We start from the raw sequence: 50,907 nt of genomic DNA, 5'->3' as shown, positions 1-50,907 counted from the left end.
TCTGTTTTTCTTAAAAAAACAAATCTAAAAATTACTTATTTTAAAAAATAATTTAGACAAACACATAAAAAACATAAAAATGTTTATTTTATTAAAATAAATACTTTTTTTTAAAGAAAAGTAAGCTTAAACAAACTCACCTAAGTATCTATTTATTAAAAAACATTTATTTTAAAATTTAAACAAAGTCGCCTATATTCAGTTTGAAAAAAAGGAAATGTTCAATGTACATCCATTTTTTCCCATATCCTGTTGACTTTCCCACTTCATTTTATTTTTGACAAACTAGATGAAGTGGAGAGAAAGATATAAAATAACTATGTCAAGGTTCGTTGTTGATGTAATATGCCACACAAGTGAGATAAAAAGAAACCACAACAACAAACTTTGAGGGTGATACTGTCATTAATCATTATTTAGTTTAATAGAACTAGGATTTTCGGTACATCACCTTGAGTTGGATTTTGACCTCTAAAAACATACCAACAAAATCAATCCCACAAAAAATTTATCATCCTTGGTATGTCAACAAAAATAACATCCAAATAAGGATCACAAATACAACTTTCTATGAGACAAAAACAAGGGAATTCTCGACTGGCTAGCTCCATCTTCTCCTATCCTCTTCTTCATCCACCGGATTATACCATTCCGGCCTGCGCTTAGTATTGCTCAGCCTGTAGTTCAGGAAGAGTTCCTCATCTTGGAGAGGCCTAGTAGCAATCAAAACAAGAGTTTTTAGTGTTGGAACATTTGATCCACTATTTCTTGACCCTCCACCAGACTTGAACCAAAAGCTGCCAAATCTCCTCATATTTACTTCTGCGTTTCCAAACAACACATTTGGAATGTAGACTCTCATGTTGCTTTCGGTCAATGGAAAGTCATAAGGGCAAATCATGACATTTGGTTGCACCCCTTTTGGAGGGTGATTGGCAAAATGAGCTAAGGCTAATGGGTTTCTACGCTCAATCACTTCATTGTTACCTCCTTGGTAGCCTTCCAAAGGCTTACTCAGCAGTTTCCAGAACCTTTCTGAACCTTTCTCAGGCTCAGCTCCTTTTACATCAGGCTTGATTTCTCCGGTTTTTCTACCATTCCACAGTTCTCGGTTGTCACCTCCAGAACCCCAAGGTTGAGCATTGATGACATTTCCATCATATCTTGTAATCAAATAGGGGTTCAGTGTATCAACCTTTGGGTACCCTGGAATGTAACGGTAATAAGCTGGAGAGTAGACTATGCCTGGATAAAAGGCCACTACAGCACCAACATCTACTGTGCCATCTAAAAAAAGACCCTGGCCAGCATCCTTGTGAGGTATTTGAGAAGGTGTGACATTAACTGTGTAGCCAAGTTGATCTTTTAAATTTTGAGAAACTACAGCTTGGCTTAATGGTCTTGTCTTGGGGGAAGCTGCTCCAAAAGCAAGTGGCTACAGTGAACAAGCAAAAAGTAGAAAATATTGCAAAAATATGAAATTATAAATGAATAACTAAAGTTAAATTGTTACTAAAATAGGTTATTTTCTGTATCCTTGTCTATCTAAACTCTAAGGGTTGTTTTGGTAGATTGGAATGGAATTGGGAAGAAATATTTGAATTAAAGTAGTGTGGTGGAGGTGCGGAACTCATTTTTTTGAAAATTTCCCTTCTTTTCTCACCTATTTCTTCATAACCAAACCCACCCTAAAGGAAGACATGGAAATTTGATGACATGTTGAGTCTTGAAGTGTCAAATATATCAATTCAAACAGGCACATTGAACCTGGCTGTTAATTTCTATTCCTAAGACTCACCAAGATTGCATAAGGCAACAGAAAGAAAGGGGGTCAAACTCACCAAGATTATTATAGGCAGGATCATTCCTACTACCCACAGCAAAACCAAGCCCACTTCGGCGAGGCACGGTGTTTTGCAGTTGATGTTCATTTACCATCTTTTCATTTGGAAGTAGAATTTCATCCATGAAAGTGCAAAATGTTTTAATTTGTGAATGAACATTTTCTTGTACTTGCATTTGTTGATCAGCAAATGAGGCTTTACTAGCCATTTCAATAATCTCTTCAGCATGTGCTTCATCAGCATTCTTCCCTAGATGATTATAGCTGGATATTTAAGTCTTTGCATGAGCAAAATATTTCGGAACGTTAAGAAGGAAAAGCATCAAATACACAACAAAATTGAAATCACATGCATTAAAATAATGTGAACCCCCAAAAGCATAACAACAATTTATCTGTCTAAACATCAAAGACCTAATATCTTAAAGTTCAAATTTACTTAAAATCTAAAAGAACAGTGCACTGCCACTGACCTCAAATATAGGAACAAGCGGTTAATGTCAGCTTCAAATTGTAGTTGTCTAGGATCCTTAGTGAAAGAAGGGCGCTTTGCCAGGGTTTTCACAGCCTGAAAACAAATTCAGACCAAGATTGGTTATTCATTATTGTGATAAGTTTCACATGATTCACAACAGGTAACTGCAAACTACAGCTTAGCATAGCACAAAACTGTGAAGAATTCATAAAAGACTAATCCCCACAAGAATTAATATATCACACTTCCATCGAGTATGGAGTCCCTTTAGAACATTGATTTTATCAAAATTCATATGAACCTTGACATAACAGTTCTAGTAATTTAGTAAACGGATATGAAATAATGAAACAATACAAATATGGAGGAAATTACAAAAGATAAATAATAAAAAGAATTGAACTTTTCTTCTACAGTTGTACTTCATGCTTTCTAGGGGAGTGAAAAATTTCATCATAACTTGAGTGTATTCTAGTGCAATGGATTATTCTCTACAGGCCACTAGGCAAAGAATATTATGCTCTAAATGAGTTCTGGTCACTCGTTCTAGACAGTGTAGTCCTTCATGAGGTCATTTGAGACAAAGCCATCTTATTTATTTATTTGTCCATCTTTTCTCCATTTTTTTTTTGTGTTGTTTCATAAATAAACAATAATTTACACATTCTGGCATAATCTCAACAAAAGGTAAGAGAAAGAATTTCCCTATAAAGAAAATTAAATCAATGGCAGACAGTCAAAATGATTGTGTAATAAGATAAGGATATACCTCTTGAAATTTCTGGAACAAAAGAGCCATCAATAACTGGATGAAAGAGACGGAACTATTCACAATAAAATGCGCTTTCGATGCAAAATGGAGTGTTTTTAGGCTGGAAATGTTCTGCCAAAGAAAAGAAATGGCTCAACACAAGTACTGAAATTGTAATACCAGAAGTAAATTGAATAAGCTACACAAATCACATAGTTATAACCAAGGAAGAGATTGAGAAAACTTATCCATTCATAACTACAAATAGGATAACAATTCATGAGAGAGAGAGGAAGCAATCATTATGAATCAAAAACTTTGAAACAGGAAACTAAGCAATCATTATGCAAACCATTTCCAACATAAGAAAAAAATACAGAACACAAATTTTGACAATGAAAACACAAAATTTTCAATTCTGTCACTAAATTCAAAGCTCGTGTATGCATTATAAGAAAAATAACACTGTTGATAATCATAAGAGTAGGGAATGACACATAAAAGAGTGAAAGTGAAAATCGAACCTTGGAAGGGTAGAGTGACGCCGCAGCGAGATCATCGTATACAGACATAGAGGGACCAATAGTGTGTGCATGAGTTGGGCTTTCATAATTGGGCTTGGTCTACGGCCTACATCAAACCAATTACTTCCTGTACCTCCAAAAATACCCAATCACACAAAACTACCCTCCACCCAACCACCCAACACCACCATAGACGATTCTAGTGCAGGGAAGAAGGCGCAGAGAACGAAAAAGAGGTACACCTTGGTACATGTTCCTCGGCACCGAGGGCATTCCCCAAGAGCTGAGAATTTTGTGTTTGTAATAAGTTGTTTCATAGTTGCCATAGTAAGTTGTAATATGTATAATGAGCAGGTTTAGATCCATGTTAACTGTGAATTACTTAGATTTTATATTAACAGAGATATTTTATTAAAATTAAACGTGACTTTATTTTAGAAAAAAAAAATTAGAATACATTAATTTTTTTTATACTTCTGAAAAAAGAACTTTCCAAAATTATGCCAACATAATTCCAGAAGGGTTCAATGCATGTACATGATTATGAAAAAGATGAGGAAAAAAACAAGGAGAGAACATAAGACGGAAGAGAGAGACATGAGGTTTATTAAAATTGGAATTTTAATCTTAATAATTTATTATTTATAATTATAATTTGATGATTAAAATTAATTGTTTTCATTTCTCCGTTTTAAAATTTTCTCAATTGAAATATCCCATATACATTGTGCTGAATTCCAGTAAATAGAACCTTTCATTCGTTTCGGTAAATTTCTTTGCAAGCAAACATACACAAGTCTCTGTTTAATATCACATTCACAATTCTTTCATATCCTAGGCCTGTGACACCTGCACAATTCTTCCACTTCCTTTTCAGATTCGTGTTCAGGTATGGGAGGTGTGTAGTTTCTAATTTCCTCTGTCCTTCCTCGTATATATTATAAGAGAATTCTTAACATATATGCAGAATTATGAAATTCAAAATCAAGGATGCTGCAAGTTGCTTTTCCTCGTATATATTATGAAGCATTTTAGTTAGGATTATTTGTATTATTGGAGGTTTAGGTCTTTCTGTTCATTGAATCGCATTTTATTCTTTTTGTCGAACTTGTTATGGCATGGGTGTTTTCATGTGTACAGAAGTCATGTTGACTTGATCTTTGGTGCTAAATAGAACTTTTCTAGTGCATGTTGGACTTTCATGATCAGACCTAACCTTTGAGGACCTTTTTGGAAGGAAAATAGAGCAATTTTAGGCTAATGCATCTAGCAGAGGTGTGCCAAGTCCCTTACCCTTTGACCAAGCTATTGTCACATCTGGCACAGGCATACCATCCATTGGCACAAGTGTGTTAATAAACTTGTGTTTTTATTTTCATTTTTTACGTTTTAATTGTATTTGGGTTCTAAACAGATTTTAGCCCATATCTTTAAACAATTTAGAAAATTTCTAAAAAAATTTGAGTTTTAGTATTGACGATTTAGGAGAGCTTTGGAGTTTTCTTAGGTTTTTTCTTCTCCGATCGGTACTCCTTCCTTCTCTTTTATGTTTTATTTGGATTGCTCATGACTATGTGTGAGTAGTCCACTTTGTTATGAGATTAGGATATAGTCTTGACAATTGTTAATGTTAAATTTAATTTTTTTGGGGTTTTTTTTAATTTGATCTTCTTACTCTTCTCTTATTGTAATTTATACATGTTACATGCCTGATCACCATTTGCATTATTTTAGATGCTTAGGGATGAATTGAAAGTTAAACCAAGGCTTGGAACCATAGGGGGGAAACTTAGATTTTAATTCACAACAATAGAATTAATCCTGAACTCATAACACAAATTAGTAAAAAGCATAAAGGACTTAATTAAACATAATACCATGACAATAAAAACTAATTCAATTAACCACATCACCGTTTCTCGAAAGAGAATGAAGACCATGTTAGATTAACATCCCATTAGAAAAGAATTAGAAAGAACTTTAAATTGATATATTAAGTAAACAAGAGTCGTGATATGAAACTTTGATTCCAAAATTTTCTAAATTTGAATCTCCTCTAAATCAAATCTTTATTTTATTTCTAACTTTTCCTTTTTAATTCAGATATTCTCATACTCAAATCTTATATTTTTCCATTTATCTTTTAATGGGTCAACATTGACTTCAATCTATTTAAGTTCATATCACTTTATATAGTAGTATAATGAGTTCATTTAATTTGACTACATAATAAATGAATCCAATAATAATAAATAATTATTATAACTATGTTAATTATTCAAACACAAAATTTCAACAATGTGAACTTGCCATGGAGGAAAATAGATAAGTGAGGAGGGATGAAGCCATAATTAATATATATATATATATATATATATATATATATATATATATGGATTTATTAACATAGACTCACTAAAAAATTAAATAAAATTGGCTGCTCACAAGGATAATTGAAAGGAGATTCAGATTTAGAAAATTTTCTAAGTAGATCCCAAATTTTTTTTCTAAAGTAATATAATTGAAAGGATACCTATCTAATTCTGTTTTTTAAAAAAATTAATCGAAAATCTTTTTTTTTCTCTCTCCCTTGAACCCTTTGTCCTGGCAGCCTAAATTCCCTTTTCTCTTTCCCATTAACATTTCCTTCTTCCTATTGTTGCGCCTGGTAGGGGAAACTTGATTTCGACGATAGCATCTTGTGCAGAGAGAGGAGCACATAACTAAAGTCAATATCCTTTAGTAAGCCTTTAGTAACTTTGAGATATGTTATTTTTTATTAGAATGTGTCTTTGAGATCCTTATTTATCATTTGCCTACCGAGAGTATTAACAACGGGGGAACAGACCATGGATTATACAGACTCATCTTATGGAAAGAGAGGGGAATTTGGGTTGTCGTGTGAGAGACAAAGAAAACATTTTCTATTAATTTTATTTTTAAAACAGAATTACATACTTACCCTTTTATTTATATTGGTTTAAATAAAGGAAAAATGGTCTTTTTGTAATAAAAAAAATACTAGATGCTAACATAAAACTTCTAATTTTTGAGTGAGTACAGGTTAACAAACCTCATGTGTGTGTGTATATATATATATATATATATATATATATATATATATATATATATATATATATATATATATCTTATTTTTTTCTTAATTTTTTTTTCTAAATTTCATTGAAAACAACGTTAAATTTCTCCGGTATTAAACTATATAATACAAAAATACATTTATATATAAAAATATGAACAAAGAACCGATCGAAACATAATAAACTAATCTATTTTACAAAAGTTCATGACTTTAATTAAGTCTTTTATGATGATTTTTTTTGTCTTTTACCCCTGTAGCAAGCAAAAGCATATAACCGTAAGTCAATTGCAATTTGTTGGCTCATAATTTGTTATTTTAGAACTCCAGCACTGAATAATTAATAAAATAAAATGGAAATAACTATGAAGTGCAAATACCAGAAAAAAAGCCCACATCCAATATATAACAAAGCCTACAGTCTGTTAAGTAAAACTGATATAATAAACCATTCAAAAGATTAATAGTTTTATATATTAGGTTGATTTTAGAATTTTATAAATGTCATAATAAAAAGAATTTTAACTTTGAAGAAATGTCATAATAAAAAGAAAAGATATTGTGAAAGGCATGTTACTTTCGTAAAACCAAGTTTTACAGCACTGTTAATGTTTAGTATGTTTTTATGGGGTTTTTTTTTTTGAAGGAAATGTTTTTATGGTTGTTATGCTACTGTTGCTGCAGAAACCCGGAAATAACCATTTCTAGTTAAGGTCTCAATTGACTCTTAACTTTTCATATAGTTTTTTTTTTTTTTTTTTTTTTACAGGAAACTTTTTATATAGTCTATTTAAAATAATAATTGCAATTATACTGTTTCTAAACGCAATTCTTTTTAAGTGTGGAGTAGTTAAAGCAAATTGCAAAAGTGATCAATTTTTTTTCTAACGATGATGTAGTTTTCAGATATTAAAAAAATTTATAGATTGAATTCATTATTTAATTTGCTTTGAGTTTTTTTTTCTAATTATTATATTAAATAAAAGAGAAACATTATCTTTGTTTATTTCCTTCAAGGTATAGAGAAGCTACGATGGTTCTCAGCATGCACACTGGTGCAAGATGCTTGTGGTTTTGAAAACCGACACGCGATCATAAGAGTGTAATGTTGTAATCGAAAAAAAAGAGTTAATGTATTGCATCTTTATTTGAATCGGCAATAAGAGTTAATGTTCATGTATACAGCTATACGTTGCCTGCTACAAGCGTCATATCTTTAGAAAGGAAAAAATAATTGCAAGACATGTGTTGTATGATAGATAATTAAAGAAATGTCATAATAAAAAGAAAAGCTCGTCAAAGGCATGTTACTTTATTGATAAAAAAAAAAGGCATGTTACTTTCGTAAAACCAAGTTTTAGAAACTGTTAATATTTAGAATGTTTTTATATATGCTATTAATTTTCAGTCAAAAACAAAATATATACTATTAGTAGTAGTAGCAGTAGAAACCCTATCAAAAATCACCATTTTCTGTTTCTAGTTAATTTCTCATCTGATGCTTAACTTTTCATATAGTCTGTTTAAAATAATCATTGCAATTATACTTTTTATAAACACATTTTTTAATTTATAGTGTGAAGTACGTTAAACCAAATTGCAAAGTGGTTAACGATAATGTATTGTACATTAAGATTAAAATATTTATTATCTAATTTGTTTTATTTTTTTTATAGTAATTATTTCATAAGAGAGGGTAGACACTAGACAAACAAGATTTCTTTTTCACAAGTAGCAGAAGAAAAATAAAATATACAATTATTCAGTTGTTTGTTAACCTTAAATGACAACTAGCATATACAACAATTATGGTTGTTTGTTAGTCTCAAATGATCGACAATTAGGGTTAATAATAAAATAAAATGTAAAATCTTGTTATACCTCTGTAGGCGTTTGGCAATTGTTGTAATATATAAACCAAGAACAGCACAAGTTCTACTTTTTGATAAATTCCCACGTGCTGGCGAATGATAATTAAGGTAACGAATTAAAAACGTGATGTGGACAATAGTATTCAATTAAAGAGACCCACCGGTTAGTTATGGAAATATTCATATTAATGATATGGAAACGTAGAGCATTAAAACTGTACATATTTGTTCCTATACTTAGGTAATCAGATGCTGTCACCTCTTATCCTCCTTAATCGCACCATAAAAGGTGTCATTACTCATCCCAGTTACAAGTCCTATTTCACACTCAAACCAATAACTTTTAAAAATGGCAATTCTATATGTCATTGTTTTGATATTCAAGTCAAGGATAACTTTATTTCCCAATATCTTAGCGCTGTTGTAACTAAAGGAACACGAAATAGAAAAAAAAAAAATATGTTTTACAGAAGACAAACTAAATATTTTTTTTTCTAAAAAGATTCAAGTTTACAAGTGTCAATAATTTCATCTGGCACCAAAAACCTTCATGAGTTTACAATATATAATCACATGCTACGTACACCAATAAATTTCTTTTAGGAAAATGCCCTATTAATTATTTATATTGTAGATAAGTTAAATCATTAACAAAGTTTAATAAATAACTTTTAATTCTAAAATTAATTATAATCAAATCATTATAAATCAAATGTTAATAAAGTGTTTTGATTGCAGATACAATCATTTATAGCTTTTAAAAAGATCAATTATGAATTATACAAACACATGTTAGAAATAAAAATACGTGATAGTTGGATATTTTTATTTATTAAAAAAAGGTGCAATTATCTCCACAATGAAACTATAAAAAGAGAAATATGGTATTTATATAAAAAAGAGAATATCATTTTATTTTCATAATAATAAAATTCCTAAAATAAAATAAAACAATTTTTCAAAATATAAGAAAGGGATCATAGATGATACTTAAATAGTATTATCTCCAAAGTCAAACTCATCATACATATTAAAATTTAAACTTAGAAAATTAAAATTTGAAATTATAATTTTAAAAAATTAAATTATTTTAAGGCAATAACGTACCATAATTATTCTATTTTCACAAGCGTACTAGCTCTAATAGACTAATACACTTGAGTAGCACTGGTTTATATAAATATAAAAATATAGTTTGAAATATACAATCTTTTTTATTAATATTTTGTTACTTTTAAATATTCTATGAAATATAATAATTAAAATAAATAATATTTGTTCTAACTTAGGTAATCAGCTGCTGTGACCTTTCATCCTCCTTAATCATATATCCTAATTTTACACTCAAAATTAATAAGACAATGATGTACAGCAATTATTCTATTTTCACAAGCATACTAGCTCTAATACACTTGTATGGCACTGGTTTTATATAAATATAAAAATATAATTTAAAAAGTAGTTTTTACTAATTTATATTTTATTAAATATATTGTAGGTAATATTTCTAGTATAATATTTTTTTATTCAAATCAATCATAAAAATTATCAACCTTTTTGTGAGATTGTATGATTAACATAAAATATATCATTGGTAATTATATTGAAGCAATTCATTAAGTACTTCATTATAAAGTGCAACGAGTAAAGAATGATTAAATTAAATTGTTAACACGTAAGTTTAAAATCTATATTAATATCTTGTTACTTTTAAATATTCTATGAAATATATTAATTAAAATAAATAATATTTTTAATGCACATTTCAATTTAGAATAATTTATACTAATAATAATAAATATAAATTAATAAATAAATTATTATACACTTTTAATTTATATGCATTATAATAAATCAATTCATTTTTTAAAATTTTAAAATATACTTATAAATATATTCTTTTCTTCTAAACAATAATGAAAATAACATTTTCTGGTTTATATTTTCAAGATGAATTTTTTAATAATGATTTTTTATAATAATAATTTATTTTATTATATTGATTAACATAAAATTCATTTGCAAAATATATTCAAATTAATGAATGGAATATTTAACAATATTATTATAAGTTGTGTATTGCATGTAATTAATAAATATATGAAAATGGATTGAATGTCCTTTCATGTTGGACGCTCACATGATAGATAACTATATATTATATGAAAATTCAGAGTCTATTATATTTATTTCTTCATAAAAAATTAAATAAGTTGCACCATACTAAAGTTTGTGTAGTATATAAGAAGAGAAAGATATACATAAATTCAATAGAAGAGAGAAAGCATCCATATATGTTCCCAAAGTGAGTGAATCCCCCTTCAAACTAAAAGACACCACACCACAACCACAACACAACACAAGCAAGAAATTTCAGTGACTGCAACAACAAAAACAACCAATTGGCCACAAAACATATTCTTCACCTTATTACCAAGTATATCAAGACCGCTTAATTGGTAAAACCAAAGCACTTTCCCCCCATAACAAACGTGATCAAGACACTCATAAATTTCACCACTACTTAGCCCTCATGCATCACAACATCTCCAACAATCATTCCTTCATTGTGACCAAATTAGCCACCAACAACATCACCACCACCAACATGAACTTTTTCTCCCTCATTTTTTTCCTCTTGCAACACGTCCACATCTTTGAACTCACCATTGCAACCGCAATGTTCATAGCCCTTAGAGCTTGGCGTTCTAAGAGGCACCATGGCCTACCCATTTGGCCAATCCTTGGAATGCTCCCTTCCCTTCTCTATGGAATCACAACCAACTTGTATGAATGGCTCAGTGAAGTCCTCATCCGCCAAAATGGAACCTTCACATTCCAAGGCCCGTGGTTCGCTAGCCTCGACTGTGTCCTCACCTCCGACCCTCGCAATCTCGAATACCTCCTCAAAACCAAGTTCTCCTCCTTCCCCAAGGGAAGATTCTTCAGGTATGTTTGAAACCAAACAACAACAACACTCTTAAGAAAATATAAGACACAACTCTTGACGATACAGTTTCTTATGTGCTGTTCATACTGTTCTCTGATCAGAATTAGACTTACATCTTGGTAATACGTCATAAAAACTTCACTTTTAAGTTGTATGTAAGTTTTGCTCAAATATACTTCCTTTTTGTTCCACTTTATATAGCGTTTTAGTTAGGAGGAAAAAAAATGTTCTAAATTAGTTGTCCTTTTAGAAAACCAACAAAGCAAATTACGAATTTGGCACTCAAAATGCGTGATGAATTAATCAAAGTAGTATGTAGTTTCTATCAAATATAGTCCTCTCATTCCTCCACTTTATGTGATGTTTTAAATATATATATATATATATATATATATATATATATATATATTCCGAATTAGTTGTCGTTTTAGAAATCCAATTAATGAAGCATGTTACGAATTTGACCCACAAAATTGGTCCATTTTTGGACGACAAGGTACACACTTCGTGACCTGCTGGGAAACGGCATATTCAACGCAGACAAGGAGGCATGGCAGCGGCAAAGGAAGACGGTGAGCCTGGAGTTCCACTCCACAATGTTCAGAAACCTAACCGCAGAGTCACTTTTGGAGCTCGTCCACAAAAGACTCTTACCCTTGCTAGAGTCATGTGTGAACAAATCACGTGTCATAGACCTTCAGGATGTTCTACTAAGGCTCACTTTCGACAACGTGTGCATGATAGCTTTTGGCGTTGACCCTGGTTGCTCACAGCCCCACTTGCCAGATATTCCATTCGCCACAGCTTTTGAGGATGCAACTGAAACCTCAATGAGGAGGTTCATCACCCCGGTGTGGATGTGGAAGTTCATGAGGCATCTCAATGTTGGTGTGGAAAAGAGGTTGAAGGAGTCAATAGAGAAGGTTGATGAGTTTGCTGAGAGTGTTATTATGACAAGGAAAAAGGAACTTGCTTTGCAGCATGACAAGTCTGATTTGTTGACTGTGTTCATGAGGCTTAAGGATGAGAATGGAATGGCTTATTCAGATAAATTTTTGAGGGACATTTGTGTCAACTTCATTTTGGCTGGGAGGGACACTTCTTCTGTGGCTTTGAGTTGGTTTTTCTGGCTTTTGCATATGAATCCTCAAGTGGAGGAGAAGATTTTGGCTGAGATTTGTAGGGTGGTGCTTAGTCAAAGGGAAGGGTTAAAGAAGGAAGAGGTTGTTGTTGGGAGTTGTTTGGCATTTAGGCCTGAGGAGATAAAGAAGATGGATTATTTGCATGCTGCCCTTTCAGAAGCTCTCAGGTTATATCCTTCTGTTCCTGTGGATCACAAGGAGGTAACTACTGTTCAACTTTTCTACTTTTTAAATTGCTTTTGTTAGTTAACATCAACACTCTTAATAAAGGTTGATGTTAAAAGGAACAAAAAGTTAAAAAAAAATTACTGAAAAAGAAAGGGAATAACAGATTTTTTTATAATTTCTGCAAGGATAAAACTAATTAGATTCAATTAATTCATAGGTGTTTTTGAAGTTTTTATTCAGAATTAGAGTCTTACATGGATAATATGTATTAAAAGTTAGTGCAAATTATGGTAGCAAAACTTCAATTTTGATTTGAAAATAACATCATAAACACCTATAAAATTCTATCTAAATTCTAATAAAAACTTTCCACCACTTGGAGTTCCTTAACTTCTACTGGCCCTAGGGAAATAAATTAATTTACTGGGAGAGGTTAACAATTTTTGTTTTTCTATAGTTATTTTTATTATTCCTTATTGATCTGCTCCACTATGATTCCATTTGGTAATTGACTTCGAAAGGGTTGATCACTAAGAGTAGAAGAATCCTTTTTATTTGCTTTTGTGTTCATATTAAATTCTTCTGTGCACTGCATGTTGGTTATAAGTAACTACTATCGTTTTGCTGTTTCCCTTCCCTGCAACCAATTATGTTGATTTCACATTAAATTTCTTCAGAGTAAATTTCATGCATTTGAGTTAAGAGAGCCAAGCATTAACTTTGGTCAACTACTTGTTTACCTAATAACATGCGAAATCTTAGTCAGCCCTATAATTTTTACAGTATTTTTTTTAACGTAGACATAGAATATTTGTCATACCAATAGCCGAATCATAAATACTGTAACGGTAGATCGAGCAAAAACTCAAAACGAATCTGGTCTTGAAATGTAGCACACATTATTACCTGCAAAATTGCATCTGTCAAATGTTCCGGGCACCACCCATTTAGTTGAGAAGATCACACAATTCAAGGTAATGTTATTAAATGCAACTTGGGATGGGAACCAAGATTGAATGCATGTTTTTTTTTTTCCTTTCTTTCTAGAAAGTAGCACTTCTCATTGGAGTATTATTAAGAAACAGAGTAGATGGGTTACTCTAATCTATATATGTACAAATATTTAACAAGCTTAAATCAAAGAGATACAAAGAAACAACATACTAGAACAAATGGTTGTAAACAAAACATACTAGCATAAATTGTACATTTTTTTTTATATAGTGTAACATACAATATTAATATACCAATTAAAAAAGGAACAATGAATTAATACACCAATTAAAAAAGAAAATGGACAATATTAATACAGCAACACACATTGAATGCAATTGTCAATTGTCTGATAGAAGTTCAAATTAAATTATGATCCATTTTTAATTCAGGTAAAAGAAAATGAACAATATCAATACACGAATATTAATACATATCAAGATCTAACTTTTACAAGAAAGCAACGCACAATATTGAATGCAGTTGTCAATTGTTTGATAAAAGTTCAAATTAAATCATATGATCATCTTTAATTCGGGTAAAAGAAAATGAGCAATATTAATAGATATTAATGTAACCAAAAAAATATTAATACATATTAAGATCTAACTTTTACAAGAAAGCAACACACAATATTGAATGCAATTGTCAATTGTTTGATGGAAGTTCAAAATAAGTTATAATCATGATTTTTAAATTTAGGTGGTGGAAGATGTGACTTTCCCAGATGGAACAGTGCTATTGAAGGGGACAAAAGTGATATATTCAATTTATACAATGGGGAGAATGGAGAGCATATGGGGCAAGGATTGCAAAGAATTCAAGCCAGAAAGGTGGCTAAGAGAGAATGGACACTTCATGAGTGAGTCTGCTTACAAATTCACTGCCTTCAATGGAGGGCCTCGCTTGTGCTTAGGCAAAGACTTTGCATACTATCAAATGAAATATGCTGCAGCCAGCATCATTTTCCGCTACCGTGTTAAGGTGCTGGAGAACCACCCTGTTGTGCCAAAGCTTGCTTTAACTCTATACATGAAGCATGGCTTGAAAGTCAACCTTCAAAGGCGTGATGCAGCAGAAATTGACAAGTACTTCAAAGTTTAGATAATATTAATGAATTGGTAATTAATATTTGTTATGATTTATATATATGGGGGTGTGAGAATTATTTCTATACGTTTTCCAGTTATAAGTAAGGCTTGATGTAAGTAAACATATATATAGACTTGGGGATGCATAATATTAATGGAGGTTATTCAGTGTGTTATTTTAAAAAATAAAATAGAAGATGTAGTTTCCTAAACTATAAATATATAGGTGTAATAATTTTCGTAATATATAGTCATAATAATATTCATATATTGGAATTAAATGAGGTGTCAAGCATAAAAAAAATTAATAATATGATAAATAAATATTGTCACATATATAGATATGTCATAAACACTAGTACCTTAATTAAAAAGATCGAGAAGTTGTAACGAGAAAAATATCTTAAATTAGAATAAGATAATCGGAGTCTACCCAAAACCTGAGGAAAAATTATACAAATTGAAATCTGGGAGTTTAAATATATAAACATTGAAGAAATAAAATAGAAAAATATAAGATTTTACTTAAATGAATTATAAAGAAAAAATTTATTACCTTCTGAATTTTAAAAATTGAGGGATTACAAGTGCACCCCTGACGTTAATGTAGGTCTGCCAATCAAGAGTAGCTTTGAAAATAAGTTGCATACCTTAATTTTTATCTTCTTCTCATTCTAAATTAACCAATATGAAATAATGAAATATATTTTTAGTTTAAAAAGAACTCTTATAAACTAAAATTGTCAAACAGTTTGAGCTTTTTTAAGTTTTTATTTTTAATTTTAACTTGGACTACAAAAATGATAAATTTAAAATAATTTAGGAAATTACTAATTTAAGAAATAGATTGTTTCTTTGGATTTTTTTGTAGCTGCATGCGGGTGTGAAATCTGATTAGTCATAGTATCAGTTAACACCGGTCGACCCCTTGTAACGATTAACTCAAGGAAGAAACTCCATTCCATGATTTACTCCAAAGAAACTTTCCAAACATTGATGTTTCTGGTGGATGCAGACGCGATTTATTGTTTTGGACATTCGTATTTATTATTGTTATTATGTATTTAACTTTTTTTTATGTTGTATATACAATTTTTTCATCCAATTTTGGTTGGAATTGATGGAAAAAATTATATTTGAATTGATACTTGATAATTTTATTAGTTTCATATTAAATTATTTACAAATTTTAATTTTAAATATATTTGCATCATGATATTTTTCCTTTCAACTTGAATTATTTCAAAAAATATATTAAGTCATTTACCTACATAAATTTCATTTTTAGTTTTATTATGGTTAATTCTATTTTAAATTAAATTAGTTTTAAAAATAAATTTTTTATTAAATATTTTTTTGAATAAATATCATAAGAAATGAAACTCTATTAAAATATTTATTTATTTATTTCATGATTAAATTTCAATCAAATATTCATCAATCATAAAATCTTGTATAATTTTCATTTAAAAGGTCTAAATTTTAGTATAATAAAAAAATATGATTAAATAAATTTGCATAATTAATTTATATTAATTCATTACATATTTTTCGTGAATAAATGTCATAACAAATACAACTTTATTAAAATAAATAAATAAATATTTTTTCATGATTACATTTTTTTCAAATATTAACGGAAAGATATATTTTCATCAATAATAAAATCTTGTATTATTGTTATTTACAAGGTCTAAATTTTAGTATAGTAAAAAATGTTATTAAATAATTTTGTATAATTATTTTATAATAATCATTACAAAGGATACAATAATTTGTCATATTATTGTTGACTAAAATATACACAAAATAAAACTTATATAAAAAACAAAATAAAAATTAAATTCATATAATAGTTAGTGTAAAAAATTTATTGCAAAATATTTTTATTAATCCTACTGAAAAATATATTATAATTAAGATAACTGTTATTAATGAATAAAAATAAAATTTTTATTGATTGTATTTATTATTTTGGTGAACGAATATGAGACTTTCACTTGACATCACTCCATATAACAAAATTATATATATATATATATATATATAGATTGATGAATTGGCAGCATAATTGTATGTATTCTCGTGTTAATGGATTGGTTGATTTGATAAATTAAATTTCATTTTAATATAATCAAAAATAAATTGTAGCATTTATTATTTTATTTTATTGAATTTAACTAATTTGAATTAACTAATTAAAATAGAATTAACTATATTTAATTAATGTTGAATGAATATGGAGTTATCACATGATATTTTTTATTGAATAAAATTTACTTTTATATAATATAGTAGATATCATATTTTGATCATATATATATGTATATCCTAATTGACTTAGTTTATAATATTTTGATATATATATATATATATATATTTAATTCTATTCAATGTGAGAATTTTAGTATTAGATTTTTACTTTATCGACAATGATTTAATGGTGATTCTTTTTTCTTGGACGACTTTAATCATTTATCAGTGTTTGATTTGCATCTTAATTCAACTTGTAGGTAATTTTTTTCATGGTTCAATTCTCAACAAAAGCACCAATTGATAGGACTTAAGCATAAGACGAGAGCTTAATCCAAAAAATTAATTCATCATATGATAGAAGCTCAAGGCTTAAATACCACATCAAATATAGTTTATTTGTGGGAGCTGGAACAGTGGGGAATAGCGAGAGTTAGGAAAGTTATTTCTGTTGTTCTCACGGTGAGTACATGGATACTTTTTGTGTTCAGTGGCCTCCTTGGTTATCCATATTTATTGCTTAGGAGTAGTGATAAATTAGGCTTTTTTACTAAATGGGGCAATTTTTTTTTTTCATTTATGGTGGATTTTAAATTATTATAAAAAATAAGATAAGTCATATGTTATAATTTCTAATTCTTTTGAATTAGAAGTCAAAATACCCATTATAACTTTTTTTTTTACCTTTTTAATTGAAGTGTAATATTTTTTATGACTTCAATTCATTTATTTTTATTTACGACTTTAAAATTGTATGTTTTTTTTATCTTACAACTTTGACTTTGAAGTAGTAAGTTTAATTGTTTTTCATATATCTTATGACTTTGAAATCATTTTTTTAAAGTTTTTTTTTGTTTTAAGATATTTTATTTAGTTTAACTTTCTTTTGTTTTGCTTTCAATTTTTTAAAATATTTTAAATAATTTTATTTATTAAATAAATATTTTTATTTTTAATTATTATTAGTTTTATTTAATATCTTGTATATTATTTTTATATAGTTTTATTTAATATGTTATATATTTTTTTGATATTGTTTTATTTAAAATATTTTATATAGTTTTTGAATATTTTTTTTATTTAATATATTTTGCATATTTAAAATTTAGAAATTATTTTAATAATGTTATTGAATTGATTTGTTTTGTAAATGAAATAAAAACTAAAATAATCTTATTTAAGATTTTTTTATTCAAAATAGTTAAATTTTAAAACAAATATTAAAATATTTTGTCACTAATATTAACTTATAATTTATGAAATAATATTATTTATTAAATATTAAGGAATTTAATGTTAAAAACATCTAATAATTTAATAATAAAAACAATTGTTAAATTAAAAACAACATAATATATTAATATAATATGAACAATACAAATTATAGAGAAACATAAAAAGTAAAAACTATATTAATCGTTTACTTATTTGGATGGATAACTATTATGGTTATGTTTAAAAAAACATTTAAGTGTCTTGGATTTTTAAATTAAAGTATTTTAAAATTTATGCATTTTATATTATTTATTTAAATTATAAAACAAATCAAATTCAATAAAATTATTAAAAAAATTATCTAAATTTTAAATACACAAAATATATTAAATAAAACAGTATTAAAAAATTATATAAAATATTTTTAATAAAACAGTATTAAAAATATATAACATATTAAATAAAACTAATAACAAGTAAAATTTAAAATATTTAGTTAATAATGAAAAAATAAAATTATTTATAAAAATGAAAGCAAAATATAAGAAAATAAAACATTATAAAAAATTCTAAAATAAACTTTAAACATAAAAAAATACGACTTCAAAATCGTAAAATATAAAAAAAAAACTTCAAAGTCTTAAGATAAAAAAAAGAAGAAAAAAACATATACAATTCTGAAATTGTAAATAAAATAAGTTAAATTGAAGTGGTAAAAAGTTTTATCACTTTAGTTAAAAATAAAAAAAGAATTATAACATATATTGTAACTTTTAACTGAAAGGTCTTGCTACCTGTTATTACTCATCCCATCTTTTATAATAATTTAAAATCAATCCTAAAATGAAACAAGCAAACAAAATTTGGCCTCATTTAATAAAAAAAGCCGATAAATTAAGTCTAACCAAGACAACAGTTAAATCTGTAATTAACATTTGGTATTGCTGGTACCAATTTATTTATTCATACAAATTGATTTGCAGATAAAAAGAAAATCTAGTTTATTTTACTTAACGTGGAGCTCCTAACATGGTTAATAATTTCCGACCTTTCTTTCATGCTAATTACGTTGAAGGGTTGGATTATATATCCTTGTAACCCCTTTTATAATATTTGTTTACTTGAACAATATTCATGTGGATTTATGCTGGCCGATCCATCAAATTAATCTCACACTGTGTTATTGTCAACTTTAATTAGAACAAACTTTTCGGTGGAAACAAAGTAGGGTCTTTTGCTCTAAAGATTTGACCAGATGGAAATTTACACGATTAGATACGCTATATGTATTCTATATTGAATATCTCAGTAGCAACCAGATTTTCAGAAAACTTACGTCTTTTTTTTTTTTATATTGTTTTACTTTTTTGTTTGTGTCTCTGTCTCATCATATATTTAAGTTCAAATTAAATGAGAAGTTTGAATCTAAGAAGTTTCTATAATAATTTAATTTAATATGCGTAACCAACGAAAAGAAACTGCTCTAATAGTCGCCTTTCTTTGTCATACACACAAAACGAGTGTGCGAATTAATAGGGATGCCTTTTCTTTTATAAATTTATGCTCTGATCTAGCTACAGTAAATTACTGAACTCTATTTTTTTTTTTGGATAAACACGTGAAAATGTAAATACAAATTTGAAAGATTATATTTAATAGAATTAAGCCGTGTTTTTTTTTTTATCTATGAAAAATTGAAGAGAAGTACTAGGGGTCAATCAAGTGAATTATGCTGTGTTTTTCTTCCCAATGAAAGGAGCTTATATATAAATACTAAAGCATGTCCTAAATTTACAACTAAAATCCTGATAACAATATGATCGCCATAAAAAAGAAAACAACAACAATAAGGTCGCTATATTTGAATGTCAATACACACTACAACATTTCTGCAAATTACATTAGTCAATTAGCATCAATTTAGACACCAATTCTAATTAATCAAATTAACATAATAGATAGTTGGGTTTTTTAAGCATGTTGCTAAGGGTTCGATTCTTAACTATGTAAATAAAAAAAAAAAAACTTTGTTGGAAGAGACAAAATCCACTTGATTTCTATGTCTCATAAAGAATTAATCTTTGATTATTGATTGGAGGATATTATTTGTGAAAAAAAAACACTAATAAGCTATTTCAACTTGACCAACACGTACTACTTTATTTTTTTAAAATAGGCTACACCAGAGTACACAATAAAAAATATGTTTTCATTATTATATGTTGACGAGAAAGAAAAATATAAAATGTGATGGTGAAATGGTAACTTACTACATTTTTGTAAAAGTAAGAATTGAAAAGAGCAACAAAAAAAAAAGAAAGAGGGTGAGAATAGCAGCCCCTATTTTAATTGGCTGACCCAAAACTGCCATCAGCCCATTGTGACCAATACTAAAAAAAAAAACAAAAAATTCCATCAAAACATGCAATTCATGTGGATTTATGATGCTGGTCTATCCATCGATATCTCCCACGGTGTTATTGTCAACCTAGAACAAACTTTTGGGTGGAAACAGGTAGGATTTTCTGTTCTAATTAAAGGTTTGACAAGATGGAAATTTACATGAAGCCAAGGCAACGAATTAGATATGGTACGCATTCTATATTCAATTATCGATCTCAGCAACAATCAGATTTTCAGAAAACTTATGTCATTTTCTTTTTTATATTCTTGTTTCTGTCTCTGTCTCCTCTTATTTAAATTCAATGGAGGCTATTCTTCACTTGATTGCTCTCCAAGTTTGAAACTAAGAAGTTTTTATAATAATTTATTTTAATAACTAACGGATTGAAACTCCTCTAATAGTAGCCTTTCCTTATCACACACACAAACACGAATGTTCTAATTAATGAATAGGGAAGCCTTTTTCTTTTTATAAATTCATGTTCTGATGCAGCTACAGTAAATTCCCACCCAATTTCCGTATTCATGATTCTAGACTCTATTTGTAATTTTCATTACCTCACTTGACTTTTTTGTTTAGTTAAACACGTGAACTACATGTATAATTGTCCAATAAAACTACGATTATAAATGAAAAATTCAAAGAATATATATAATGACATTAAACCTCGTTTTTCTTCCTAAATAAGTGAAAGGAACTTTATTATATAGATATTATTTTTTTATTGAACGGAGACTAACAGCCAGAGCTAAAAAAAAAAGTCCTCCGGGGATAAGAAACACTCTAATAGCCAACTAACAACAAATTACAATAAATTAAAAGAAAGGAACTGAATCAAACAAGTAAACCCCAAAAGGTAAATCATGAACATTTCTGGCTAATATCAGCAACTTAATTACGTACCTTCAATCTTTAATTAGACAATCAATGCTTAATATACTGATTATTGTGATTAAGAGGGCCACTAAGAAGCTTCATAGTAAGCTAGCTAACATTTAAAATTTGTTTGAAGCAAGACATTCTTAGTTTCTCGTCAAGGCGTCAAGCCTACTGTAACTAATTACATTCGTATGGTTTTACCTTGTGGCCCCCATGTGTGTCTGGAACAGGCATGCACGTAAACTAGAAGTACCCTTAAAAAAAGCCTCCATATAAATATTAAAGTTCAGTGGGAAGAGAATGAATGAATTAATGAGGAAACGTGAGGAAGGTGTAAACGTGTAAGGAAGGGTTGGACTAAACTAAAGGACGAAGTCCAAGTCTTCCATCCAAAAATTAAACCCCAACATTATATTCATTAATTCAACAAAACCATTTCCTGTATATCGATCCTACCCCTCATCATATTATATTATTTTAATTACCACATCATCATCATCGTCATCACTAGCGGCTAATTAGCCAACCACAATTCAAATCTCAAAAATCCTCCTTCATCATCCTAGTAATTATAGCCATGTTCATCACCCTCCTATATTACTATTCCTAGTCTCTCACACACCCTCTCTTCCATACATGGCCAAACCCAAAGGCTCTTCAAAACCCAAAACCTCTATTTTTCTTTGTTGCTTTGGGTCTTCCCATGCCATGGAATCATCACCCACAAAAGGGTCTTATGATCCTATTATCTCAGAGATGAAGAAGAAGAAGAAGAAGAAGAAAAGTACTTCTACTAGTTGGTTTTCGTGGCGAAGGATTCGATTACTCAAAAAGAGCTCAGCTTACCAAACGGTGCCGCTTGAAGCCTCAACCTCTGTTCATAACCATGTTCCTTATTCCAAGTCCAAGTCAACCTTTCACCATAAACCTCAAGCTCCGACCACCAATCCCTCGCTGCCACAGCTAGCTCCAGTGCTCCCCGGCACACCCTACTATACCCCCACACAAGTATTTATTTATTTTTCATTATTATGCCAATTATTTTTCGATATTTCCTAACATTTTTAGTTACATGATTTTTTTTTATCTCAAAATTTAATATATAGCTATGTTTTTGGTTAACCAAAAAGAGAAAAAAAAAAGAATAATAATGTATTTTTTTGTTAGGTTAAACAATAAAATAGAGAGAAAATTGATTTTAATTAAAAATGAAAATTTTGATTTTTTTTTCTTTTTAAACTTAAATTTTAAATATTTTTTAATTTATTTTCCCTCCATTCAGATAAACCGGAAATTGGAGTGTTAATGTTTTTGGGAAAATGATAGCGGAAAATGAGAAAAAAATTATTAAAATATATAAAATAATATTGTTTATGATTTTTTTAATGATTTTCATAATTTTTTTAATTTCTTAATAGTATAATAAAAATACTGATCAGTAAGACTTAGTATATTTTTTTATTAGGAAATTAATTTTCGTTAAACTCGATGAATATGTTCTTAACTAATGTTAATTTATTACTATGTTCCAGACAAGGCATGGTGCGAGCAAGGTAGAGGACACGCGTCAACAGAGTAGAGCCTCTCCAGCATCGGCAAAACGGCAGGCGCGGCGGCTGTCGTCGTCAATGCAAGCCCAAACGACACCGAAGAAGGCCCAAAACGCGTACGACCCTGTCGTTGGGATGTCCGTGCTAGTGGTCACTTTGGTAATTATGCTATTTTGGGGTCGTTTATGCGCAATCCTCTGCACTTCGGCGTGGTTATATTGCACTCCCCGTTTCAGGAAGAGTGGTGGTTATGTAAACGACGATGAGGATCTTCAAACGACGAAATCGAAGGAGGTGGACTTGGATTCGGAGGAGTACAAGAAAAAAGTGATCATGGAGGGCCTTCTTGGGAGAAATCATAGAACTATGAATTGAACAACATTCTTGCAATTAGGTAGGTAGCTAATGGATATGGGGGTTGTTGATCTTGTCAGCTTGCCATTTTGTTGTCTAAATATATATTAAAAATGAATAACAAAGAATTGTAAATTCACGAAATTTTGTTACACAAAAAAAAAAGGATGTAAATTTTTCCTTTTTGTTTTGAATGATGATTTTGATTAAACTTTTAATTTGTTGAGTGTAGCAACTAGTAACTCAACCATTTAAACCAGATGGTCAAAATCAGATGAAGAGGCCAGAATCAAGTCTGTGGGTATTTATGGATGGAGTAGTTTTTTTATGACTTAGTTGTAAATTTTACTCCAAATTTTGTGTCTGGTGCTTAACATCAATGATCTAAGCTATTTGACACTTAACATCTCTATACATATTTCTAGACTTCAGATTCCAAAAACTCTTGTTGCACTTTGTGTCTGGTGCGCTGACCTTTATCGCAAAGGCACCTATTTAAAGTGTGTGAGGAAATTGATTTGAACTTTTTAAAAAGATAGATAACCATAAATTATGATTATATTCATCTTAGATATATTTCAAAATCCATCTTTTGATTTACTTTAGGTTTATGTCTCTATTTGAAAAGTTGATTTTTTTTAAGCAATTTCTTTTTTATATTTATCTCAAACATAAAAATTTTCCTACATAAAATAAACTCATATTTTCTTAGATGGGGTAGATTTTATCATTAAAAAAAAATCAATTTCAAAATCTGATTGGTCCATTTAATTATAAAAATAATGTTTTTGAAAAATATGACAAAATCTTCAAATATGACTACCAAACTCATGGGACCCGAGTATGTCAGGCCAATTGCAAACTCCAGTCTTGGTTGTTGGGACTTGAGTCCCAAATGTCATAATCAAGTTTTCAATCCCTACATGCCAATTTTGAGTTTTCAAGATTCATAACCAAGTTAAGTGTGTGAGACTATGTGTAGTGGGGTTTCAAAGTGACTTAGATTGATTATTAGAACCTCAAATGGATCATTGATGCTACTCTTAGTGATACTTGAAGAGTTTTTATTTTTATAAGGTGATACTTGAAGAGTTTAGAAGACATACCTAAGACATAAACTCTTGTTCTTCAATATTGGTCTTGAACTTTGATTCCGTTGTTTCTTTCTTCTATTTTTGGCTTTGGCTTGACTTGTTGATTGTGCTTTAACTTGTTGGCTTTTGTTTTCATCAAAATCCAATGGTAAGACTTCATTGGATCTTCATCTTGAATGCTTGGAAGTCCACAGATCAGGGAATCATGTTTTCAGTGCATATATTTAATGCTTATAATTAATACATATAAAAAAAGGAAAAATACCCATAAATGACTTATTTTTTTAGTAGTTCACTTGTACTTGATATATATTTCAATATTTGACTTATATTTGAACCAATTTGTATTTCATATTACATATTATATATCAGTATTTCACTCTTTTTTTCTAATACGCTTGATTCTCCTGCAAAAAATAATTTTAATTGCATAATATCGAATAGAAAAAATTTAAATGAAATTTAGTTTATGAAATTATTAAGATTTTATAACATTCAGCATATAACAAATATTAACTATTGGGATCACGTACATTTTATAGCATTCTAGAATCTAGTTTTAAGAATATTATAAAATTAAAATTTGAAAACTAATATTTCAACATTTACATATAAGGCTTAAATATTTTGTTTTATCTCTGTAAGTATGTTTTTTTCATTTTTCTTCATATAAGTTTATTTTTTTTAGTCTTTTGTAAATTTGTGTTTTTTTAATTTTGCTCTCTTGAGACATTTTGCTCATTTTTTAAAAATATGATTTTTTTTTGTAATTTTGATCCCTTTAAGATTTTGATTTTTTTATTTATAGTTCTTTGTATTTACGGAGATAAAAAACATATTTAAGTCCATTTTTAAATATATGTTCGGTAAATATGTTTTTGAAAATAATTTTTAGGAAAAAAAATACAAAAAGTACATAGGGGATACAAAGAGGGAAATTCTTTTTCCCACTTTTTAGTCTTGCTATTCAGGTAGGCTAACGGTAGTTCTTCTTCCCCATGGTCTTCAGCCTATGCTTTCAACCAAGGCATCATCATCTTGGTCACTTTAACTGATTTAAAATCAATCTATGTAATTTTGTCTGCTAAACGTTTTCTTCTTTTGTCCGTATATTTTAATTAATGCTTCATGATAACATTTAATTAGTTGGTTCCTCATTGGAGTAACAACCATGTCTATTCCTCTTCAATGGAAGAGGTTGGTAAGTAAACAGTAATGTGGCACGTATTACATAGAAGATCCACTAATACTATTTTTGGAACGCCAATGATATTTTAAATAGTTAAAAATATTGGCCCATATGGTTGATTACCTATGACTTCAATTTTGGTGAATGAAATATTTTTATTAGAATTAAATGTATTTTTGTCTTTTTAATTTTTAATCTTTATAAATTTATTTTTTTTATTTTAATTTTTGTAAGTTTGCTTTTTTATTTATTTTGGTTTTCATAAGATATTTTATTTATTTTTAATTCGTGTATGATTGTATTTTTTTAATTTTGATCCCTTCAAAATTATAAAATTTTTCTTTATAATTTCTATAAATTTGCGTTTAAAGAGACCAAAACTAAAAAAATATAAACTTATAAGACTAAAAATAAAAAAATATTTTATAGAAACCAAAATTATAAAAACACGAACTTGGGAGAAAAGTTTAAAAAATGAACTTATATAAACTAAAAATAAAAAATACTAACGTAGCCAAAAAAATATATTTAATTTTTTTATTATAATTAAGTTATATATTGTCAAATTATTACCACAACCCAACTCTTTCCGTACAAATGATAGTACATAATTAGATAAAAGTAAAAAAAAAATAGTCACAATTAAATAAAATATGTATGATATTACATTTAGTACTTGTCCGATATTCTGATAATTATTGTTCCTTTTTATAGCCTTTTTCGTTTTGTTTATGTGATATGTAAACCATGTATGTAACATGTAGTTACCTTTTTATGCATGTTTGAGGTAAAAATAATAATATTTCTAACCATAGCTAGCATTTTATAAGAATAAGATTATTATAAAACAATAATGCTTTTTTTACAGCATATAATAATAATAATGCTATAACAGTACAAATTAGTATAAAAATAGAAAATCAAGTAGATTTTACGTTCCACCAATATTGCAACTAGTAAGTGACATTTTCTAAGCCGTTGAATTCTGCCAAAAAGAAAAATTCTATCAGAGATATTCAGATTCAATTCAATGGTTAAGAAATTACCACACTGGGGATGTTGCACTAATTAGTTCTTCAACGACGAGGGTGGATGATAGAGGCTTTGATTCAAGAAAAAAAGGCATTGATTTTGTCCCCACAAATTAGTTTACTGCATTCTGTTTTGGATTTATCATTATAGGATCAATTGTGGATGCTGCTATACATGGAATTGAAGGGCCAAGGGAGAAAGATTGATGACACATTCTGATATTATAATTACACGTGAAAATCTCTCACATGCATGTCTCAAGAATTCACAAGACATTGTGTTTTTGGATTCAATGAAGGGAATCCCGTGATGACATAGTTGTCGTGTGTGTGAGATTCATGTGCAAACAATGAATCCAAGGTGTGAAGAAACAATGAGGGATACAGAGATTTTTTATTTTAGTTGGAAATGTATGTGGCATCTTGTGAGAGGAATTAGTACTCCATTTCAAGTTGGATTTCATGGTGTGCCAGTTACATAAGATTAAGATAGTTTCTGATCGCGTTTGATGTGTCATGTTATAACGTGTTTACGTCGTAGTGGAACACAAGCAAGAGGAAATTGGTTAAAGACATAGAAAGAAAGAGTAGTGAGGAAGAAAGCAGGAAAATAGAGGGGAGATAGTTGCAGAGGAGGGGTTAGCATAGGTTGGATCTTCTTCTTGTGAAAAGCCTCGTGATTGTGAAGCCTCTTCTGCAACGACACTTTCCCGGGGTGACTCCTATTTTGTATCTTGATAACGAAGAAAGACCAACATTACTACACTAGGAAGGATATTTATTGCAAGTCTCTTTCAGTCAGAGATAGATAACTCAGCAAGACAATTTACTTGTTGCACCCTTGGAGATCCAATATTCAAAGTTATTTGCTTCACATTGGTTGGTAGATTCTGGTGATGCGATCCAGGTTTTGAGTAGCTGATCCTCGGATTCATTTGGGTGCCTAACATTTTATTAACAATGGTAATTTATCTATACTTTGTTATTATTTCGCATTGTGTTAGTTTGCTTTTTATCCCACTTAGTTAGATGGGCTTCACATTCTGTTAGATGGTTCAAATAAACAATTCCTATTCACTTTGTATTCTTTTTTAGTGTCAGCAACCTTTAGAAGCTTTTGCCTATTTGTTATATTCCTGGAACATGGAAGTGGCTGAAATTCTTTGGTGGCATGTGCTTTACTGTGATTTTGCACCGTTTGGGATTGCATAATTCTTAATATGGCCAGAGGAAAAAACTCAGATGCAGTTATTACTATTTGCCTATTAACATGAGAGTTTTACTTTAGCAATCTACATAATAAAGGTTTGTACATGTCAACTTAGATTACCAAGGTGAAACTCCAATCATATTGGAAAATAGCACCAAAAGCACATAAGGAGTTGAATCTAATTTTGATCCATGCCAGATTGTGCCACATTCTAGTTTAATTGAAGTGCTAACATCATTCTCAGCATGCATGGTTGAAGTAGACGTGGATGCATCATTGGATTTTCTTTAGAAAAAAATACTATATAATTAGAAAGGAGGGCTAAAGCACATTGGTTAAAAAAGGATGCACCTTAATTTCATTAAATTGTGTGTGACCATTTTAAGCTGAAACTATATATGCAAAAGTGCTTTTGTTTTTACTTTTGTTATGGATGACAATGTTTGAAGGGGGTTGACTAAGTGACATTTACTGTATTATTATGTAATGTAATTATAGTAATGCTATCATCTATATGATTGACCTTTACATGTAATGTGGGAGCAATGTCTCATAGGCTAGTCTGCATGCCAACAACTGATTCTTATAATGCAAATATAACTTCAAACGAGGTTCTACTCTAATGATAATAGCACTGAATATTTTTTTGAATGCACAGGCTGGTCAACTCAGTTTTGTAGTGGGGTCCCATGTTTGGGTTGAGGACCCTGATTTAGCTTGGATAGATGGAGAAATTCAGGAATCTAACAATGAAGAGATCACGGTTATGTACGAATCAGGCTCGAAGGTGAGTCCCCTGAATCTATTGTAAATCCATATACATGTGTGCTTATTAGTGCATGCATGTGTGTAAAAATGCGCACACACAATATTTTCTTTTTTGGTAAAGTTCAGTTCCTTACATTTTCTATTGATCTTTGTATCGTATTTTGTTTAACCCTTCACATATAGTACATCTCTGCAATGCTTTGTACATTTTGAGGCAATTTTGGGTTTGGACTGCATTATATGGGTCAAAAGGAATAGCATGGAACGTGATGGAGTTTATTCTATCTCAATGCATCTAATATTCTTATGATAGATACTTTTTTTTGCAAGACATTGTATAGTTTTAACTCAAATCTTGTAAAGAAATTTCTATGCAAGATTCTCTACTATTCCCTAATTATAAGACTCTTTTAATTAATCACGTCTCTTAAGAAAAATAATTAATTTAGTTATAATCATATTAAATCTAACAATTATTTGAATTATCATTTTCAAATTACACTTTTCTTATTTTTATATTCACTTAAATACTTCTCATTAATATTTGGAAAGAGAATAATTAAGTATGAATATATAGGAAAAAATAATTAATGCATCTAAAAATTAAGAAAAGATCATATAAAAAAAGACAAACAAATTTCTGAAAAGAATCTTATAATTAGAGACAAAGGAGAGGGTATTACTTTGGATTTAATTTACTTCACTTACACTATGAGGTTTTGACACTGTTAAAGGTAGTCAACACTATGATACTATTAATTTACTTCTCTGTTGCAGGTTGTGAGCAAATCAGCTAACATGTATCCCAAAGATCCAGAGTTCCCACCTAATGGTGTGGAAGATATGACAAGATTGGCATATTTGCATGAACCAGGAGTACTTCAAAATTTGCATCTTCGATATGCCATGAATGAAATTTATGTAGGATATCACATCTGTCTTCTGGATTGGCCTCTCTATTCTATCTTGTTAAGTGCTTGGAGATGTTCCTTGTTTTGTTGTTACAATTATTGTAATGAAGCTTTAACTTTTGCTGATGGTGTTTGCAGACATACACAGGAAATATATTGATAGCCGTGAACCCTTTTCAAAGGTTACCTCATTTGAGTGCAACTAGTACCATGGCAAAGTATAAAGGGGCGGCTTTTGGTGAGCAGAGCCCACATCCTTTTGCAATTGCAAGTTCTGCATATAGGTATCTTGTTGTTGCTTAATTTTTTTTGCCTTGGTATTATAGACTAGAAAAATTATAATTAATGATAAAACTATCTATATGTAATTTTTAAAAATCCATCACTAAAATTTAGTGACCCCAAACCAGATTATTGTATATTCCCTCTGATCCTTTTTATTATCATTTGTTTCTTATAAAAATGACAACTGATAGTGGTTCATAAGGAAAGAAATAAATTTGAAATATCAATTTTGACAACTGAAGCACTACATGATATGATGTTGGAGAAATAGTGTCAAACTGTGTCCTCCTTGACTTTTTAGAAAACTTTGCATGTTTTTGTACATTATAGCAATCCATTCTAAATCACTGAGAGTAATATTTTTTTAATTACTCATTTAGTCTTCATATTTGTCGAAATTTTTTTGTTTTAATCCTTACATCTAAAATCTACTCACTTTAGTCCACATACATACAATTTTTAATATGTTTTTGTACATGTTATCCAAAATTGTAGAGACTAAAACAGATTAAAATTTGTACGTGTAGTGTAGGAACTAAAAACAGTTAAAAGGTGTCCAGGTAGAAACTAAATGTAAATTGTGTAGATATAGGGACCGAGTAGTTTAACTTTTTTTTATTGAATAAATGTTTTTAGAACTTCTTATTTATAATCCATCTGCAAACTGGAGTGTACACCATTTAATATTTTTTTCTTTGGGTTTTGCATCCATCACTAAAACTTTGGCTTGTGTCAAAGATTCATGGCAAATGGTATATTATGAAAAAGATGTATCTGTATTCACTAACAAAGATGAGTATCTGCAGCAAGATGATAAATGAAGAAACAAGCCAATCTATTTTGGTTAGTGGAGAAAGTGGAGCTGGTAAAACTGAAAGTACAAAGATGCTTATGCATTATCTTGCCTTTTTGGGAGGGAGAGCAGCAACTGAAGGGAGGTCTGTGGAGCAACAAGTTCTGGAGGTAAGAAACTAAATATTGAGGCCGCATTTGATTTTCTTTGTTATTTTTAATAAAACAATTTTCAAAAAAAAATGTTAGATAATAGAAGTGATGGAAGAAATGTGATAGTGAAAGAAAAACATGAATACTAGAAAACTGAAAATAGAAAACCAAAATAACTTAGAGATGTTTTGGTTTTAAAAACTATAACAGAGATATTAGTTTTAAAAAACTACCCTTATCAAGTAAGTATTCACTTAGTTTCTATAGTTGTTCTTATTTGAAGTTTTAATCCCTATACGAGGAAACTGTAAGTTTTAATTTTTATATATGCATAAAAATTAAATTTTGATCCATATCATTAACATCAGAAAAAACTTTCTTGCGGCATAAAATCACCACAAAAACTTTCTAGTGGTGATAAACCACTATAAAAAATTTTATAGGAAGGAAAACTTACAATTTTTTTGTATAGGAACTAAAACTTAAAACAAGCACAAGTATACACTAAGTAAATAGTTTAACGTTTTGTTTCTAAAAACTGGAAACAAACAATCATAGATGCCTGAGAAATATATTTTGTATGTTATTATTCATTCTGCTTGTTATTCACACTTCTGCAGTCCAATCCTGTTTTAGAAGCATTTGGAAATGCAAAGACTGTTAGGAACAACAATTCAAGGTATTGAATTTATTGTTCAGTAAGGTCATCTTTTCTCCATCTTTGCAATTTCCACCGCACCCTTCCTTATCTTATTTGGTTTAAAGTCTGTCCTAAGCTTACATAGTATAATTTCAGTCGTTTTGGTAAGTTTGTGGAGATTCAGTTTGATCAAAAGGGGAGAATTTCAGGAGCTGCTATCAGAACATATTTGCTCGAACGATCTCGTGTCTGTCAAGTTTCTGATCCTGAGAGAAATTATCATTGCTTTTATATGCTTTGTGCTGCACCACAAGAGGTACATTACTTCCATTTTGGATAACTAATTTAGGCCTATATAGTTAAGATTTGCTTCCATGGTATGCGAATTTGTTTTAAGATTAAGATCTGCTTCCAAGAAAGTAATGATTTTTTCTCTTTCAATTAATACAAGTTAGTTCATGAATAAGATTATTGTTTTTCAAGAAATTAAAGATTGGCTGACATACTCTACTATTTTCTGAGAAGTAACATTTGATAACCTCCCAAATCAATACTAACATGATACAATTGGTGCACCTCTTACTGCTCATTCATAGAAAAACATATTCATCAATGAAAGAAACAAACCATTTGTGGCGGAAAAATATTAGAAAAGGATACTTGGCCCCAAACATCAAGGTGGACCAGAGGAAAAGGTTCATCACTTTAATTAAAACTAGAAAGACACTCTTGCCAATTTTTGCATCAGGCTTATATCTTTGAGTTTGGGTAGTGGTTGAGTGGACTAGTCTCGGTAGCAGACATTTACAGCAAAAGGTTTGATGCACTTCCACCTGCGGTGGAATCCAGCAGCCGTCATTGGTGGCATTGGTGCCTCTTTGAACAAGAGCAAGGATAGGGTTAAAGTTTTACTGAAGCAAAAGCCTCCAGATCAGGAATTCTGATATCAACTTGAAGGATATAATTTCTGAATGTAACTATTGATAATAAAATTGTACAAAAGCTACACATTATATAGCCAAACAATATAAATAGTTTCTTAAAATGTGGCTGAAATCGTGATAACAAATAATCTGCCCTAATTTATGTTAATTACAGTGAGACTTTTAAAACATTTTATGTAAATGAAATGCTCATGATCTTTATAGGCAAGGATAATGCAATAAAAGTCTTCATGGTTCTTTTTTTGAACTCATAGAAACCATCCAAGCCCCTCACCCCTAGCTCAATCCAAGTGGCATAAAAGATTAAGGTTTAATTTCTAAAGCTCATGAACATTCTCTATGCGCATATGAGCTTCTAAAGTTAGGGTTTGAATTTACTTTGTTGGTTGATCTTCTTGAACTTATCCTGAGGCAATGAGCCTTTTTTTATCGGAAAATGTTAGATTTTTGTTAGTAGGGAGGATCACATCTACAACCTTTCCCCCCTTCCATTCTCCCTTAACCACCTAGCCCACCTTATATCTCCTTGAGACAATGAGCTTTTGATGTGAATTTATTTTTATTTGAGCTTTTCCATGTCTAGGATGTTGATAAGTATAAATTGGGAAGTCCAAGAACATTTCATTACCTTAATCAATCAAATTGCATTGAGCTGGACGGGTTGGATGATTCTAAGGAGTACCTTGCAACTAAGAGAGCTATGGAGGTTGTTGGAATCAATTCTGATGAGCAGGTCCCCCTTTGTAACATCCCTATTGGAGAGAGTTTTCTTTTTTTCTTTTTATTGTTTTCATTAGAGAATTTTGTCATCCCTCTTCTCAGGATGCGATATTTCGAATAGTAGCTGCAGTACTTCACTTAGGAAACATTGAATTTGTTAAGGGAGAGGAAGATGAAACGGATTCCTCCAAGCCCAAGGATGAAAAATCCCATTTCCATCTTAAAATCGCAGCTGAACTTTTGATGTGAGTGAAGTTGTTAATTTTTTTTTCTCTGAAAGATTAAGCTTCAAGTCTATTACATCTATGGTTATTTATTTATTTGTTTATGTTAGGTGTGATGAGCAGTCCCTTGAAGACTCTTTCTGCAAACGTGTTATGGTGACTCGTGGTGACACCATAACAAAATCACTTGATCCAAATGCTGCAACTCTCAGTAGAGATGCATTGGCTAAAATAGTTTATTCAAGGCTTTTTGACTGGTAATTTCTGTGATGTTTATGAAAATATAAATAAGTTTATATATCTTAGAAAAGCTCACTTTAATATGCATGAGCTTCGGTAATTCAAATAATGCAAGCATCTGTTGATCCAGGATTGTGGACAAGACTAACAACTCTATTGGGCAAGATCCAGATTCAAATAACTTGATTGGGGTTCTAGATATTTATGGATTTGAGAGTTTCAAGACAAACAGGTGCTTTGCCAATACCCTTTTTTTTTCCAGTGCTTATATGATGTGAGATTATTAACTAAGGAACTTATATGCTCTGTGTCTGTGAATTATGATACAAAAGTTGATAAAGCTGCAAATTTTTATTTTATGCATTAGTTAATATTGTCCAAGAACTTTGATGTCATCTGCAAATTATTTTGATGTTCTACCGTGAAACTACTCTCCTCTCTACCAGGGGATAATATTCTTTGCTATGGCTGTGATCTTCTTTTGTGACCATAGTTTTTGTTTTGCTTGATGGACACAGAGGATAAATGGTACAAAAAAAAAAAAACTAAAGAAATAGTGGAACAGGATTTAATTTAGTTTGGCTTTTAACAAAAGTTGACATGTAAATATGACAAAAACAGTGTATAAAAAAAGGCTATCCACTTAAAGCTTTACTTATGTGTGGATAAGTCATGTTAAGTATGGTTCATGATGCACTTCCACAAAATTCAAGCCACAAACAATTGTTTCTTCTATTGTCAGTGTGACAGCCATGAATGCAGAATTATTGTGTTTGTGATGTTATGCTTTGCATTTAATGACCATCTTGTAATTTCTTAGATTGACCTACGTTACTAACTTTTTGAACTCTCCTGTGTATTGTTTAATTGGTCCTGCACAGCTTTGAACAATTTTGTATCAATTTGACAAATGAGAAATTACAGCAACATTTCAACCAGGTCTGATTCTTTTGTTTTCTCTATCTTCTTGGAATTCATTATCTGGTAAACAATTTTTTTTTACTCAGTTAACATTTCATTATGCAGCATGTCTTCAAAATGGAGCAAGAGGAATATACAAAGGAAGAGATCGATTGGAGTTATATTGAGTTCGTTGATAATCAAGATGTTCTTGATCTCATAGAGAAGGTGTAATTCACACTTCCATCCATTTTGCCATTGTAGGAAAGTTCTATCAATTTACCATCTCTTTCTTGGATTAAATGTATTTTTATTCATATTTTAATGGTTTCACCATTTACTTAAGATAATAATGGTGATAATACATGTATTGCATAACATTTTCATGGTGCCTTTTTTTCTTAAACTTCCCATTCAAGTAAAAACTCCTCAGAGTAATTAAGTTAATCTGTTATGAACAGGGAATAGCGGTTATTCTATTAATGTTACTAACTTACAACTACCTAGGTTTTTGACGAAATGATGACACAGGTTCAGTAAATTTCTTTTATCTATTTAAGAAGGAAGTTGATTGCTAGCTTGTACATATTACTTCATATGTATTTAAACTTTAAATAGTCATGCTTGTTTGTATTTTATCTTTCTAATTGATGTACACTTATAACTTCAGAAACCCGGTGGCATTATTGCTCTCCTGGATGAGGCCTGGTATGTATTTAATGACTGAATGGTTCAGATACTTGTATTATGGTTGTTTTTTAGATATGGAATGGCTAATCTTTGTCATTTTGCTTTAAATACACATCTATATGTATTATGTGGTGACATCTGCATATGCATATCCTTTGAGATTGTGAGATTGTCCTACTTATTCTTTGTAGTATGTTTCCAAGATCAACACATGAAACATTTGCTGAAAAGCTATATCAAACCTTTAAAGACAATAAACGCTTCAGCAAACCAAAGTTGTCTCGTACTGACTTCACCATCAACCACTATGCTGGTGATGTAAGTGAAGTTCATTTTGGTCTACATAATTCAAAATTAATGAAGGAAAAAGGCTTAATTCATGATGATTTTTAATTCCAGGTCACTTATCAAACTGATTTTTTCCTTGATAAAAATAAAGACTACGTTGTTCCAGAACATGCTGCTCTACTCAGTGCTTCGAAGTGCTCCTTTGTTTCAGGGCTGTTCCCACCTTTACCCGAGGAAACTACAAAATCAACCAAGTTCTCTTCTATAGCCGCTCAGTTTAAGGTCTGTTTTTATTTTTGCCAAGCATATAAATGCAAATTATCTGCCTTGTATTTATCTGTATTATTCTTAATGCATGTATTATAAAGCTACAACTGCAATCTTTGCTTGAAACACTAAATGCTACCGAGCCACACTACATTCGTTGTGTAAAGCCAAATAATCTTCTGAAGCCTGGGATATTCGAGAACAATAATGTGTTGCAGCAGCTTCGATGTGGAGTAAGTTCAATGCCAGTTTGGCTGCATTCTCTGGTATGACACGAGTATTTTGGCCTAGTGACTTGAGACTTTATGGATGCCATTCACAGGGAGTAATGGAGGCAATTCGGATAAGTTGTGCTGGATATCCCACTAGAAAGAACTTTGATGAATTTGTTCAGCGGTTTACTATCCTAGAACCTAAGATTCTGAAAGCATGGTATTTTCATCCTTTTCCATATTTTGTTTTGCCTTTTCCAGTCATCTAGATGAGTCTGATTGTGGAATAATCATAACCATGTATTTACAGCCCTGATGAGATGACTGCTTGCAAGAGGCTTCTAGATCGAGCAAACCTTAAAGATTATCAGGTGCCAATTTATCCAACTGAAATTTCTATTAATCTCATTTGTAACTTTTACATTGCTTGTTGGTTACATGAATTGTAGATAACGTTACTTTGTTTCTAACACCGAATAAAAGGAAAGGAAAGTTCTAGCTAGTTACTAACAAAGTTAACTGCTATTGCATTCATGTGTTTGTGTGATTGCTGGATATAAGATCATAGCATAAAAGGAAAGAAAAATACTCTTGCTGAAATATTCCCATTGCAGATTGGAAAAACCAAAGTGTTTCTGAGAGCAGGTCAAATGGCAGAATTAGATGCATGCCGTGCTGAGGTCTTGGGAAGATCTGCAAACATTATTCAGAGAAAAATCCGCACATTTATTTGTCGAAAACACTATATTTTATTGCAGTTGTCTGCCATAGAACTTCAAAGGGTTGCTAGAGGTATCAATTATGTGAATCCTCTAGGGCTGTTTACCATGCAATCAATGGAAAATTGAATTCTGATTGTACATTTCCATGTTATGAATTTAACATAGGACATCTTGCACAACATCAGTATGAATGCATGAGGAGGGAAGCTGCTTCTTTGAAAATTCAGAAAGACTTCCGCATGCATATGTCCAGAAATGCTTACAAAACTATTTATGCCTCAGCTGTTTATATTCAAACCGGTATGCGAGGGATGGCTGCTAGAAATGACCTTAGGTTCAGGAAACGGACACAAGCTTCAATTGTTATTCAGGTAGGATAGAGCAGCACTTTCTTCTTAGTTAAAGAGAACTAATATCTGAAACTTTTCTGCTTAGTTTTCCCTATTTATATATTTGCCGCATTACCTTTGCTTTCTTTTCAATCACGGGGATTAAGACTGCATACTTTTTACCCTCCACTAACACGATAATGGAAGGAACTTTGTTTACTGGACTCCCCATTGTGTATTGCCTTCCTTATTTTGAAATTCACTTTCTTTGTTAACTAGATGTCTCAGCTATAATTTGAGTCTTGTATCTACCCTTTCTTTCAATTTTCTTTTTTGCTCAGCCAAAATATAATATAACATTAATGAGTACCAGAGGTACTAAATCATACAGGTTTTAGAGATAATACACATCTAGTTTAGCTAGAGGCATAGATATACATGCTGAAAGATCCCACATTAAGTTAATAGATCATGGACTGTATTAGTTTCCTATGTTCCTGTCCTAAGAAAACCAATTTTGAGATATATATATATATATATATAACATATTCTTTCAATTTAACATATTCTTAATATTTTATAAATGACAGAACAATCCTAAGGTTAAAGAATTAAAAGTGTTGGACAATTTTTTGTCATATATATATATATATATATATATATATACATATTTTATGATATTTGGTGCATTATACATAAAACATGATTAAATTAATGAGTTTTTTCTTATCATAGGATCACTACAGAGGTTATTCAGCACGTATTTATTTCCAAAGACTAAAGAAATCAGCAATTGCAGCACAGTGTTCCTGGAGGAGAACATTGGCACGTAGAGAACTTCGAAAGCTTAAAATGGTGTTCCCTCTTCCCTCTTGTTTACCTTTCTTAATATTTCAATTATTAGCAAACTGCTAGTGTTTTTCATTTTAGAAGCAATTAACATTCTTAAACATTTTTATTTTTTTTAAGAATTTGACTATAAGGAGTATACATTACTCAATATGTGTCTTTAACTTTCTAGTAATAAGTTGTTAGCATTGTTAGTAGTTAGTTTGTTATTAGTAAGTAGTTAATTCTGTTAGTCTATTACAGCTTGTGACAGCTGTATCAACTAACCAAGTTTAGTTGACAGTTAGTGTAGTTGACTGTTATCTCAACTATATAAATTGTTCTGTAATCAGTTATAATTTGGGTTGAATAATATTGATTTCTCAATCTCAATTCTTTCTCCTCTCTCAAATTCTCTCAACTCTATTATGGTATCCAGAGTTCGTAATGAGCTTCAAAATCTCTCTCTTGATAATCGCTCTATTTTGGATTATCTTTTGCATGCTCAGAGGCTTGTTAATGAGCTTACTTCGATTGGTGAAACAGTTTCCATTCTGAACATTTTGACCTAATTTTCGATGGTCTTCCTGATGAGTATGAGTCATCTTTTTCTCTTGTTACTAGTCGATCTGATCTGTTTACTGTTAATGAAGTTAACATTGGTGCTTGTGCGTGAAGTGCGCATTGAGAGATCTCGTAAGAGAACTTTAGGTTCTATTAATCTTACTCGGTTTAGGATCTGTTAATCTCAATTCTGGAAGTTCTTCTCTTGATAATTCTGTTCATCCTAATTCTGCACAGTCTATGAACCCTAACTCTCAAGCTCAAGTTAATTTGACCACTCAGACCACTTGTGAGGATAATTCTGCGAACGATTACATAGGAAATCGATTTTCAGTGGTCATGGTGGTGGGAATTTTTGCCAGAACAACTATAGTGGTCATGGTTCAGGCCATGGTGGTGGTAGAGGTAGGTTTGTTGATGTACAATGTCGATTTTGTTATAAATTTGGACATGGTACTTCTTACTGCTATCACAGGCTAGAGGAGAATTATGATCCTGCTCTTCCTCCACCTGCTTCACTTGCTCCTACTCAATCTACTTCAGCTCCAAGTGCTCAGACTTCTCAGCAAGTTCAGCATGCTCAACCCATTCAGTATGTGCTTCCTTCACCTCAGCAATCACTCACGGCATTTGCTCAACCTCAATATGTGTATCTGCAGCCACATCAGACCGATCAACAATGTTCTAAACAATAGTCCAATCCTCAGATTTATCTGACCAGTTCATCATCTTCTCCTACTCAGACTCAGACTCAGACTTGGTATCCTGATTCTGGTGCTTCCCATCATGTGACTAATATGTCACAGAACATACACCAAACCGTATTAATTTGTGCAGATTTTTTTATAGAAAAATTTTCCTATTTAATATTTGAAGTTTTTATTTATGATTTTATATTTTATTTTATAATTTATAATTTTTTGCAAGATAAAAAAGTTAACAGCATACTGGTTTAGATATTATAACCTACTATAAATTTTAATAACGTATAAGCATACCGGCTATATATACCTGTAGCAATTATTCGTAAGGTCATGAACCCGTACTCGTATCACGTACCGGAACATACTGCGAATTATGTGATTATGATCTCAACTATATAAACTGTTTTGTAATCAGTTATAATTTGGGTTGAATAATATTGATTTCTCAATCTCAGTTCTTTCTCCTCTCTCAAATTCTCTCAACTCTATTATTGACAAGTTTTGTTACTGTAAATTTCTTTATATCTTTATTGTCTGCTACTATACTGTTTTTCTTTTATATTATAGTTAGTTAAACTCCAATTTTCTATTATGACAGTGACTGCTCTAACCTAATAGCATAGATATTGTTGGAGACATGTATACCGTTGACAATAATACAACTTTGAGATTCCCCACTCTCTCTTTTACTTTCCTCTCTATGCAGTAAAGCAGTTAGTACCAACTAATATAAAAATGTATCTGTTGGGAATGATTTAATTGTTGCGGAAGTGTTATTTTCTCCCCTCTAAAATGTGAAACTCTAGTGTTATATCTATTTTAAATGTGAATCTTATCCTTTCAACCAGATATGCTACTACTGTTTTGTATATGAACAACTTTTATTTGTTTTAGTACTTGAAAAATATCTAAATTTAACTTACTGCAGGCAGCCAAGGAATCCAAGGCACTTGAAGCTGCCAAAAATAATCTGGAAATGCAAGTCAAAGAATTAACTTCGTGTCTAGAAACAGAGAAGAGAATGAGGGTAATTAATTTATTTACAGTAAATGAAAATGTAAAAGTATGACTAAGTTTCGTCATGCCTACTATTGCTAAATTGGTTCTTTTACCTATAAAAGTAGTTTTTTAATTGTATTATTTAACCAACATTCTAAATGTTTTGGTTCATTGTGATATTGAGGAAGCCAAGACACAGGAAAATAAAAAACTACAGCATGCTTTGCAAGAGATGCAACTTCAGCTCCAAGAAATCGAGGAAGCCAAAAAACAGGAAAATGAAAAACTAAAGCATGCTTTGCAAGAGAAGGAGCTTCAGTTCCAAGAAATTGAGGAAGCCAATAAACAGGAAAATGAAAAACTACAGCATGCTTTGCAAGAGAAGGAGCTTCAGTTCCAAGAAATTGAGGAAGCCAATAAACAGGAAAATGAAAAACTACAGCATGCTTTGCAAGAGATGGAGCGTCAATTCCAAGAAATTGAGGAAGCCAAGAAACAGGAAAATGAAAAACTAAAGCATGCTTTGCAAGAGAAGGAGCTTCAGTTCCAAGAAATAGAGGAAGCCAAAAAACAGGAAAATGAAAAACTACAGCTTGCTTTGCAAGAGATGGAGCTTCAGTTCCAAGAAACTAAGGCAGCGTTAATTCAGGAACGAGAGGCTGCCAAGAAAGTAGATGAGCAAACTCCAACCACACAGGAGAATTCTGTTAATGTTGTTGACAGTGAATTGATCAATAAGCTTACTACAGAAAATGAACAACTCAAGGTAAGCATTATGTAAAAAGTGTTTGATAAATTTATTCGTCTAGGTGTCTCATAGTATCCAAACCTACTGTTACATTTTATGCTTTACAGGAACTAGTTAATTCGTTGGAAAAGAAATCTATACAGGAGTTTCCTGTTAATGTTACTGACAATGAGTTGATCAATAAACTTTCTTCAGAAAATGAACATCTTAAGGTATAAATTGCATAATAATTGTTTGAAATTTATGTTATTGGGTAAATGATCATTTTTGTTCCCTGCATGTGTAAACTGGTGACAATTTAGTCTTTAAAAGAACGAAAATTCTAATTTAGTCTTTGAATATGGAAAAAATTGCATCCTACGTACAACTTAATAATAAATTGGTCCCTGAAATTTACAACTTAATGGCAAAATGGTCCCACAAACTTAATGGCGAGACAGAATTGTTACACTTTTTACACATTTAGAGTTTGAATCAGAATTTTCATTCTTTCTTGGACTAAATTGTCATTGGCTTACACATCCAGGGACCAAAATGGTAATTTACCCTTATGTTACTACTATTGTTATTGTTTCTTTTTATGCTTTACAGGAACTGATTAATTCACTGGAAAAGAAAACTATACAGGAGTTTCCTGTTAATGTTACTGACAATGAGGTGAGCAGTAAGCTCATTACAGAAAATGAACATCTTAAGGTATAAATTACATAATAAGTGTTTGAAATGTATGGTTTTAGGTTTTCATAATATCAAAAATAACTCCTGAAGCTTTGCAGGATCAGGTTAATTCATTGGAAAGAAAAATTGATGAAGCTGAGAGGAAATATGAAGAAAGTAACAGGGTTAGTGACGAGCGCATGAATCAAATTATAGAGACAGAATCAAAGATGATTGAGATAAAGACAAATGTGCAGAGGTTCTTATGTTAGCCTTTGTTTCTGCTGGTTTGCATTATAAGGAATATATGATTTTTCCCTTGGTTTGATATGTTGCTTTGTTATGTGTTAGGCTTGAAGAAAAACTATCTGATATGGAAACTGAAAACCAAGTTTTGCGGCAGCAAGCCTTGTTGAGTTCATCATCCAGGAGAATGTCAGGAAAGCTTGCACCTGCTACAACTCCGGTAAAAAAAAAAAACAATTTCTTATTAAGTGAGGCTGTTTGTACTTGTCTATTAACATTCCCCATCAATTACTTATAATTGATATTTTTTAAATTATCCTCAATTAATTTGTTTTAAAGCTAGTCCTAACTCTTAAGTTGTATTCTTAGTTGTGTATTCGCATATAATTGAGGACAATTTAGAAAATTTCAATTAAACCAAGTTAATGAGTAATGTGAATTAATAATTCTTTGTCTCAACAGTCTCTGACTATCATCCTTGTTTATCCTTACTGGAGATTGTTTTAATATTTTTTTTCTGCTCTTGCTATACAGCCTTTGGAAAATGGTCATCAGGTAATAAAGGGCTTTTAGAATTGAAATCCCTTTAACTCTTCTTGTAATTTATACATTATCTTTGTATTTATCAAGAAAGAAAAGTTTTCCACCTGTCCTTTTTATCGTGGTTTTGAAGACAAATCTCTTTTCTATAGGCATCACAGGGTTCTGTCCCTGCGAAAACATTTGGTGCAGAGGATAAAGTAAGTAGATCTATTATGGAGAGGCATGCTCTTGCATAACAATTATTGCTTAATAATATATTTAATTTATATTTTTATATCCTTATGTAGCATTTAGTCACATTATGTTTTTGTTTGTTTTCCTTGTGTGTAGGAGAGTGTGGATGCTCTTTTCAAATGTGTGACAAAAGATCTTGGGTTCTCTGAAGGAAAACCTGTTGCAGCATTTACCCTTTACAATTGTCTGCTACATTGGAAATCTTTTGAAGCAGAAAAAACAAGCATATTTGATCATCTTATACAGCTGATTGGTTCTGAGTTAGAGGTTACTTTCTGTTTACTCAAACCATTTTTCCATTTGTTTGTTAGAGGCAAAAGTTAATCAGATTTAGGATTTGTTTGATAATTTAATTCAGCCATGAAAATAAAAACATTTTATAGTTGGTTATTGAATACCTGCACAAAGTGAATGCTATTCAAATACTAATGATTTGTAGTGCTAAAAATAATTCTTAGTTGGTTATGTAATTCAGCTAGTGAAATACTTATTTCACTGAACTGTGATTACAACTTGATTGTCACCCCAAAGCTTCATAGATAGAGGACCTTTGGTGTCAGGGGCATAGTTTAGTAAATTTGTTTAGAGACTTGAAAACTTAAAAGATTTGAAATGGCTGAATTTTTATTTCTTATTCAGTTTATTACAAAGGATTATTACACTCTTATATATAGAGTACATTACATTTAATTCAGGAATTTCAGGAGATTAAAAAAGTGGATAACTCTTTAGAATCTAAGAATTTGTACAAGATAATTAATGACAGAAATAAACTCTATTGATTACAATAATAATACTCTACAACAGTCTCCCTCAAGCTAGTGAATAGATATCAATCATTCCCAACTTCCAAAAAAGATCTTGAATAGGATGATTATGATTACTTACCTATGTGTTGTGAAGTGCCACATCCGCTCCAATTCTTAGGGTGTAACTTATATATTTGTTAGCTTTATTAAATGTCAATTGGTTTCAAAATAAAATCTAACATGATATCAGAACCTTTTGTTCATCTTGGTTTTAAGGTAGTCTTTGGCCTAATTTTTTATTATTTTTTTTGCTTTTCTTCTCCTTATAAGGAGAAGCCAGACCAAACACTTTTTCATATAAGCTCTAAAATAAATAAGGATGTTAATTTTAATGAAGAAAAAAATAAAATAAGGAGCTTAAAAATATATATATTGTGCCTTTTTATCCTCTCCTTTTATAATCTACAACACTCCCCCTCAAACTAGTGAACAGATATCAATCATTCCCAACTTGCAAGCAAGATCTTGAAAAACCACTATGTAGGAAGACCCTTGGTGAACACATCAACTATCTGAAGCTCTGAAATGACGTTCAATGTTTAATTTCTCTTTAATGAAGTGTCAATCTATCTCTGTATGCTTTGTCCTTTCATGTTGAACTAAGTTGTGTGCAATGTTGATGGCAAACATATTTTCACAAAATAGTCTCATAGGAGATTCACACTTCATTATGGGATCATTGGGAACAATAAATAATCTTCATCCATGACAACTCACAAACCCCTTAAGTTCTGGCTCTAGGGACGATTGAAGTGTCTATAGAAACAAGTTAGTTCAGGCAATTGAAGTTATCATTCTTTATGAAAACTAACTGCCTCATAGCTCTTATTGGCTTATTGCATTCCACATTATGAAATTTACGGCCATAATAATTGCCATTCCGCAAACAATAATTGCCTTATAGCAGTTATTAGACTCAACATTATGAAAATTGCTATCACAAAATCTTAAAAACAGTAAAAACATGTAAAAATAAAGTAGCATTTCTATAATAATAAATGAAAACAAATCAACTAAAAATAAAAACACAAAACACATTAAGAAAGAGTGACATTTTTGTGTGCTTGGTGTTTAGATAAGGGTGATATATGGCTATTTAATGTGGTCTCACATGGTATTCCACTTAACATTTTTGCAGGATCCAGACAACAATGCTTGCATGGCTTATTGGCTATCCAACACATCTTCTTTGTTTTTCCATCTTCAGCAATGTCTAAGAGTACCTACAACACGGAAACCACCCACTCCAACGTCATTTTTCGGGAGAATGACCCAGGTATCAAGTTTCTTTATAGCTATCCAAGTTAACATATGCTTGTCCTATAGTAGCATCCAACATACATTCATTCTTTTCATTTGAAATACAGGCATAGAAATATTGGGATTTTACTTAATAATGGCATCCTTAGTAAATATTGTAACTAATGATTATAGAGATAATGCCATGAAACTCACTATATGGAATTTGATGTTGTTTTTCAGGGTTTCCGGTCATCTAATAGTCTTTCCAGCAATGCTTTTGATGTAGAGCATCAGGTTGATGCCAAGTATCCTGCTTTGCTTTTCAAGCAACAGCTTGCGGCTTATGTGGAAAAGATATATGGAATCATTCGCGAAAGTTTTAAGAAAGACTTGTCACCTCTCCTTTCTTCTTGCTCTAAGGTATGAAGGCTGTATTTTTTGTCATGGACTATGTCTTCGTTTTTATATGTGATGCCAGTGTGCTGGAAATTATATACTATTAGGATCAGTATCTTAGGCGGAGTGGAGTGATTGTAGTTTTCCTTAGTCATACTTAATTTATGCTCTAATCTGATGTAAATCTTATCAATAACTTTGTCTTGATGCCTAGGAAATTCAAAGTAACTTCCTATTGACATTGACTTCATATCCATATATTCAAATAGTTTAAATTTGTTATGCTTCTCACCTCTAACTCACTCAGAGTCTCACTGGATGTTATTCTTCTACTCTTTTGTTTTCTCTTGATATCTTTATGTATTGGTATCTTTTCCACTCATGTAAGGAATACATCATTTGAAAACTTTTAGACTTTAGATTATTGCTTCTGTGGAAACAGAAGAGATGTCACTTTTTTCTCCTTTTCTCTAAAAAAAAAATTGGGGGGCTCATGGTTGGCTTAAAGATGTCTCTTGCCTCTTGCATGCCTGTAGGCAAAGCTCAATCTATATCTAGTTGAAAGTGGCAATATCATTAAGCTTATTCCACTTTCGTATGATCATATGACTTCAGGACAAAACATCAAATGACAACAGCCAACCATCTGGTTCTTGGATCAGCATCATCCAATGCCTTAATAGATATCTCAAGATTCTGAAAGAAAACTATGTATGTGAAGATTTGATAGTACAGTGAATCGGTATCTTTACACCCTTTTCCTCCCAAGCTCATTTTTAAGTTATAGAGAAAACTGATTTTAAGTTTTGCCTCAGGTGCCTCCTGTTCTGGTTCAGAAGCTATTTAATCAAATTTTTCAATACATCAATATGGAACTCTTTAATAGGTAAGATGTCTTGTTTCATTCAGCCACTTTTATAGGAATGGACTAATTATAGGGTTGGTTGACTTGTGAATTGGGAATGCTATGTTCTCTAGCCTTCTTTTACATAGAGAATGTTGCACATCCAAAAATGGAGAATATATAAAATCAGGGTTGGCTGAACTAGAATTATGGTGTACTGAAGCAACGGAAGAGGTACACTATATTTGCCCTTTTACAACCTTCTTATGCATATTTAAGTCACTTACATTGCGTGAACAATGATTTAATTCTTATTTATCTATTAACTATTTCTGTTGCAGTATGTTGGCTCTTCTTTGGATGAACTCAAACATACAAAGCAAGCAGTTAGATTCTTGGTATGCCTATTACTTCTTCTATGAACACTTTTGCTTTATAAATAGACTTCAGGTAGCCTCGGTGACACTCTGAGTAATCTTTTTTTTAGGGGCAGGGGAATATTATCAAATTTTGCTTTCTTTCTACTTTGGTGTCTAGGTTGGTAAAATTAATCCAATTGATTAACATTTTACTCTAGACTTCCTTTCCCTTTGAGAGATTAGTAAGATGCCATGTGAAGGGACATTGTCTTACTTGGTCCTTATATAATTTCTGTTAGGAAGTCCAACATCACTTACCTCAATTCTCACGATGCAGCTTATATATTTGTTGAACAACTTCACTTAGTGCCAATTGGTTTTTAAGTTGAAATTTAACAATTACTGCAAGCATACATGAGTAATATACCATAAATTTAGAATACAATACAAGGAGTTCCCTAAATCCTTAAGCACCCATTTTTGTCCCTCATTTTAATTTTGGATGAAATCATTTCTCCAGGTTGCACTACAAAAGGACGAGCTATCCTATGATGATCTTACAAATGACCTCTGCCCAGTAAGTGTTTACATATATCTGGAATTTGAACTTTGTTTAAATCTTCTCTATATGAGAAAAAAAATGGGCAGATTTTCTCTTTTTTCTGTCTTTTGTGTAGAAAGTAAACTTTCCTTTCTAACAACACTTTGTAAGAGGTGCACTTTAGCTTATTATATTATACTTATAATGTCCCCTTGTCTTATCTCACTAGATGAGATCAGCTACATGCATAAGGACATATTGTATTTTATCAAATATAATATAGGTTTAATATGTTTCTTAGTTCCTGAAAATATGGTAAATTTTGATTTTAGTCTTTCAACTTTTTTTTATTAATTTTGGTTCTTATAAATTTTAAAAGTTTTGAAAATGGTACTTATTACTATTTACTAATGATGTGGCATGCATCTAAATATGCTACCTCACGTGTCATCTCAAAGTAGTCACTAATGTTACATGTATAGATGCATGTCACATTATCACTAAATGATAATGGAAATCATTTAAGAAAATATGATGATCAAAACTAACAAAAAGAAATTGAAGGACTATTAAAACCAAAATTCACCATATTTTCAAGAATTAAAAACCCATATAAACCTATAACATACATAGCAAGTGGGTTCAATGTTACTGCCTCTCTTAACATCTATATTGGCTGAATTTAGGTCCTAAGTGCTCAACAGCTTTATAGAATATGTATACTTTACAGTGATGATGATGACAATAAGCAAAGTGTATCGACAGACGTAAGTTCCATCTGTCTATCTGTTTATCCGCACCTTTTCTTCTCAACCATTACTTTGTTGTGTGAATATTATTTATATTAATTATTGCTATGTACTTGTGTAGGTCACTACTAGATTGAAGCTTCTAATGACAGATGATGCAGATGAAGATGACAAATCTTTCTTGTTGGAGGACAACACAAGGTAAACTCAATTTCATGTAATATACATGTAAATACAAGATAATATTGTTTTAATTGAAACTGAAAGTTTTCACTTTTCACTGTTTTCAAAATGCAGTCATCCTATTATTGTTGAAGAGATCTCAACTTCTGCTCTAGATAAAACCATTCCAAAAATAAAACCTCCTTCAGAACTTCTTGAGAATGCAAACTTTCAATTTTTACATGATTATTGTTAGTCCTCTTGTGGTGAAGCTCATCTTTTAAGGTTCAAAATTATGTTATCTAATTCAACATCAAGTTGTAAATCCACCCGTGCTCACCCTCGCCCCTCCTTTTTTTTTCTCTGTTTTGTGGGCATCCATACTGTAATGGTTGTGTTAGCAAAAAGGCAGGGTAGGTTTCATAATATTTGTTAATTTTCATTTTACCTCCATTTTTATTAGATTGTATGGATGTTCACTTGGGGAGCAAATATTTGTATTAGTATGAAGAAAGAAAAGTGAAATTTGTAAAATGATAGGAGTTGATCACTTAGATTGTTCTTCTGCCCTTAAATTTGACATTGTAGAAAGCAGTATATCACCATCAAATGCTATAGTGATATTGGCCTTTTATGTAAGAGCATCATATCCTTTGTAATATTGCAATAATGTTTCGATTATGTGGCGAATTGGTCACTTTTATGTGTATTCATCCGGTCCTTAAGTTCATCGAATATTTAGTATATATTAAATGTATGCTGTTAGATTATTTATTGTACAATGATGAGCTACTATAAATCTAGTGCACTAAATATAGAAGTGTAAAGAAAAAGAAATAAAGCAACTACTTCAAAAGAATTTATATCATAAGAATCTATTACGCATAGATTTCTTTATATATAGTTCTTAAATTCCTAAAATCTCTCATCCAATAGTGATTCACACTAATATTAGATGAACTGTATCTATGACGAATGTCACTTGTATGTTAATTAGGATTTGAATAATGCTCGTATTTAATGCACCAATGGATTAAATGTATTACCTGCAACATAGATTAGAGTGGTGTTCATCATGAAGAGGACATGCATTTAATATTCATATTTAATACACCAACAGATACATCTTAAAAAACAAGCTCTCAACAAAGAAAAAAAAACTTGTGTCCATTATAATATACTATAGTATTCATCCGATCCTTAAGTTCATCGAATATTTAGTACATATTAAATGTATGATGTTAGATTATTTATTGTACAATGATGAGCTACTATAAATCTAGTGCATTAAATATAGAAGTGTAAAGAAAAAGAAATAAAGCAACTACTCCAAAAGAATTTATATCATAAGAATCTATTACGCATAGATTTCTTCATATATAGTTCTTAAATTCCTAAAATGTCTCATCCAATAGTGATTGACACTAATATCACATGAACTATATCTATGACAAATGCAACTTGTATGCTAATTAGGATTTGAATAATGCTCGTATTTAATGCACCAACGGATTAAATGCATTATCTGCCGCAGAGATTAGAGTGCTTTTTCAACATGGAGAGGACATGCATTTAATATTCATATTTAATGCACCAAAGGATACATCTTAAAAAGAAAGCTCTCAATAACAAAAAAAAAAAAAAAAAGTCCTTTAGAGACAACGAACACTAGCTTTCTGAAATGTGCTTGTAAATATGAGAAGCTTTAAAGAGATGAAGACACACGAATGAACACGCTAAGAATTCAAATTTATTGTTCTCACTTCTCTTAGCTTTATCTCTATAACTTCTAAAATGGTCAAACTTTCTAAACATTTTGTATATCTAGAGATAATAGACTAAGTTCATTTGTATAATCATTTTTGAGATGTTAAGAACTAGTCAATCAGTTAATCAACATCGACAAATCTTCTAATTTATTTAGAGTCAGAAATGACTTCGTAAAATAAAAAATATTAGGTATATTTTAAGCTTTGAGGATAAGCTTAGTTTGTAAAAGCTAAAAGTAATTGTGAATAATACTTGTAATTTTTATGAAAGTTAGTGAAATTTGATGAGTGATCAAAGATTAGACGTAATCTCACTGGTTGAGACGAACAAATATAAAAGTTTATGTCTTATATCTTTATAACTTTTGTTTTAACTACCAAAGGATATAATTTGATTTTTGGTTTCACAAAAGAGTTTTTAGCAAAATTTGTTGTTATCGTCTAATTGTATTTGTTTGTGAAAACTTTGTATTTTTGTTGATAAAACCTTATCATATATATATATATATATATATATATATATATATATATATATATATATATATATATATATGCGCGCGTGTGAGAGAGATAATGGACACACTTATTTTTTAGGTTAGAATGTGTTAGCAAATTACACCATGTTAACAAATCCACTTATTAACGTATACGCACTTGATTTTTAGTTTAAATACTTTAGAAGTTACACCCAGGGTCGGATGGAGTGCGGTGGCCAGCTGAGCCATGCATGAACTCCCCCAAATTTTGTAGATTTTATTTTATTATATGTAAATATGATTTTTGGCCCATCCAATCTTTTTATAAGCTCTTTATACTATTTTTTTTATTAAAACACTTGATTTAAAAGTCAATATTATTTTTTCTTTGATAATACAGTAGCTTCCTTTTATAAGTTTTACTCCTTTCACTCCTTATTTACTTATCATTTTTATTTCGTATTAGACTATTAGTGGCGGGCATCATCCCACGTCCAATTCTTATCATCTTTTTTTTTATTAGTTATAACTTAATATACCAACATGTTTTTTTTTTCACCAGACTTATTAAATTATTATTTCATTAGACTATTAAAGATTCCTTTTCTTTGAGCATGCTTTTATTTGAGTATTTAGACGTATAGTGTTTTTTTGTGTGATTCACTTATCTATTTTTAAATTTTTTGAAGTAATATATACTTTAACTCTATTTTCATTAAATTTTTTTGAAATTTGTTTAAGATAAATAACCTAGAGTATCAATTATAGAGCAACTTGTGCGACCATAGTTATATGTCAAATTTATTACATACATTATGCATGTGGTTAAAACATTATTTACTTAAGATATGTTTTTTTTATCCTGGCC

At 30.5% G+C, this 50,907-nt stretch overlaps 3 protein-coding genes and 1 pseudogene across 4 annotated transcripts; 3 read left to right on the top strand and 1 right to left on the bottom strand.

The window, feature by feature from the left end:
- Window positions 1–364: 364 nt before the first annotated feature.
- Window positions 365–3,727, bottom strand: LOC114425370 (annotated as a pseudogene). Its single transcript, XR_003669219.1, has 5 exons — window positions 3,594–3,727; window positions 3,088–3,201; window positions 2,317–2,411; window positions 1,842–2,107; window positions 365–1,416 (listed from the first exon to the last, which is right to left on the bottom strand). The product of XR_003669219.1 is annotated as an uncharacterized LOC114425370 (transcript).
- A 7,093-nt stretch (window positions 3,728–10,820) lies between these two features.
- LOC114366895 (cytochrome P450 86B1-like) lies at window positions 10,821–15,124 on the top strand. The gene is made up of 3 exons (XM_028323922.1): window positions 10,821–11,510; window positions 12,008–12,854; window positions 14,517–15,124. The coding sequence occupies exons 1-3, from the start codon at window positions 11,095–11,097 to the stop codon at window positions 14,916–14,918; spliced, it is 1,665 nt and encodes a 554-aa protein (XP_028179723.1). The 5' UTR covers window positions 10,821–11,094; the 3' UTR covers window positions 14,919–15,124.
- A 7,046-nt stretch (window positions 15,125–22,170) lies between these two features.
- LOC114425368 (uncharacterized protein At5g23160-like) lies at window positions 22,171–23,915 on the top strand. The gene is made up of 2 exons (XM_028392282.1): window positions 22,171–22,664; window positions 23,189–23,915. Exons 1-2 carry the CDS (start codon window positions 22,293–22,295, stop codon window positions 23,579–23,581), a joined length of 765 nt encoding a protein of 254 aa, XP_028248083.1. The 5' UTR covers window positions 22,171–22,292; the 3' UTR covers window positions 23,582–23,915.
- A 4,838-nt stretch (window positions 23,916–28,753) lies between these two features.
- Window positions 28,754–48,503, top strand: LOC114425367 (myosin-7-like). The gene is made up of 40 exons (XM_028392280.1): window positions 28,754–28,871; window positions 29,630–29,773; window positions 29,902–30,047; window positions 30,855–31,011; window positions 31,614–31,672; window positions 31,790–31,949; window positions 33,161–33,310; window positions 33,400–33,542; window positions 33,632–33,778; window positions 33,892–33,993; window positions 34,643–34,700; window positions 34,788–34,889; window positions 35,332–35,369; window positions 35,543–35,669; window positions 35,751–35,921; window positions 36,008–36,139; window positions 36,229–36,338; window positions 36,429–36,489; window positions 36,733–36,910; window positions 37,006–37,211; window positions 37,905–38,024; window positions 40,194–40,292; window positions 40,449–41,030; window positions 41,120–41,224; window positions 41,604–41,708; window positions 41,789–41,928; window positions 42,021–42,135; window positions 42,450–42,470; window positions 42,608–42,655; window positions 42,789–42,959; window positions 44,640–44,777; window positions 44,984–45,163; window positions 45,755–45,850; window positions 45,955–46,025; window positions 46,118–46,217; window positions 46,325–46,381; window positions 46,863–46,919; window positions 47,570–47,650; window positions 47,754–47,833; window positions 47,930–48,503. The coding sequence occupies exons 1-40, from the start codon at window positions 28,851–28,853 to the stop codon at window positions 48,048–48,050; spliced, it is 4,899 nt and encodes a 1,632-aa protein (XP_028248081.1). The 5' UTR covers window positions 28,754–28,850; the 3' UTR covers window positions 48,051–48,503.
- The last annotated feature ends 2,404 nt before the right edge of the window (window positions 48,504–50,907 follow it).

The sequence above is a fragment of the Glycine soja genome, chromosome 9, assembly GCF_004193775.1.
Source record: "Glycine soja cultivar W05 chromosome 9, ASM419377v2, whole genome shotgun sequence".
Lineage (NCBI taxonomy): Eukaryota > Viridiplantae > Streptophyta > Magnoliopsida > Fabales > Fabaceae > Glycine > Glycine soja.
The sequence above is the reverse complement of the archived record's forward strand: the minus strand, read 5'-3'. Positions and strand labels throughout refer to the sequence as shown.

Coding starts and splice junctions, on each gene's coding strand:
- LOC114366895 (XM_028323922.1), top strand. CDS start 11,095: ATGCATCACAACATCTCCAACAATCATTCCTTCATTGTGACCAAATTA. Junction 11,511..12,007: donor CCCAAGGGAAGATTCTTCAG/GTATGTTTGAAA, acceptor TTGGACGACAAG/GTACACACTTCGTGACCTGC. Junction 12,855..14,516: donor TTCCTGTGGATCACAAGGAG/GTAACTACTGTT, acceptor TTTTAAATTTAG/GTGGTGGAAGATGTGACTTT.
- LOC114425367 (XM_028392280.1), top strand. CDS start 28,851: ATGTACGAATCAGGCTCGAAG. Junction 31,673..31,789: donor GTTAGGAACAACAATTCAAG/GTATTGAATTTA, acceptor GTATAATTTCAG/TCGTTTTGGTAAGTTTGTGG. Junction 36,911..37,005: donor ACTTCAAAGGGTTGCTAGAG/GTATCAATTATG, acceptor AATTTAACATAG/GACATCTTGCACAACATCAG.
- LOC114425368 (XM_028392282.1), top strand. CDS start 22,293: ATGGCCAAACCCAAAGGCTCTTCAAAACCCAAAACCTCTATTTTTCTT. Junction 22,665..23,188: donor CCTACTATACCCCCACACAA/GTATTTATTTAT, acceptor ACTATGTTCCAG/ACAAGGCATGGTGCGAGCAA.